Raw genomic sequence first — 54,417 nt, forward strand, 5'->3', positions numbered from 1 at the left:
ATAACTAGTAATAACTATAACAAAAATAATAAGAGATTATGATGATATAATCAAATGTTAAATAATTAATTATATCCAAATAATAATAATAAAAAAAAAAAAACAAAATGAACCTGGCTAAGACACACCCAACCAAGCAACTCTTGCCTGAACAAGTGCTCCTCCTAGATAGAGCTCGAGCTACCGCATGTATATGTTTTATTTAAAGATATATTAAAATATTTTTTTTTGTTTTTAATATTAAAATATCAAATAATTAAAAAAAAATAAAAATAATATCAATTTAATATTTTTTATATCAAAATTACTTTTATAACACACACACACACACACACACACACACACACACACACACACACACACACACACATATATATATATATATATATATATATATATATATATATATATATATATATCTCTCTCTCTCTCTCTCAAGACAATGACAAACAACTCCTAGTATGATTCTTACCGAGCATTGAACGCATGAATTTTTATCCTGCTATAAAGGAACTAATTAGACGACGTTAAAGGGTGATATTGTCTTTGGCTTTATTTAGCAGTACAATCCAATCATATATTTTAAAATTCTTAAGTATTTTTTAGCTTGATATTTTTGAATTATTTAAATGTAATGATATTAAAAATAAAAAATATTATTTTAATATATTTTCAAATAAAAAAACACTTTTAAAATAATTTATACGTTCTAAAACTCCCACTAAAATCTTCTTTATAATCTCTACAAACCACATACAGAGCTCAATGAATCTTCAATAAAAAAATTCCCAGTCACCTCATCTAAAATATAAAAGCTCGTGTGTCTCTAAGAATTTACAATCTCGTCACTTTCCATGTAAATCAAAAATAAAAAGCACGAACCCTCTTAGCATTTGAGCAATATTTCTTCCTTGTGAACAATGAACAGCAATTTTTTTTTTTTCAGTATGTAATTTTGGATGCTAGATGCTTAATCATGATGCTATCTGGGGATATTAAGTCATTAGATTTTGTGTATCTTTTTAAATGTAACCACCGGCCACTAATTAGAGACCACAAATTAGATGAGCATGAAGCAAATTAATCAATTAGAAACCTCTTTGTGATATAAGCTCCATTATTAGATTCCTGATCAAGATAATGATGTTTCTCCTTGTGCAAAACCATGAATTGGGTTTGGAGAATAATTTGGAGACCTAGCTGGGTGTTCAAACTTTTGACCCCCAAAGTGCTTCAAGCTAGGTAAAATGAGACAAATTTTAACTTTCTGCGGTTATAGTTAGCTCCTCATCAGTCCATATTTTAGTATTATACAACCACCAATAAATCCTATAAAAAATGAGTTGATAGGAATCCATATTTTACAGTACAAATCACGTTATATATATCCAGAGATCCAGAGACAGCCAATCCCAATTGAGGGTAGCTTAATTAACAACCTCCAATTGGACCCATCGGATCCCAATACACACCATGATACCAATAATGTGTCAAAACTTGAAAATAATATATAGAAATTACATTACACAAAGTCAAATTAATATGGAAGTTGTCCCTCTTATGTGGTCCTTTGTTTTTTTTTTTATTATTATTATTATGTTGGTGTTTGGAATAGTTTGTGTGTACCTTGACTAATCTCACGAGCCCTGAAGTTAATGACCATGTAAACCTCTAGTGACTTTAAAGTTTGTGACACTCGAACTAGTAACTTTTAAAATAGTAACCTTTAAAAAGCAAATTCAGAGTCTGATTAGTTACGTACACCTCAAAATTATATGGTCGTTTGTTTGCACTCACATGTTGTAATGTCAGCTTCACTCATGTTCTCTTAATATCACATGAAAGACAGCAAAGATGCTATGTGTAATACAAAATCTTGGTAAGATAACATACAGAACATAAGTTAAGACATTGCAATTCATTCATTAAACAAAGCAAGCTACTGGCCCCTTCATTCTTCGAGGTTATATTAACATATAATATAATAACTTTTGGTTTTTGGGACAATACTTGCCCTCACATGCATAACCAAGAAAGCAAAACTAAACAAATATAAATGAAGTACTTGATTTTATGAGAAAATGAACACAAATTCCAGGAGATGATGATCGTGCAAATTCAGCGAGAACGGCGACTGATTCGATCATATGATGTCCTGCTTGATCTTGGAAGATATACTATTGACTCAGAAACAGCACAAGTTTTTTTGCAAGAAGTGTAGAGATTTATAAAACCAAACCTGTCACTAGTGCGCCTTGATACCTTAGGACCACCCCAAAAGTTATTATTGGACAAGTCTTGCTCATCATCATCGTCATCCTTTGAGCATTGAACCAATGCAGCAAAAAATGGATCCCTTCGAAAACTATCATTGCTGTTTTTCTTTCGAATCCCAATCTCCCCGGAATTGAATCTTTTGGAGATTGATGTGGAAGCAGCAGGAGGAGGCAATGGGAGTTCCTTTAATGAAGAAGAGTCCTTTTTCTTGTAACTTTGTTTCTTAGGAATTCCGGGCAAATGTTCCCAAGAAAACGGAACACCGGAAAATCGAAGTGGGGTGGCCGTACTAAGGGGTGAATCATCAAGAATATACAAAGATGAGCACGATGAGAGTGATGATGAGGAGGAGGAGGAGGAGAAAGACGCGGTTCGGAGGGAAGAAGCAGTTTTGGTAGCCCGAAATGTGGTGTCCCATTCTTTGAGAACATTTGGGGCACGGTCGCTGAGAGTTGCTGAGGAAGCCATAACTTTAGAGAGAGAGAAAGAGAGAGAGAGAGAAGAGACGCACCTTTTGTTGTTAGACTCTTCAACTCTATTTTTTTTTCTTCTCTTGAACTACTCTGCTACATGCATTTTATAAATCCAAGTCTTGCAATTTGTTGTTTAATGCCACTATTTTTGGAACATAAATTTTTTGGAGAAAATATAATTGATAAACAAAAACGACCCGACGGCATTAATTGATGTCAAATAGTAGGGGAAAGAAAACGACAAGGTACAAAATGGAATCTAATGATTTGTATTTTTTAAAAAAATTATTTTTAATATTAACGTATTAAAATATTTAAAAATATCAAAAATATATTAATTTAAAATAAAAAATTTTAATTTTTTAAAAATACTTTTTAACTAAAATGCCAAACACTGATTAAATACGATGGTGATATCTCAATCACAATATCCAATGCAACTTCCATTCTTTCTCTTTTATTTATTTATTTATATAAGGGTTTTTTTTTTAAATCAAAGTAAAAAGTAATTTGTGTTCGGGTGATGTTTTATCCCTTGTGTTTAAGAGCTAATTTTATATTATGTTCCTATTATTTTTAAAATATTTTTTATTTTAAAATATATTAAAATAATATTTTTATTTTATTTTTTAAATTTTATTTTTAACATCAACATATCAAAACAATATAAAAATATAAAAAGAGTTTAAAATAAAATATAATTTTTTAAAAAATATTTATACACGCAAAAACAAATATCAAGACTTTGAGTATGTAATTAAAAATACATGCCTGCGTGCATGATGATCAAAGAAATAACTTCAAATTTATGAGCAAGTTAATGCAGATCACTAGTATCTGTACATTTACCTCAAATGCTGTTGTCATCACCCCCACGACACCAAATTATTCATAGAAATATTCCTTTAATCGGTAAATATTTATACTTCATAAAGTTATATCATTTATATATTTGTAATAATTATAATTATTTTTGGAAAAACAACAGGATTAAGGAATTCGATATAAATTAGGTAAATATATTGTAAGAAATGGAATAAAAACGTCGCCATTAACTTTCCCAATAATTAGATCACATCAGTTACCACAGCCACTCCTTTACAAGCCTCTCTTCTTCTTCTTTTTGATGAACCAACAAGGCCCTTAGGTTCCACATTTTGTCCACAGTAATGAGAATGGCGTGAAAGGCCCCCGTGATGGACGACGTTATATATCCAAGACTATTAATTAATAGATATTGTGGTCCAGAAAATACAGATATTGTAACTTAATTTTCTGTGTAATTATTTCTGTAAAAGAAGGTTCGTCGATTGAAAGTGATTATGAAGTCATAGAATAGAAGGCCATGTGATAGCAAAAGTGACACTGTTTTTTTGCATTGAGTAAGATATAAATCGGTTTAACCGGTCAGCTTCTAAGTTTGTTCTTTAAAGATCACCAGTTTAAGTTTTATAAACCTCAGAGCCAGTAAAGAGCTATATAATCGTTAACTTTAGAACCTGTGAAATTAGTTGAGATGCGCATAAACTGGTCCGAATACCCGTTATTTTTTTTAAAAAATCACACATTAAATCAAATATAATTTTAATAATGAATATCATGCATAAAAAGTTTTATGACAATTGATTTTTTCAAGGAAATGAAAAGTACATAAAATTAAAATGGCCATTGCATCGAAAACACATAATTAATTTAATTTCTCAATTCCTTAAAGAAAATTTATCTTGTTTCGCATAATATGTGTTTTCTATCTCTCATATCTTCGTCGAACCTTCTTCTTCTGGGCGAAACATCATGAGATTAACAATTATCAGAGTACTTAATTAGAATAATTAATGTGGTACATAATAAATTAAAGAAAAAGAATCCCATCGGTAGTGAATTAGAGTACTAGATCCTTGTTACAAGCAATGTCTATATCTTATTCAAACGACTACTGGCTCCAGATTTGTACAGAATGTAGTTGCTATCCATTAACATTATTTTGGATTCTGGAGGTTGCATATGTTGATTTTGGCTTGTAAATGTAGCACTAGCTGGAATGAAGACAACGAATAGGAAAGGGGTTGTGAAATTAAAGCATGAGCCAAGAGATTTATTTCGCCCTATTTTGTGGATACCACTCTTGGAATATATCAGCTTAGTTTCTTATAGGCTGTTTAAATGTTCGTCTAGGAGAGTGACATAATTAAGTTGGGTTGATTATAAAAAAAAAGCAAATCAAAGTTTCATTAATTGAATGAGATTTGGGATCGAATAATTAAAAGAATTTCCAAACAAACTAATCTCAAATATAGCTTACTCTAAAGCATTTTACTAAGCACGCCAATTCTCTATTCGCCTGGCTCAAACCCCTAACTTAAAAGTATTGTAACTTAGTATAGTAGGTGATTGGGTCAATATAAAATTAGGCTAACACTTGATAAGGAGAAGAAAGAAAAGAGAAAGAAAAAAAAAAGCCCCATCCAAGCCCAGAACCTTAGCCCAACTGGCCTTGAGGAGAAGTAAGTGAAGAAGATAAGGAGGAGAAAGAAGAAAAATAAAAGGGAAGAAATAAGGGCCCAACTAAGCCCAAATCCTCGGCCCAATTGGGCTTGAGGAAAGAAAGGAGAGAAAAGAAGAGAGAGATGAAAGAAGGCCAAACCAGGCCCACATACTCAACCTAACTAAGCTCGAGGGAAGAAAGGAAAGAAAAGGAGAGAAGGAGAAGAAAGAAGGCCAAACTTAGTTCGATGAAAGAAAGAAAATTAAATGAAATGAGTGAATGAGAGAAAAGAAAGAAGGATAAAGGATCCAACCATGCTGATAACCTCGACCCAACCAAGCCTAAAGTGAAGGAAATGAGAGAAGGAGGGCCCCAACAGAGCACTCACCATTGGCTCAATTGAGCCTAAGGGAAGAACAAAAGAAATGAGAGGAGCAAAGTAATGAAAAGAGAAAGGAAGAAGAAAGGGTCCAACCAGTCTCATACCTTCAGTCCAATTAAGCTTGAAAGGAAGAAAAAGGCGAGAATGAAAAGAAATAAGGGAAAGGGTAAATAAGCCCAATGAAGCCCAAATTCTAGGCCCAACCAGACTTGCTGAGAAAAAGAGAGAAGAAAGAAGGAAAAAAAAAGGAAGGAAGTGCCCAACCAGCTTTTAGCCTAACTAGAAAGGAGATTGGATCCAGTAGCTTTTGGCCTAAAGAAAAAGAAAAAATTGATCCATCCAAAACCAGAAAAAATTAACAAGATTATATTTGTTTTTGTGAAAGTCACGCCACAATTCTTTATTATAGGGTGATTGTGTTGTGATGCTTGATAAAGTAAACAACTTGATATGATTTCTCTCATGAGTGGGTATGCAAACCTACTCCTAGCGATAGGTTCGCAACCCTATTCTCTACTCCCATGATATGTTTACATTCTTATTCCTATGATAGGTTTTCAATCCAAGTCCCTATTCTCCAGTAGGTTTACAACCTTATACTCTAGTTATAGGCTTTGAAGGTGTATAAATATCAAGATGATCAGGTTTGAGGGACAACATTTTATCTTTAAACATCACATATAAACACTCTAATGTTATTTTTTCTCCTTTTATATTATTTTTCTCTCCATGTTTTTTTCTTAATTTAAAAATAAAAAATTCCTTTATTCTACGAGAAAATTTTCCTTAGATGAAAGTATGAATCAAGCCTTGAAAAAAATACAAACCCATAAAACCACTAAGAAAAGACCAAAACCAATATATTTCTCTTTATATCATAAGAAGGACTCTTTATTTTGATGAAGTGAAGATCAACTTAAAACAACCTATTGTGAAGACAATCAATTCTAAATGCATCTTATAGGAGGTTGAAACTTGTGATCTAGCAAATTTCTTTTTAGAAAAGTTATAACCTGATGAGTCGGTATTTTTTACTTAGTATTTTTTATGCTTTGTTAAAAAGCCTAAACCCTTAACAGGGTGATAACTTAAACAAGCGTGAGTCTAGCAAGTTACGAAACCCAATATACTTAGGTTCAACCACGTGTTAAACCCAAATAAACATTGGTGTGGCAAGATAATAAACCCAATATAATTAGATTTAACCACGTGCAGAACCTAGGTGAATATGGTTCTAACTAGTTGTTAGACCCAATATACTTGGGTTGGCCACGTGTGAAGCCCAAGTAAATGTAGGTCCAGCGAGTTGCCAAACACAATATATTTGAGTTTGGCCACATGCTAAGCCCAAATGAATGTGAGTTTGATGAGTTTCTAGACCCGATATACTAAGGTTCAGCCACGTGTTGGGCCTAAGTGAACGCGAGTTTGGCGAGTTTCTAGAACAAACATACTTATGGTCAGTCTTGGGTTTAGCTACATGCTGAGCTTAATTGAATACGGGTCTAGCAAGTTGTCAGATCCAACATACTTAGATTCAGCTACATGCTAAGCCTAAGTGAACGTGGATTTAGTGAGTTTCCTGACTTAATATACTTAGGTTCGATTATGTGTTGAACCCAAAAAAACATGGGTTAAGTGATCTGCGATACCTAACATACTTGGGCTCAACCATGTGTATTGAACTTAAGCAAATATGGGTCTAGCTACGCGTTAAACCTTTTTGGTCTAGAAGTCATTATAGGCACATATTGAGACCATAAGGCTTTGTTTATCCATTCTTAAAACTCTTAACATGAATTCTTCATATTAAGAATATTATTTCCCTACATTTATAGTTGTATAGAAGGTCTTCTAAGCAAATATGGGTTAACCCGCAAAACATGTGACTCGAGTTATAAGACCAGGATAACATCATACAAAGCAAATCCAAAATAAATCATGAAGCCTAATCTATAATCAACTTTATGCTGAAGAATAAAATTGAAATTTTTTTTAAAAAAAACTTGAGTTAACTGAGTTAGCCTATCAAATACTGAGTTAGCCCATCAAATCCACAGCCCGAGTCATGAGATCAAGATAACTTCATAGAAAGCAAACCAAAATAAATCATGAAGCGTAATTCTCAATTAACTCAATGTTAAAAGATGAAATTGAAAAACAAATATCAATTAAAAAAACTTAAGTTTATTGAGTTAACTAACAAAACTTCGTGATATGGGTTGTGAGACTGAACTAACCATATATAAAGAAAATCACAATAAATTATAAAACTTAATTTTCAATAAGCTAAATATTTAAAGTATAAAATTAGAGAAAAATAATATAGATAAAAAAAAACTAAAGAGAAAAAAAAAGACTATTAAAATTAATAGTTTTTTGTGAAATGGTGAACAATAAAATTACCATCACTTTTAGTTACTATAATAATGTCTCATACATATATAGTCACTCTGGATCAATATCTATCATTCGTATATATTTTTAGAAATTAAAAACAAGAGAGTTTTTTGGTTCTTTTTAAAAACCATTTTAGTCGATGATGTATAACATTTTGGAAATATGATCATTCTGTATTGATATCTAATTTTAGGAATTTAAAATGAGAGAGTTTTTCGTTTTTTCTCTCTCAGTATTTTAGTCTATGACGAATAACACTATTACAATATCTTGAGCTTATTTTATCTCATAATTCATTTATCAAAAGTGATAGTTGTACTGAGGGTTTAAGCATTAATAACTGATTGAGAGTGTAATTATGGTTGCTTTTTAAAATGTTTTTTACTTAGAAATGTATCAAAATGATTTTTTTTAAATTTTTTAAAAATTATTTTTAATATCAGCGCATCAAAATGATCTGAAAACAAAAAAAAATATTAATTTGAAGAAAAGAAAAAAAGAAAAAAATTAATTTTTTTCAAAAATACTTTTAAAACACAAAAACAAACATAGCATCAAGAATTAAATTAAATTTCAGTGTAGTATTATACTAACAGGCTCGGTATCATTTCCCAGTTTCCATTTTTCGTTGTTTATTTTGAAAGATATTTTTTTAAAAAAAAATTGTTCGTGTTTGGAGTCTTTATTAAAAAAAAAAACCAATTTAGGTTAAAAAATAATAATTCAGTGTAGTATTTTTAAACCAATATGTTATCAAAATTCAAGTTACAGTAGATAGAAGGGACACAAGAACAATACACGATTAGACATGTCATTTGACAATAAAATTTAGGTTCTCCTAACTATTTTCTTAACTATTCGTAGTTGGCTGAGATGGTGAAGAGCTGAGTCAAAAAATTCTATGTTCTCATTCTCACAGAAAAGGTTAAAAAAAAAAAAAGGGTTTAGGTTCTCTGTCCAAATGTTCTTCATAACTATTAGGTAAATTAAATAATTCATTACATTAATAATATATAACTATGGATACGTGAAAATGCATCTCCATCTAATAAAAAAAAAGGTTTTTGAGTTTTAGCCTAAATGAAAGGGTGACGTTGCGGTTTATATTAATATTTTTTTTTTAACATAATAAAAAAATCTAGATTGTGAAGAATTATTTAGTATTTTATTAAACTCGGTTTGGTAGATTAAACTTAAAATCTCTTGATCTGTTTTTTTATCTAGTCCGGGTTTAAAATTAAATCATGTGAAAGTTGTCTTAATATGACTTGGTCGACTTATCCAGTCCAAAAATAAACTAACCGACTAGTAAAAAAATATAGGGATGAAATTGAGAAAAAAATAATTAAATTGATGTAAAAAAACATTTCGACCCAACTCTTTTTATCTAACCCGAATTTAAAATTAAATTGTGTAAAAGTTGTTTTGACGTGACCAAGTCGATTTAACCTATCAAAAAACAACCTGACAGACTAGTAAAAAAATCTAAAAATAAAATTGAAAAATAATAATGAGATTGACAGAAAATACCTCCTAACATGAATTTTTACCTAGCCTGAATTTAGAATTAAATTGTATGGATTTTATCCGATATGCATCAGTCAAAAATCAACCTAGATAATTGTTAAAAAAACTCTAAGAAAGAAATTTAAAAAAAAAAAAGAAAAAGAAAAAAAAAAGAGAAGCGTTTTGCTCACAGGTGGGTTGCACCCCATTTCGTTTAGAACAGAAGAGTAGAATAACCACCTTGAACATAATCTTTCTCAAGATTTAAACCTTAATCATCAAGGACGAAATGAAGGGTTGCATCATGCATGTGGGAGCATGCCCCCTAAAATTTAAATTGGTTAATAAATTTTAATATTTATTTCATATTATTTTTAGCTTTTTTTTTTTCTATAAAATGGTCTCTTTTATATATATATAAAAAACTATATTTTATAAGTCCATCATATATATATATATTTGTGTGCGTGTTGTCTTATAATATGCTATTCAGACCTCCCAACAACTTCAAGTTCCAATCTTCATCCTTTCACTCATTAACTGTGAAGGTATTAGGGCAAATGTGTCTTTTCATTCTTTCTGTTTTAGTCCTTATACATTCAAATTTTCATAATTTTCCTGTTTCTTATCTATTATAAAAATTGTCGCTCTTAACAAATATTTTTAGCTTCTTCACTACCACCCAACACAAATAAACCCCGAGTGTTATTCTTTTTAGAGCAATATATATATATAAACAAATCATATAATAAAATTTTCATACAATCACAAGTGATAGCAACTCTTTTTTACTCTCTAACGACTATTTAATACTTATGAAATCTGTAATTCTCTATTATTACTTCACATATCACTAAAAAAAAGTTCTTTAAAAAAAACAAAAATTCAATCATAAAAGATCATAAAAATTCAATTTTAGGGCGTGGTTGCATATGTCAAAAACATATATTTCTGGTTTAAAGCAGGAAAAGTCATTGTCATAGAACCATCTTAACCGAATAGTTTAAGCTGTTAAGTGAGGTCTCAAGATATGATTTATATTATTCTCTAACACACCCCCTCAAGTAAAAATCCTTTGGGCTTAAAACTTGCACATGTCCACACCACATTGTGCTTTATTTTTATCAAATAAATAGGGATGGTGAGATTTGAACTTTGTGACCACTTAGTCATCAAAACTTTAATACCATGTCAAAGAACCATCTCAACTCAATAGCTTAAGCTGTTAAGTGAGGTCCCAAGATATAATTTATATTATTTTCTAACAGTCATTAACATTTTGTACAATAGGAATTGGTTGTTAACAACACCTGTTCAAACATTTATATCGAAAGATAAGTAAATATCAATCTTACATGTGTATGAGAATTTTAGTATCAAATGTATTACATTACATTATATATATTATCAAAACTTTTCAGCCTCTATGCGGCAGCCCAGCCCCCTGCTGGACCCAATCTTCCTTCTTTCTATCTATTTACATTTGTCTAGCAACTATGTGTTTCCTCTCACCTAGAAGTTTCCCCTCACTCTCATTTGTTACAAGACAAGCAGAACACACGGGTAAAAAGGATGCTAGCTTGGGTGTATACTATGTTGGTTTTGTGTATAACATGCAAGTTTTGTGCATAGCGCGAACACACACATACAAATTTATGTATTTCCTTTGTTGTTAAGATTAATAAAAGTTGAGATTGGTTCCTATAATAATTTGTGTGCTTGTATACGTTGCATCATTTCTACTTATGTGTTATGTTTGTCTCATAACATGGGAGATGTTAAGAATAAGAATCCTATTAGAAATAGATAACCTGTATACTTTAGGTTTCTTACTGTAAAACTGATTCTATAGGACGATAAACTGCAGGACAGTAATTGATTCATAATATATTGGAATGACTATAAGTGCTTTTGTATAAATATGTGATGTGATCAATAATACAATTCATTCCAGCAAATTCTATTCTCTCTTTTCAATTCACATGGTATCAGAGCAAAGGCTAAGATCTTAAATCCACAATCCTTAACATCTTTTCTTTCGCTCTTTCCTTTCCATTGTCTTCTATGGATTCTTCAAAAACAAATATCTCAAGTCTCTATTTCACTCATCATTCCGATCATCCAGGATTAATCCTGATTTCAAAACCATTAAATGGAGATAATTATTCTACTTGGAAAAGAGCCATGACTCTGGCCTTAAATTCCAAAAATAAATTAGGGTTTGTCAATGGCTCAATCAAAGCTCCCTCAGAAGAAATTAATCATGAAGAATATGCAGCATGGTCTCGGTGCAACGATATGGTTCATTCCTGGATTATCAACACTCTTAACCCAGAAATCTCAGACAGTGTCATCTACTACTCAACCGCTCATGAAGTATGGGAAGATCTTTATGAACGATTCTCTCAAAGCAATGCACCTCGCATCTTTGAAATTCAGCGAGACATTGCTTGCCTCCAGCAAGAACAACTCTCAGTCTCTACATATTACACAAAATTAAAAGGGTTGTGGGATGAACTATCTTCCTATAACGACACAATACGGGGAACACAGCAAGAACAACAAAAAATGATGCAATTTTTAATAGGATTGAATGATTTTTACAGTGCCATTCGCGCACAGATCTTGCTGATGAATCCCCTCCCTTCAATTCATCAAGCATACTCTTCAATCTCACAAGAAGAGAAATAACGTCTCCTAAGCTCAACGCTTACAGATGATTGTTCTGGTAGCAGCGCCGCCATGGCAATTCGACACAGCAATAGTAGAAAAACTGGCAATTTTAGTGCAGGAACAGGGAGACCTGAGCGATTTAACCACTCATATGGGTCACATGACTTCAGATCGCAGGAGAAATCACCAGAAAATACCAGCGAAGGACGACGATTTCAGCATGACAGACGACGCTCTGGCGGAGGCAGAGGACTCCCTTATTGTTCACATTATGGAGAAACGGGTCACTGAGTACAGATCTGCTATGAATTACACGGGTACCCATTGGGTCACCCAAAGACAAGGTATGGGTCAGGGTCAAAACATTTCAGCAACAAAAATCCCATAGCCAATCATATGTCCAAAGAAGCCTCTCCAGAAGATGGACAACCACTTAACGGGATTTCACAGGAACAATTAAAACAACTTCTATCACTTTTAGACAATAAAAGTAAAGGACCCAGCTCTCATGCAAATGTCGTGTCTAAACCAGGTTTGTCTGAAGTCACTTCCCGCAGTTGGATCATTGATAGCGGAACGACATATCACATTTCTTCTAAATTATTTTCTAACAAGCATAACAAATGCACATTGCCTCCAGTACTACTGCCTAGTGGAGAAAAGGCTAAAATTGTTGCAAAGGGCTTTTTACCTCTTAATTCTGTTTATTATCTGCACAATGTGTTATGTGTACCTACATTTAAAGTAAATTTGATATATGTCAGTCGTTTGACAAGAGACCTGAATTGCTCAATAATTTTCTTTCCTTAGTGGTGTCTTTTGCAGGATCTGGTTACAAGGAGGATGATTGGTTTGGGTAAACAACATAACAGACTTTACTATTTGGTGGCTCTGGCGACAAAGCAAAATATGACCAACCCTTCATCCACTATCACTCAACCAACCTGCCACTTTACCATCTCATCCACCGATCTCTGGCATAATCGCTTAGGCCATACATCACCTTCCCGGTTATGTTTTCTTGCCAAAAAATTTTAAAATTTTTCCATTCAGTCAAACATTATTTACTCTGTATGCCATTTGGCGAAACAAAGTCGTTTACCTTTCAATCCTAGTGTAATTTCTTCTACAAAACCTTTTGCAATGATTCATTGTGACATTTGGGGTCCTTATCGACACCCTTCTCTCTCTGGTGCTCATTACTTCCTCACTGTCGTTGATGATTTTACACGTTTCACATGGATTTTCTTAATGAAACATAAAAATAAGGCACAATCACTCCTAAAAATTTTCTTCAATTATGTTCTCATTCAATTTGAAGTTCACATTAAAATTCTTCAAAGTGATAATGGTGGAGAATTTCTGTCACTTTGCCCTTTCCTTCAAGAAAAAGGAGCTCTTTTCCAACATTCTTGTGTTTACACACCTCAACAAAATGGGGTTGTGGAACGCAAGCATCGTCATATCTTACAAGTAGCTCGCGCTTTAAGATTTCATGCTCAACTCCCACTCCAATTTTGGGGTGAATGTGCCCTTACTGCTGTCCACATCATCAATCGACTCCCTTCTCCTATCCTCTCTTTCAAAACTTTTTTTAAACTTCTCTATTCAAAACAACCTTTTTTTTCTCACCTCCGCGTCTTTGGATGTTTAGCTTATGCTACCAATGTCCACGCTCCTCATAAATTTGCTCCTCGTTTCATTCTTTCTGTTTTTATCAGTTACCCTATTGGTCAAAAAGCATATAAATTATTTGATTTATCCAACAAATTTTTTTTTACTAGCCGTGATGTGCGATTTTATGAAAATACTTTTCCATTTGCAAATACCAAACCCATCTTTTCTTCCCAAAATTACGATTCTGGTCCCATTCCATTAATTACCCCCGATCACAATCTTTCCATCGCCAAAACCATCATCACTGCCCACCCAAATTAACCCATCAGACACACAATCCCCCCACCCCCCCCACCACTCTCCGCACATATGGCCGCCGCCCAAAGCCCACCGATCCCACGATCAATCAATCACTCCCGATTGCTCACCCTAATCCACCATCCACTCCTCTATCACTAGACTCAGACATACCTGAACCACCAACACCTTTCACTGACACAAACACCACCATACCACCCACACCTACCCCGCCTCGTTGATCCACCCGTCATGCTGGCCCCCCAGCCAAACTCCGCGACTATGTCTGCTCCAATGTTTACACTACCCAATCATCCTCCTCACTACCCGGTCCCCCCAAAGGCACCCGCTATCCACTGGCATCATATGTTTCCTACCACAGATATCAACCTCTACATCGCTCCTTTATTGGTACAATCAGCCGTATCACAGAACCTCGTTCTTATTCAGAAGCTGCTGCCCATCCTGAATGGCAAGCAGTTATGCAGTCTGAATTACAGGCACTTCAGCATTATAACACCTGGTCCCTCACTTTATTACCAGCGGGCAAAACTTTGATTGGCTGCCGGTGGGTCTACAAGGTCAAACACCGGTCTGATGGCTCTGTGGAGAGATTAAAAGCCCGTTTGGTTGCCAAGGGTTTCACCCAACTTGAAGGAATTGATTATCAGGACACTTTCTCCCTGACTGCCAAGATTGTATCCGTTCGCTGCCTACTTGCTCTGGCTGCAGCTCGCGGATGGACACTTCATCAATTAGATGTCCATAACGCCTTCTTTCACGGTGATCTTTCAGAAGAGATTTATATGTCTCCGTCGCCGGGGCTTCTTCGACAAGGGGTGGAACAATTAGTGTGCCATCTCCATAAGTCCGTATACGGGCTGAAACAAGCATCACACCAATGGTTTGCAAAATTCTCTAAAGCCATCTGCTCTGCTGGATTCAAACAATCTCAGGCCGACCACTCTCTATTTACCAGGCAACGAGATAAGTCATTCACTGCCCTCTTAATATACGTTGATGACATTTTGATTACTGGAAATGATCCTATTAGTGTTGCTATGACTAAAAAATTCCTGCACGGTCATTTTCATCTTAAAGATCTTGGCCCCGTAAAATACTTCCTTGGTATAGAGTTTTCAGCCTCCAAAAATAGAATTTTCATTACTCAACGAAAGTATGCATTAGAAATTATTGAGGATGCAGGGTTATTAGGTGCAGCCCCTGCCGATACCCCCATGGAATGTGGTTTAAAATTGTCGGACAAGAGCGATTTGCTCAAAGACCTGGGTCGTTTTAGGAGACTGGTTGGTAGATTGATTTATTTGACTGTTTCAAGACTGGATATCACCTATGTTGTGCATGTTTTGAGTAGATATATGGAAGCAGCCCTTCGGGTTGTCCGATACCTGAAGGGGGCGCCTGGTCAAGGCCTGTTCTTTTCCTCGAACACTGATTTCAAACTGAGAGCTTATTTTGACTCAGATTGGGCAGGCTGCCCATTAACTAGGAGATCTATCACAGGGTACTGCGTGTTCCTTGGCCCTTCATTGATATCTTGGAGATCAAAACGACAGAAAACTGTTTCACTCTCCTCTGCAGAAGCAGAGTATCGTGCGATGACATGAGCATGTTGTGAATTGACATGGCTTCAATGCCTTTTGAGGGATTTAGGGCTTTTGCATCATGAACCTGCTTTATTATATTGTGATAATAAGGCTGCACTGCATATTGCAGCCAACCCAGTCTTTCATGAGCGCACTAGACATATCGAGATGGATTGCCACTATATTAGAGATAAGATCCAAGACGGTTCTGTAATAACAAGACATGTAAACTTTGAGCATTAATTGGCAGACATCTTTACCAAGCCCTTGGGAAAAGAAACTTTTGTTCCTATGGTCTACAAGTTGGGAGTGCAGGATATCCACTCTGCAACTTGAGGGGGAGTGTTAAGAATAAGAATCCTATTAGAAATAGATAACCTGTATACTTTAGGTTTCCTACTGTAAAACTGATTCTATAGGACGATAAATTGCAGGATAATAATTGATTCTTAATCTATTTGAATGACTATAAGTGCTTTTGTATAAATATGTGATGTGATCAATAATACAATTCATTCCAGCAAATTCTATTCTCTCTTTTCAATTCACATGAGAGTGTGGGGAAACTTCTAGGTGATGAGAAATACCTAGTTGCTAGGCAAACACGAGTGAATAGGAAGAAGAAAGGCTGAATCTAGTAGGGGTCTGAGTTGCCGTATAGGAGCTGAGAATTTTCAACGAGAAATTAACCCTATATATATATATATATTCATTGATATATTTTAGTTCTATTATTTTAGTGTAAAATTTTGATGTTATCTTTATACGAGCCACTCTTTGGATTTTTTAAGGTATTTTCTTAGAAATTTCATGAGCAAAAAATTCAAAGGATATGATAAGGAAAAAAGAAAATAAAAGAAAAGATGATAGAAAAAAATTCACAATGAGCTTTATTTTCTAGTTATTTAAAAGTTTAATAATGATATTGAAACTTTTAGTAATCCATAAGAGTAACATTAGAAATTGAAAATGATAAGAATAAAGGTAAAAGTTAATAAATCTATAAAGCTATATATAAATGAACTTAACCAAAAAAAAAAAAAAGAAGTTTTGACTATATACACACACACTGATAGAGATAGAGATACATTACATCATGTGTAAAGAAGGAACATCGATCAATATTCCAGAGATATTAATAATAATGAAGTTGACTTATTAATTGGTTGAATTAACTTCGATATATTTAAACAAGCATTGTTTTAAGATTTTTTTTAATTAAAATTTTATTTTTTAAAAAAATCAAATTTAAATTGAATTTTTATCATGTCAACTCTTATCTAATTTAATTTAAAAATTAATACAAGTATACTCTAAAAATGACACACACAACTATATATCTTAATGTTTTTACTTTTTAGTACACAAACAAGATATTTTTTTTTATGTAAATAGCAATAATTGCTTTTCCACCTCTCCGATCTCCACTCCCACGTCTCAAAGCTCTTTCTCTCTCTTTTAAGATTTATAATAATAATAATAATAATATTATTATTATTATTATTTTTATTAAACATAAAAGAGAATTAAAAAAAAATAGAGATGAGAATCTAAGAAAGAAAGGGGAGTCTGAAAGTGAACGGTGCTGGGTTGATCACTTTGGTTGGAACAACTTTTGAAGAGCTGTCACATGATCATCTAATTGCCACGTAGCCCATCTCCTGTAGGCGTTTCACTTTGACGTGGCAACCATTCGCCACCTTTTCTCCTAAATATATACCCCTCTCTGCGACGCCCTCATGGTCTCTCTCCATTCTTGATTTCATCATCCACTCGTTCACTCACTTCCCTGCACTCTCCTCTCTCTCTCTCTCTCTCTCTCTCTGAAACCAAAATATAAAAACAATACCCTCATTTCCCATCAATTCTCTCTCTTTGCCCCCCTCCTTTTTCCTCTCTTCTTTTATTTTTTCCTTTACCCTTTTCACTAAAGAGAAAAAGACCATGCCTATGTTTAGTACTGGTGTAGAAACTCCCAGTAGACACTCACCGGACGGCCCAGATCAATCCAAAGTTTGTCCTCCTCCTCCTCGAGATTCCTGTGACATCCCATCTCTATTGTTGTCGTCTTGTTATCCTATTACGCTCAAGGTACTGCGAAGGGTTCTAGCAGGGTTCCTTCTTCTTCTTCTTCTTCTTCTTCTTCTTTCGTTCTCGATCGACTCATTAATTTTGATGATAAGTTTGACCTTAACGCCGTTTTGTTTTTGTTTATTTCATGCAGTTTATGGATGTGGGGTATAGAGTGAAATTTGAGAACAAGAACAAAGGAAGTAATATCAAGAGGATTTTCGGCCATGGCCCCACAATTTCTGATCAATTTCAAGAACGTACAATCTTGAATGGGATCACTGGCATGGCATCCCCAGGAGAAATCCTGGCCATTCTTGGTCCATCAGGAAGTGGAAAATCAACGCTTCTTAATGCAATTGCCGGAAGAATCCAAGCAAACGGTTTCACAGGAACAGTGCTCACAAACAACAGAAAACCAGCGAAACAAATAATGAAAAGAATTGGTTTTGTAACTCAAGATGATATCCTCTATCCCCACCTTACAGTCCGTGAAACCCTAGTCTTTTGCTCTTTACTTCGCTTGCCAAAATCACTATCAAAGCAAGACAAAACTTTGGTAGCTGAGTCAGTTATATCCGAGTTGGGGTTAACAAAATGTGGGAATACAATAATTGGAAACAGTTTTATACGTGGGATTTCTGGTGGTGAAAGAAAGAGAGTGAGTATAGCACACGAGATGTTAATAAACCCTAGCTTGCTCATTCTTGACGAACCCACGTCAGGTTTGGACGCAACTGCGGCTTACAGGCTGCTTTTGACATTAGGGACACTTGCACAAAAGGGAAAGACTATTGTTACATCCATGCATCAACCTTCAAGTAGAGTTTACCAGATGTTTGACTCAGTTCTGGTGTTAAGTGAAGGAAGGTGTTTGTATTTCGGCAAGGGAAGTGAAGCAATGGCCTATTTCGAGTCGGTTGGATACTCGCCGTCTTTCCCCATGAATCCTGCTGATTTTCTCCTTGATCTCGCTAATGGTACGTATGCTTCAATCTTCTGTTTAATTTGCAATTTTGTTTATGCTATCTTATCTCTCTCTTTTCCCAGTCGCGGTTGTGCGCATGACCAGAATCCTTCGTATCTAGTTAACAACAATTGCACGTGTTTGTGCCATATTGAAAACCTTCTCTTGTGTAGCACTAGCTAGAAGATAGATCCTTGAAGCAATGTGCCCATGAGCATTAACTTGGTGGGGGTAGTTAAGGCTTAAGATGGTAGCAGAAGTAAGTTTTGGAAGACTAAAAAAGATGAGATAACTGTAGGACTTGATGAAGACGGCAAAACAGTCAGGTCATGAGGTGGTCCATTATATATGAAGGCAACATCATGTGGCATGTAGATGCACTACTTCTCCATACTTTTTTTTTTCTATGTCATCTGTATCGGTGATCAGAGCTAAGCTATAGTAGAGTTGTACACACAATCCCGGTCCCTTCTGGTATAACTCTAATTAAGTTCTGGGGCAGACCCACACTAGGTTATGGTGACCCACTGAACCTGCCATAACTATTTTCTGCCACACCACATTAGCTGTAGAGGCCGTGAGCGTGTGGATATCTTGTAGATTATGACTTGGCATTCATTTTTTAATCTTGATTTTGAGTTGGAGTTATTATATACGTCTTTACCAGCACCTTTCTAAAACCTAAGAAAAAAAACACCTGACAAAGTGATCAGCTAGCTAGCCAGCTGCCTTACCTAGTGGTGGTGGTTGGATGGTAGTGGTAGTGATGATCATAATGGTTTGATGAATCAATAATTATTCCAGTGTGATGCGTGTTTAGATTTTCGGGATCGTGATGGATGTAGGGATTGTTCTATAATAGTGGCGAACAATGTTTCTTCTGTTGCTCTCAACGTGTCCTCGTCTTCTTACCGATGGTCTCCTTTCCTTTCTTTATTTACCTCTTTTAGCCAACTCGATTTGACTTCTTATACTCTGTTTTATTATTGCTCCCTTCTTTTCTACCTTTCCGCCCTAATTCTTCCACGTGCGATCTGAAGCGCGTGTTATATACTCCACCATATCTCATCGAAAACAACGACTTGCCTCTTCATTTCGGAAAACATTAAACTATAGTTGCCAAACAATCTCTAAAATGAACAACTTGCCGTTCAAGGGTTGAGTTTCTCATGTTTGTGTGTTGGAAATAGAGGCTCCTTTCATAATTTTTGTTGAGAAGACAATGTTACTCGGAAACACTTTCCCAATGTGGGATCCGAGTAAAGGACAAAATAGGACCCAAAAGTACTACATATACATACCCCTAGCTAGAGGGAAGAAAATGGTATTAGAATGGACCCTGCTCTGCCATATATATCCTTAGCTATGGTTTTTGGCTAGCTATGTCTAGGTTTTATCCGAAGAATCACATCATTCGCTTTCGTTCGGAGTGGATGGAGTACCATACAACATTGAATTACATGATGAACAATTGAGTTGACCGACTTGTATAACTTTTCGAGGAGTGGTTCCTTACACTATTGCACAAGCCATCATGTAGAGAAATTGTCAATATTGAGTGCCGAGTGTCGTTACCGTCAAAGGGAATCGTCGTATATTTTTTGCCAAACTAGTATGTACGTATTAAGTTTCTTAATTGAAAAAGGAGCTAGACCCACGAAGTATTTTCATGTTAAGAGATGAATTAGGTTATGGAGTAATTAAGCTGATACTGTAGTATGCTATACTTTAATAAAGGAGGGAGCGTTGTGATTATCTCTGTGGAGCACACTCAAAGTTTGAAGGAAATTAATATATTCATTGTATGCCAATCTTTTTGTTTGGCACCACCACATTCGATCAAATTATATATAATATTTGAAAATCTAGGTTTGGAATGTACGTTTAAATATTATTGCTTCCATTATTTTGATGAGAATAGATGGGTGGGGGCAAGCCACTAAGACAAAAGTCCGCAAATAAATAATTGTAGTACAGGTTTACAGCCTAGGGTTAAGTGTACTTTTGACTTGTAGTTTTAATCCTCGGGTAATCTTGTTTAAGGCTAGGTTTATTACATTGAAAACGTTGGAGAGGTTTGTTTATTGTTTTTCTCTCTTTCTTTTTCTAAAGCTTTCTCTTTTATCTATTCTTGGACACTATGATGATAAGGTGGAGAAAATATTGGTGACGCCATTCATAGCGTGAGAAAGCATCTTTTAGTCTCAAGAGAACTTTGAAGGTGGCAAATGGCATCGTTGTCTCGTGATCATTGGTGTCTTTAGCCTTCTCTACTTACTAATCAATCTATATCCACCTAGCTAGTAGTGGATATGTAGGGAGAGGTTTAAAGATTTTGGCAACGTGGAAGTTTGGGCAAAAATATAGTTGGGGTCCAAGAGCCATTAACATGTGACGATATTATTTGATGTTTAAGTTATTGAAATGTTTTGGTCCATTGATTATGATAACTAGGTGGATTGGGGTCCTAGCTAATTCTGATGCTTTGTCTCCTAAATCCTGATCTTCCCTTCCATGCATTTTCCCTCTCCTTGGTAAAATCTGCTATTCACAGTATCAACATTTTAGGAGAATTTGCCGTCATATGTGACGAAAGATGTGTGATCTTATGGTGAGTGGTGACTATCTTGAAAAGATAGTGGCCACTGACCAACTTCTTGTGATCCTTGTTTAGCAGTGGTTGTAACAGTAGTGATTTTCCTATTCAGTTCCGTGCTATGTCAATGCCATCACTAGGATTCTTTCTTCTCTTCTGTCTTTTGGTCAAGTGTCAATATTTTAGTGGCAGATACCATGCGCTAGCTACGCATGATTGTTTTCCAAATTGACTCGAACATTTTGAAGATTGCACGGCCGGCCACACGGTACCACAGAAGTCTTTAAAATGTTTTCTTTCTCTCTTTTGCAAGCCTTTTCGCAACTCTTTAGCTTAGGATTTCTTGAAAGCGGGGGCACGTGTTGGGTTGTCTTGCATTTTCCTAGGGCATTCTCTCACAAAAGTTTCATAAAACAACTTTATCTGCTTTGATTGATGTTAAAATAATTGAAATCATACACTAATTGAATTCTATAGCAGCACAAACACTAGTGGACACCCACCGGCCCTACCACAAAGATTGGTCAGCTTTTGTTAGCTAAGCTGTGCTGCTCATTACTCGTTCTATAGTTTTGTGCATATAGTATGAATTTCAGCACTAAATTAATCACCATTATTTTTTAATCTCTAGTGCATTTCCTTTTTAGCTGTCTGTTCGTTTCGTTTTCATTCTTTATTTGGTAGATTTGGGTTCATATAAATGAGGTATATATAAGGTACATGTTACTGGTATCATTACTATGAATTTTGTTGGCTGCTGTAGCTTAGTGGTGCTGCCTGGTCATATCTTATAAGATATATTTTGTATGGTTGATCCTATGCTATCAGTAGGAATTTCCCTCCTCCCCTCTCACTTTCTGCTTCCAAGAAAAGCAACTCCACTCTATTAAGCATTTTCTTTGGATACTTATCCCTTAATTTTCAGTGCCATGTATCCCAATGATTCTGTGTCTTATTCTGAAATTCTATCTAAACTTGATAAAGCAATACCCTCTTTTAAAAAATCGGTGCGTCACTTGTTCCTATAATAGCTAGCATATTGGAGTTATATTCCAAAGTTCCCAGCCAAAAGAGACGAGGTAGTCTATTCAGGTTAAATTCCCATACATATAATTGTTTTGGTCCGTTGGCAAGCTGAAATGATCTCTGCATGTCCAAAGCAGCATACATTAAACTGCAACATTATATATCTAACTTTGAGCTCCAAGGAAAATACCCTGTTTTTTTTTTTTTATATATGAACAGGGCTACAGCTCTATAAATCTCAAAGTGGCTACCCTTGGAAAATCTCAAAATTCAGTTTTTAATCCAAGAAATCTCAATCTCTGTAAATCCCAGCTAGGAAGTTTGTATACATTTTTGTGGGAATTACTTATAAACAGATTTCAGCTTTGAGGTTCTGCGAGTGCGGTATTTCAGCATTGAGGTTCTGTAGTGGCCTCGTGATTGAATAGTGAATAGTATAATAATTGCAAAATTTTATGCTATGTATCTATGCATGGCTTGATTGTTACTAAAAATATTTTGAACAGTTGCTGGTTTAATGTCAGCTTGTTGGATATAATCTATACCTGAACAAATTTTAACCTCTTGATTAACTTGTGCAGGTGTGTGCCAACTTGATGGTGTAAGTGAATTAAGAGATCAGCCGAATGTAAAGCAATCTCTCATTGCATCTTATAACACTTTGTTAGCTCCGAAGGTGAAAGCTGCATGCATGGAGACTGGTAGTATTTCAGCAAAAGAGAACGGTTTCATTGGAAGCCATTCTTTCAAAGAACATAGAAGCAGCGACAGAATTAGCATTTCGTCTTGGTTCAACCAATTCAGCATTCTTCTTCAAAGAAGCCTCAAAGAACGAAAGCATGAGTCTTTCAACACTTTGAGAATCTCACAAGTAATCATGGCTGCAGTTTTAGCTGGTCTAATGTGGTGGCACTCGGATTTTCGAGATATTCAAGATCGTCTGGGTCTCCTCTTCTTCATGTCAATTTTTTGGGGGGTCTTCCCATCTTCTAACTCGGTGTTTGTTTTTCCTCAAGAAAGAGCAATCTTTGTGAAGGAAAGGGCCTCCGGTATGTACACTCTCTCTTCATATTTCATGTCTCGAATAGTCGGAGACTTGCCGATGGAGCTCATCCTCCCCACAATTTTTCTTTCTGTGACGTATTGGATGGCCGGATTGAAACCCGAACTGGGTGCTTTCCTTTTGACTCTGCTGGTTCTACTCGGCTACGTGCTCGTCTCTCAGGGCCTTGGCCTTGCTTTAGGTGCAGCAATAATGGATGCTAAACAAGCTTCAACTATAGTTACAATCACAATGCTAGCATTTGTGCTAACAGGAGGATTTTACGTGCATAAACTGCCACCATGCATGGCTTGGATCAAGTACATTTCTACAACATTCTACGTCTACAAGCTACTTATCAATGCTCAATATGGTGGAGGCAAGAATCTTTCATCTTTGCTGGGTTGCTCGCTACCTCATGGAAGTGATAGAGCAAGCTGTAAGTTCGTCGAACAAGATGTGGCAGGGCAAATTAGCCCAGCAATTAGTGTTAGTGCCCTGATATTCATGTTCGTGGGGTATAGGTTATTGGCTTACCTCGCATTAAGGCGTATAAAAGCTTAATAAGTTGTAGTTTTCTCAAAGGTTCTTCTTAATTACCTCAATGGCTCTAACTGTAATTCTCCCAAATATATATATCGATGATTTTGATTTCTTTTTGTTGTCTTCATGAATTATTATAACTACTCGAATCTTTCCCATTGAAGCAAGACTGAGGTTAGTTCTATCTCCATGCAATTTCATCAGTTTACTAAATGGTAAAAAGTGATTGCAAAATTAAAACCTTTCAATCAGATTAGGGTGAGATATAAACTAATAAACACTCTGAAAGAAATCAAATTAGCACACTAATCTCTTTTAATTAAGAATTAGAAAGAAATCAAAAAAATCAAGTTATTGCTAAGGTGATGAGCAGTGATGGATGGATAAGGATAACTAACACGTTGATAGTGTTTTCTTAATATCTTTTAATTTTAATTTATAAGGAAATGGTATATTTTAGCTGATTAGTTAAATTAAGTAATGAGCTCTTCTCGTCCATTAGGCAATGTATAATCGGAACCTTGTCGTCGTCTAAAATTGTAAAACAATAGACGACTTGACGTTTTTTTTTTTTTTTCCTTACAGGTGGAAGGGACTTGAGGAGGCGAAGGAAGGCTTGATTTGCCTTTTGAACAGCTGCTGTCCTAAGTACACTTTCCAGCGAGTTCTAGAAGAGAGAAGAAACGGAAACAACTAAAAATCATCATCAACCTGAAAACAAGACCACAGCAGCATTTTGATTCAGTTATTGAAGCAGAAGTGAGATAAATATTACAAAACCAATTTAATCGATGGAGATGGAGAAACAATCACCGTCACCGTCGCCGCCGTCTCTGCAATCAGAATCGAGCTCGTTAAGAGAACTACAACGCGTCGGTACACTGGAAATCGCTAGACCTAAACCACCTGTCGGTTTTCTCTGCGGTTCTATCCCTGTTCCTACTGACAAATCTTTCCACGCCTTCAATTCCGCTCTCGTTCCTTCTTCTCGCCAAACGTAATAATTCTTATTTCTCTCTATTTTGTTATGTATTATGTATATAAAATAAATAATTACTTATGATTTTTTTTTAAAAAAAAAAAGATGTAGTGTTAGTGCACCGAGGTACCGGATGTTGCCGACGGAGACTGATTTGAATACGCTCCCTGTGGTTTCTAACTTGCCGGAGAAAGTTCTTCCGATTAGTGCTGCTGTACAGTCTAAGTTCAAAGGAGGTAAACTTTTATTTATTGCGTTTTGTTATATTGATGATGGTGGAGACGTGTTTGTTTTTAATTTGTATACTGATTGAGTGTTTTCGACCTTGAGTTTCGACATTGATGAAATGAATGAATGGTGTGGCTTATGATTAAGGATTTTGTTGTTTCGAGAAAGATGCTAGAATTTGCATATGTTTGGTTAGAAAGACGAAAAAGAATATCTTTTACTGGTGATCTAACGAAGCTGTTATTGCGGGTGGCAATGTGATGATTGTGGTAAGTTTATGCGTTGAGTTGGTAGAAGAGTATGTTGGATTGTCATGTTTTAGGATCTTTGAGGCACTTCTTGTTCTGGTTGAGCACTTTTTTTTAGTGATTTTACTTGTCGAGGTTAAGAGGGCAATCGAAATTGTTATTTTCTAGTATGGATGTGTCTTTGAATAGTGCATGGTCAGTGCTGTAATCGGATGCTTTATGTTATGTTTTGAATATGAAGGATTAGCTAGCCATAAGTCCTAGGAATATAATGGAGTTTCTATTATTATCTTAGTTAGCAGGGTATGTCCTATAATAGGAAGTTTCAGTTATCCAATGTGGACTGAAATTTGCTATCTGCTTCAAACTTCCTTTAATGTGTTGAATTGTTTTAGGACTTTAATGAAAAATTTTAGTTATTTTATCTGATTCTTCGACTTTTTTCATGCTAAATAGAAGTGCAAGTATAGGTTTTCAATTATTTCCTCGTCTTATTTTAAGCTGTAACTTTTAAACTTATAAGTTTGGATTTTAAACTTGGCAGAATTTCCTTGGGATGCTGATGCCATCTCATCAAATCTTACAAGGAAATGTGAAGCCCTTGCTGTATCTGGTTTGGTGGAGTATGGAGATGAAATAGACGTGATTGCTTCAGCTGACATTCTTAAGCAGATCTTTAAAATACCATATTCCAAGGCTCGATTATCAATTGCAGTACGCCGTATTGGACAGACTCTTGTTCTCAACAAAGGGTTTGTATCTTTATATTCACAGTTTTTTTAATTTTCTTGCAAATATTTCAACATCTTGAATATTATGCAGACCCGATGCAGAAGAGGGAGAAAGGTTGGTCAGAAGACATAAAAATCAATCAAAAAAATGCACAGATCAATCTTTATTTTTGAATTTTGCTATGCACTCAGTTAGAATGGAGGCTTGTGATTGTCCGCCCACCCATCCTGCTTCATCAACGGGGCAATCAAATTCATCTGTTCTTCCAGGGGGAGATGCATCCCAGTTTGTGGGGCAGAGTGATGATGTCACTAGAAATGAAGGATTCAACCATTGCTCAGAATATCCACATGTTAAACAGGATAACTTTTTTTGGGAGAGTAAAAAAAATAAAAGAAATAAGGGCCATCATCCTGTAAAGAAGTCTTCGCACCTTGGTGAGAAGCCCAGAAGCTCAATGCAAGAAACTGAAAAGCATAAAAGAGTCAGTAATGATGGATTTCTAAGGGTTTTATTTTGGCAATTTCACAATTTCCGCATGCTTTTAGGAAGTGACTTGCTTCTGTTCAGTAATGAAAAATACGTTGCTGTCAGCTTGCATTTATGGGATGTAACTCGACAGGTAATGAAAAAAATAGTAACCCTGTCACTGTTTTATGATTTGCTGTCTACTAATTTTTTCTCTCCCTTTTTAACAGGTCACTCCGTTAACTTGGCTTGAAGCTTGGCTTGACAATGTCATGGCTAGTGTTCCTGAGCTGGCCATATGTTATCATCAAGATGGTGTTGTTCAGGGTTATGAGCTACTTAAAACAGATGATATATTTCTGTTAAAAGGCATCTCTGAAGATGGCACTCCTGCTTTCCATCCTCATGTCGTCCAACAAAATGGCCTTTCTGTTTTGAGGTTCCTTGAAGAAAACTGCAAGCAAGATCCTGGTGCTTACTGGGTACAAAAGTGATTTTAAAATACATTTTGACTTTATCTTTTTGAAGTTTTTTATATTTTAATTAAGACTTCCAGTTGATGCGGCCTTTTTAATCTGGATTGAAATCTTTACAGCTTTATAAAAGTGCTGGAGAAGACATGATTCAACTTTTTGATCTTTGTGTTATTCCCAAAACTCATTCCTCCAACGATTGTGATGATGGCACAAGCTCCCTGCCTTCTTTAATGCATAGAGGGAGAAGCGATTCCTTATTTTCTTTAGGAACTCTCCTTTATCGTATAGCTCACAGGCTTTCCCTTTCAATGGTATAAAATAACTAGAACTTTTGTACTGCTACAACACTTAAGAAACTACAACAAGCTGTTTCGGTGTTTCTAATCCCTAATTTTTCTCATGCAGGCTCCTAATAATAGGGCCAAGTGTGCCAGATTCTTCCAACAATGTTTGGAATTTCTAGATGATCCGGACCATCTGGTATTTTATGTTTTCTTGAATATTGAGTAACATTTAGTTTGAGGGTTGTGGTGCTTTTTCTTGTTGGTTTTTTTTTTTTTTAAAAAAAAAAAACTTATGATTGAGGACACGATGATTAAAACAATATGATATAAACAGGTAGTGCGCGCATCTGCTCATGAACAATTTGCAAGGCTCCTTTTGAATCATGATGAGGAGCTGGAATTGACGTTTGAATCACTCCCAGGAGAATGTGAAGTTACAGTTCCAGTTGACTCCTCAGACCCCTTGAGTAGATTCTCTGAATCAGTTGCTTATGAAAATGTCTCTTCAGTTGCAGAAGACAGATGGAGTGAGGAGGGAAAAGCTTTTCAGGAAGTAATATCAGAAGCCTCGGTAAAAATGACTTTGGAGTCAAATATTTCGACTCCAGGAAATTTGATAGCATTGGATGATACTGAATCAAAAGATTCAGGAGTTTTGCCTAGTTCCAGTAGTGACGAAATGGTTGCTGTGTGCAAAGTTTCCCCAACACCTCCCCATGCGGTGCAAACTGTGGCTGAGCCAGTCTCTTCTAAGTTAGCTGCAGTACATCATGTTTCTCAAGCTATCAAGTCGCTCAGATGGATGCACCAGCTGCAAAGTTCTGATTCAGAGTTGCTTGATGAAGGCAGTTATTTTGATGGGCCACCTTCCTCAATGAACTTTTCTGTTTGTGCATGTGGTGATGCTGATTGTATCGAAGTTTGCGACATCCGACAGTGGCTACCAACATCAAAAGTGGATGAAAAATTGTGGAAACTAGTTCTTCTTCTTGGAGAATCTTATTTGGCACTAGGACAAGCTTATAAGGAGGATAAACAGCTGCATCAAGCTTTGAAGGTAGTAGAATTAGCATGTGCTGTATACGGATCAATGCCACAGTTCTTGGAAGACAGTAGGTTTATTTCCTCAATGGTTACTTATTCATCCTCAATAAAATGCAATGATGGAGATGAGAAGATGATATCGTGTGTTAGCAACAGAAAAGAAGTGAAATCCAGCTCCAATGACAGGTTTCTTGCTTATGAGCAGTTTTCTTCTACGTACCTCTTTTGGGCCAAGGCATGGACACTGGTTGGTGATGTTTATGTTGAGTTCCATTTCATGAAGGGTAAAGTGCTCTCAAATCAATCAGAGACAAAATCTTCTGCTAGAGAGTTGAGAATATCAACAGAGGTCGTGAAAGAAGTCCAGAGGCTGAAGAAGAAGCTGGGGCAGCATAATCAGAACTGCAGTTCATGCTCCTTGGTGAATTGCAGCTGCCAGAGTGATAGGGCAAGTAGCGGTAGCAGTGCAAGCAGTAGCAGTGGAGATAAACACTCTGTAGCTTATGGTAGAAAGCACAGTAAAAGATCCCATGCTAAGGGTGCCACCTACTCACTCATGGGAGATTCTGATGATGGCCGGGCACATCACAAAGAGAAAAGTAGGAAGAATTCTGGAGAATATCCTCAGCTTGGCAGAGGTGATAATGATACTGCAATAGAAGCTTCTGGTATTGCAGTTGATAAGCATGAGATTAATTCCTTGGCAGATGCTAATTCTGATGTATTAGAGGGTGGTTTGGAAACACATGATGCAGGTTCCATTTTGCCTTCTCAAAGTGAAACTACTTCAAAAGAAAAACCTAAACCAATTAAAGGAGGGATATTTAAATATATTAGCAATCCTGCTGTCAGAGATGCAGAATTCAATCTTTCTGCTGCTTTAAGTTGTTACCAAGAAGCTAGAAAGGCATTGAGTGGACTTCCTACTGGCTCAGCAGAACTTCAATCTGTAATTAAAAAGATAGGGTGGGTTTGTAACGAAATGGGTCGGAATAGGCTAGAAGGAAAAGAGTTGAACAAAGCTGAACTTGCATTTGCAGATGCCATAGATGCGTTCAGAGAAGTTTCTGACCATGCCAACATCATATTAATTAATTGTAATTTGGGCCATGGTAGACGAGCATTGGCTGAAGAGATGGTGTCCAAGATGGAAAATCTCAAATCACATCCAATCTTCCAGAATGCATACAAGGAAGCTCTGCAAACTGCAAAACTAGAATACAGTGAATCCCTCAGATATTATGGGGCAGCAAGAGCAGAACTAAATGCTATTGTGGAAGAGGATGATTCGGTGCCAACTGTCTTGAGAAATGAAGTTCAGACTCAGTTTGCTCATACATATTTGAGGCTTGGCATGCTTTTGGCTAAAGAAGATGTTACCACAAGAGTTTATGAAAATGGAGCATTGGAAGATATGCCTGTTGTTACTATTAGTCCGAATGAAAAAAGAGACAGGAAAGAAGTGAGGAAGCATGAGATTTCAGCTAATGATGCCATTAGGGAGGCATTGACTGTGTATGAATCTCTGGGTCAATTACGGAAACAAGAAGCTGCATATGCGTACTCTCAACTTGCTAGCTACCAGAGGGATTGCTGTTTGAAATTCTTGAATTTGGATCTAAAGAATACCACTTTAAATAAAAATGGAAACAACAATCTTCAGCGGGTGAAGCAATATGCATGCCTGGCTGAGAGGAACTGGCAAAAAGCAATGGACTTCTACAGTCCTAAGACACATCCTGCCATGCATTTGACTATTCTTATTGAGAGATCAGCTCTTTCATTGAGCCTCTCGAGCACCTTACACTCAAATGTGGTACGTTCTTTGACCATTTTTTGCTATATGAGATCCTAATATTCCCATCCTTACTTTCTGACGTGATGCATCCGAGTCTGAATTTCTCAAGAAAGAGCAAATATTGTGTGGCCTTTTTTCTTTAGGATGACATAGGTTTGAGTTTTTAAAGAAGTTCCATTAACAGCTAATAGAGAAGACAGATTTCGGTGATAAAGAGGGATCTGTTGACATGGTGTAATCTAGTATTTATTGATCAAGTAGACTGAATGTTGGGATAGGAATATAGAGGTGGATAGGACAAAGATGATTGTCTCAGCAAAAAGATCAAAACGTTTCCTACTCACTATCTTACTGCTGTTTCTTTTTGGTCTCTCTTGCCCACCTGAGCCATGACTGGTTATCAGTTTTAATCTCAGCAACTTTTTTAAAGATGAAAGGTAGCTCATCTATACCAGTGCAATGGCAGACTTTTTGTGACTTTTATTCCTTTTTCCACTATCATTTTCATCAGAAGCCATGTATAGCCATCTTGTGATGAAGAGCATCGGTATGTAGTGGTAATTTAGGAACCATTTCATTGCCCTGCAACCATGTTGTTTGAGCCTTTCTCAGATCCTTTATTTTTATTTTTATTTTAATCTGTATGACTGCATTCTTATCACAGTTACTGGAGAGGCACTGATCAATTGCTTTTGTTCCAGATGCTAGAATCAGCTCTAGCTCGCATGCTTGAAGGACGTCACATATCAGATGCAATATCAGATTCTTTCGGGACTGATTATCCTGAGATAAATTCCAAATTCTGGGGTCAACTACAGATGCTCTTAAAGAAAATGCTGTCCTTGGCCCTCTCTGCAAATGCAAATAAGCCCGTCGCTTTTGCACAGCCAATTCCATCATCGAGCAAGTGCGGAGATGCTGGAAAACTCAGGGAGCTCTACAAAATGTCCTTGAAGTCTTCTAATTTAAGTCAATTACATGCTATGCACACCCTATGGACATCGTAGTTTGAAGCATCTGCATTCTAGTCTTAAATATTTGCTCCTCAAATTGCAAAGTGGCAGAGTGCCTGTATATAACAAGTTTCTGGCTGTGTGTTGTATAGTATCTTATACCTTAGCAGCCAATGAACACATTCAAGGATTTGAAATATAGTGTCTTCAATAGGATTCCAGAAGACCTGAATTGAAGAATTAGATATTGATAGGATTTCTTTTTCCCTTTGTTTTCTTAGTTTTCCTGCACCTAAACCTTATACTCTAAGACCCTAAACCCTAGACCTAGATATGTAGTAGTTGTTTAAGAATGTGCATAGAGAAAACTGGAGCCCTATTTAGACTAATGTGAATGTATGAACGTAAAGCAACATGTAATGTTTTTTTGTTTTTATCACTCAAGCCTGGGCCAACATTAGTTCCAATCGAAAAATAAAAAAGAAATTAAACTTTCAACCCCTTGAATGTTCAAATGCCATTTGCTGAACTCATTTTTTGCTAGTGACTATCTACACTCATCTATTGTCTTAAAAGTTTTCACATGTCTCCTCCCATCTCAGCACCTTTTTAATTAGGCTCAAGTTCTAACATCAAAGTTTTTCTTGCTTTCTACAGATCACATAAGAAAGTTTTTTTTGCATATATTTAGATGAATTCACATATTATTGCAAACATAGTCTTTTTCACAATGCTTACACGTAGCTCTAAGAGTTTCAGAATCACTTTCAAGTTTTTAAAGATGATCCGAAATTTGTGATTTTTTTCTATGTATCAGCTGCATTTCTTTTCTTAGATCCAGAGGATGGAGGTTTTCACCATCAGTATCAGTGGTAGGACTTGGAACTAGTAAAGGATCTACACTTGCTATAGCCATTGTAAGATCTTCATTGTTTGCTTGAACTGAGGTAATGATTGCTACATTCCAATCCTCATGGTTTTTCATCTGAAATTAATAACAACAACAGATCAACAATCATAATTGATAACTGATAATAGCAATATTAAAACCAACTGTGAATTTCATTTTCAAAATATTACAAAAATAATCATATTATCGTCTTGATCTTTTCTTTCAATTGAACGGTTCATGAGTTCAAGTAGTGTTGAGACTACCTATCGACTATCACGCTGAACTCGAAGGCTTCACAACTTTTCATCTATCGACTATCAAGTCCAGTGTTCATCTATCTGACAAATAATACGCAAGCATGCTCATGAATTAGGCACTCCATTTAATGAAAGTAACAGGATTTATTATCACAGTAGCAAGCATTTTGTACATTTTCTGCAGTTCGCACAGAATGTGACAATTGCCACTGTGTCTCAAAGTATTACATCTACAACAATGTCAGAGTCTTGTGGCTAGAAAGTCAATGGTGTTGGCATCTGTTTCTGTGGTTAAACCACAATGATAAATGAGATGCTACTGTAAAGCTTCAATTGGGTAACTTAAGAATAACATAATCCTCGCAACGCAGAAAAGGGCTAGCTTTCAGAATTTAGCTATTCCAATTTCTGCTGTTTCAAGTTCGTAGCTGCACAAACTATTGCCTTCATTTAGCATCTGAGGTTGCATTTTCAACCCCCAAAGCATCAGCCAAATTAAAGTTCAGGTTGCTTCTCATGGTTCTGGTCCTCCCAACTCCTCCATCACCCTTTCTCATCATTGCAGCAAACTCCCCATAATCTATCCTCCCATCCTGTAAAAAGTGACATATTAACAACATTGAGTTTAGGACTTGGAACTTAAAAGATATTATGCTTAGCAAAAGTAGTGCCCGTTATATTATTCAATATGAAACACAGAATAAAACTCATTCCATTTCAGGCAAATGGAAATGATCAAGACACCCTCATATCTTTTATATTTGTCTACATCAATATGGGCATTTGGCACCTACACCTTCAAAATAAACCAGGTTATGGCTAGCAAGAAGCAACAGATATAGGTCTGGATTCATCATCTCCTGGCATGAGGCTTCATCAGCAATAAACCAGTTGCAGCAAATAAGAATACCGTGATCCCAGTGCAGTGAAACAGACTGGAAAAACCAATACCAACCTTTGGAGAGAAAATGCAAGATTTTCCTACCACTTATCTAGATTTTGTTTTCCATTTATTATCTGTGCGTTCGTCTGGAAGATTCATCATGATCCAGAAAATCAATTTCCTCGCTAATTAATAACTGCTTAAATCTCATATGTGCAAACAAAGGGCTGCTTCGACCAAACTTCAAGCCCACAAGCAAAACCTTAATTACACTTTGTGGCTAAAATTACCATCATTATACTTTTATCTGAATGTAAGAGATCAGATATGTAAAATATTTTAAGCCATTATAAGGCCCATATGTGTTCATATGGAACTAATAAAGAAGAAGTTTTGGTGTGACAATAATGGCAATGATGATGAAGGTGATAAATACTAAGTACTAGGATTAAATAGGAAAGTGAGATTATTAGATGTGGACCAAATATAAACATACAGACTTACATTGTCTTGATCAATTTCTTTGATTGTCTCATCCAGATGTACATCACCAAGACCAAAATCTTTGCAGGCCTGTTGAAGTTCATCAATCGTGATGTAGCCGCTACCATCTTTGTCAAAATAGGAGAAAGCTGCGACCAAATTGTCCTCTCTCTCCATCTTATTTAAGTGCAAAGTAGCAGCAAGAAATTCACCATAGTCTATGGTTCCACTGTTGTCTATATCAGCCTGTAGAAGTTTTCGTGCATGGTTAGCAAAACATATCAGCAGTTATCCAGAAAATCTCGTTAGCAATATAAAAAAATCATGTTTAGACTGTCGGTCACAAAAGCAAAGAAATCATAAAAAGATTTTTTTTTTTTTCTTTATCCAGTTCCTTGTAGGTGTTTACCGCATCCATCAAATCCTTGATTTCAGTTTCTGTCATCTGAGAACCAACTCTCTTCAAACCGTGTTTAAGTTCTTCGAATGTTATTGTCCCACTATTGTCTGTGTCAATCATTTTAAACAACTCTTTCAAACCACCAATTTCTTCTTCAGAAAGCCTTTCTGCTATGACCTACAAAAAAAGAAATTCCCAGTACCAAGAATGAAAGCACCATTTATATAATTATCAGAAAATAGCTGTCTTATCGTAGAAAGCCAACAAAGAGAAATGGTTTTGACCACCAAGTTTCATAACAGCTTCTACAGAACACAACTAGAGATAAAAGAGAACAGTACTAGACCCAATATTTTATCATAGCATGCAGTTCCATTCTTAAGTCGAACAAAATGTCTAACTGGGTGAAAGTTCCCACTGTTGCATAGTTTCTTTGTGAACAAACATTCGTGTCCGTTAACAAAACAAGCTTTTGCCGCATATGATGATAATTTGCATATCTAAAGCTTTGCTCAGTGATAACACTATCAACATTGAAGGATATATTTTCTCTTTCCCGCTCCTTCCATTCCTTGCACATCACAGAAAGCTATTAATGGTTGAATTGTTCTAAGAATAGAAAGTATAAGTAGCATTGAGATAATCCCTTAAAGAGATTATAAATAATAAGCTTAAAAGAAATGGGCGTGGAGGACAATCGTTTCAGGATCCTAAGTTGTACTCCAAACCAATGCTGTTGAGTGCTGACAGAGATGCCCACTAGAGAGACCATCACTCAACTGCTTTAGCTGCCTTCCACTTAGTATGCTGAAACGATCAGGCTTCACCATTATTCAATATTAATGCAACCAAATCAAATGAGCATGTGTGTTTTTTAACATGCTATTCGCTTAAAGAATGCGATACTAAGAAAAAACCACATATGGTGCCTTAAGCTCTGTGCATCCAATCCTCCAAACGAAGGTGCCACACGGGAATGAAGACATTGGGGAACCAGATAAACAGTGCCTAGCATAATGAAAGTTCTGTCCTCAGTAATGCTTGCTTTATCTGTCAAGTTTCTCAAACAATGCACAGGATGCCTGAGATATCAATTGTCTATAGAAGATGCATTACATCACAACATCTTCTTTGGAAGATTTATCACATCACAACTCTATCAATGATTATAACTTTCTCCTGATCTCAGCATCTCAGTTGCTTATTATCTGGATATTACAAATTTTCATAATTTTGAAGTTTAAATAAAATTCTTCAACACTAGCAAGCCACTATACATAAAAATTCATTCAGTTTATCCTACTATTAAAACTTAATTTTAGTTGTTTGCCTCTTTTTCCCATGAATATTACTTAAAGAAGATGCTTTTCACTTTCTAAAAATTAACTGAATCATTAAGTTGATTATCAAATTCCTGTCATTAAATTTCCTATGCTTACAAAAGTCTATATGGAAAATGGTAACAGGAAATGCAAGGATAAGACATACACGCAAAGCCATCTTTTTAAGTTTATTCATCGCTGAGAAATGCTTCAGACGTGACAATACTGCAGAATCAAGAGGTTTGTCTGGAGCAACTCTGTCATCTACAATCCATGGGTTACCTGATAATACAAACAATCGCTTTTATGTCATGACCAAGATAAAAAAAAAAAACTTTAGCAAGGTTAGTAAATATCAGCATTCTTACTAGCTACATAAAGTCCAAAACTAATAATATCCCGATGCAAAAGAATGAAACCACTTACACAAGACTTCATGAGCAGTAATCCTTTGCTTCGGGTCCCTGTCAAGCATCTTTCTGATCAAATCTTTGGCACTTTCTGAGATATTTGGCCACGGATCAGATTCTAAATCTAGTTTTCCTTGTAAAATCTGTCTGAAGATTCCTGAATCGGTTTCTGCAAGTAGTAGGAAAAGTTAAATACACTTCGTTGCAAGACTAGAACTGCAGAGAATGAGAGAAAATACGAATTAGGATCGCTACCTGCCCAAAAAGGCGGAACCCCACTTAATAAGATGTAAAGGATAACACCCGCACTCCAGACATCTGCTTGAGGACCATAGTGCTTAAGCAAAACCTCTGGTGCAACATAATACGGACTCCCAACTACATCATAAAAATATTGTCCTGTAGGCAAAAGGAATAGGAGAGAAATTAGCAAACCATACATCTTTGATGAAGCACCATTCAGAAACCAAGGAAACATTTATGCATACACGTCATTCCTAGCAACTTAAGTTTTACCCAAAGAAGGTCATCAATGGTTAGAAAGAGCAGAGGAAAACAATGGGCAGAAATTTCTTTAAAATTTATAAATATTTATTCCAAGACAACAAAGAATGCAAGATTACCAATCACACACTAAGGTTCAAGATCAAAAGAAAAAAGAAAAAAGAAACCTCTCTATACAAGATAAGAGAGATCAAAACCACAATTTCTTCTTAAGAAACAACGCCACAAGAAGTAAAGAAAAAACAACCTGGCTTGTAAAAGACAGAAAGGCCAAAATCTGTAGTCTTGAGCTTGGCATCATCACCAGGTTTATCAAACAAGAAATTCTCAGGCTTAAGATCTCTATGCATAACCCCCAAACAATGACAATACTCAACCACCCCAATTATGTTTTTGGTCAATTTAGCAGCCTCTTTCTCGCTATAATGTCCCTTTGCCACGATCCTATCAAAAAGCTCACCACCTGCACATAACTCCATAACCAAATGTACAAACATGGAATCTTCATAAGTATCCTTTATTTGCACCACATTTGGTTGCCCTGATAAATGGTGCATGATCTGAATCTCTCTATAAACATCCTCATAGTCTTCTCTACATAAAAGTTTCCTCTTTGAAATTGATTTGCAGGCATAAAGAGCGCTGCTTGCTTTATGGGTACATAGATACGTGATTCCAAATTGACCTTGTCCTAGTTTCTTGCCAAACAAATAATGGTCTCTAAGTCTTGGGGTTTGATGTGGCAAAACTGAAGTTGCGGGCTTTCTTGTTGTTGGTCGTGCTCTTGATGCTGGTGGTGCTGCTGAAGATGGTCGTTGTTGTGGTGGTGGTGCTCTGCTGGTTTCTTCATTCATTTTTTAGGAAAAGTTTGAACCTTTTTTGGTTTTTTTTGGTTTCTCTCAATTCTTGAGGAAAGGAATGAAGGGAAGGGACTGGTTGTTTGTTTGAGTTCGATATTATGGGAGCTGAAGTGGCATTCCAATTCAGGATGATTTTTTTTTTATTGCAAGATTTTTGGGGCTCAATTTTATTGGTGGAGACAATTAAACAAATAGTTTTTGCTAACAGGTCATCATATCACCGTTCATGGAAAGTAGATTATGTAGGACCTTACTCTACAATTATTATTATTTTTCTTTAAGTTTTAATTAATTTTAACTTTTATTTATGTAGTTATTTATCAAGTTGAACTCGGGTAAAATTTAACAAAATAATTTTAGTTTTTTAAAAAAAATTGTCTACAATCAAGTTATTTTATTAAAAAATAAAACGTAATTGAGATTGATAAAATAAATTCACAATCCAAGCTTTAAATTAGGTTTGAATTCTTAAGACCCATTTGATAACTGCTTATTTATTATGGAGTTACAATGGTAAAACAAATGGGAAGCAAAATATTTTAATTTTAGTTCAATCAAAACATCTTGATAGAGAAAATTCATTAAGAAAAAGGATTTTTTTTTTTTAATTTATATCTCTTGGTTTGCTCATTTTCTTGCGAAAAATAGGAAAAGAAGGTTTGAAACAAGGTTTTTTTGTTTTTTATTAACGTGAATGTCCGAGTCAGCTTGTGCGCACCTCGACTAATCCCACGGGCTCTAAAATTAACGACCATGTAAACCTCTAGTAGCCATCATATTAGCAACTACGGGACTCGAACTTGAGACCATAAGAAAAACAAACTTTTTAGTCCCAAGTTATTACAACTGGGTCACCTCCTTAGATGGCTGAAACAAAGATATTCTTTTTTTTTTTAGTTTAACGTGGGTGTCCGGACCAGCTTACGCGCACCTCGACTAATCCCACGGGCCCTGAAGTTAACGACCATGTAAGCTTCCAGTGGTCATCATATGAGCAACCACAAGGCTCGAACCTGAGACCATAGAAGGAACAAACCTCTTGGTCCCAAACTTTTATCACTGGACCACCACCTGGATGGTTAAAACAAGGATATTCTTGATTTGTGGCGTTGAGTGAATATGATGGGTATATGCGATTTATTGATTACTTCTAGGATAAATTAACAGAAAAATAGTGGAGGGGAAATCATTTTTACCATCCTCACAAAGTATGCTGATTGGAATAACACCCTTTTTTTTCCTCTTCAAAGTGCTTTATTAATTTTTAACATTCATATGTAGAGATTTGCTTTGGCAGACATGAACTGGCGAAAGAAAGTAGAAACAAAGAGCTATGTCTCCCCAACTTCCTCTTGATGCTAAAATTAAGCGAATCTTAAACATAAGAATAAGTGAAAAAAGTCAGAAACTGAACTTCTGATGTACATCATATTCATAACATATTAAAGCAATGTAAAAAACTATACGAGATTTAGATCCAGAACTTTATTAATATGTCAAACGTTGCAGTACAAACACAGGACACGGGATAAACTTGTTCATACACGAAGGAAGAGTTGGGGAAGGCTTTAACAGCTATTTAATGCAGCCTCCCAATCCCAGGTCCTGTATGCAGCTGAAGTTTCTTGCTGGGGACAACCTGAAGAACACCTGGAAGTTCTGCAACGAAAAGCATATGATCATGAATATAAAGAAAGATTTGTCAAGTAAATTGTTAATGGCAGCAAAGGTCACTTGTGAATATATCAAATGCAAAATGCTACATAAAATTAAACATCGTAAAAACCATTCCACACACGCAATGGAACAGAGTTGTTTACATGCACTCAAACCACTACAATATATTTCGTTCAAGAAAGAAGATTCTCTCCATATGATGCCAACAATCATACACCCCATATCAGCTTCACATTTTACACATCCGTTCAGCAAGAGAGGAATCATTTGCATTTGAAATCAGTTGTGTGGTGAAAAAAATAATGAGACAATTAAACAGGCTTTACTTTACTTGATTTTACTCAAGTGTTTAGATTGAAAGTAAATGGTAAGAACACGAAAAGAACAAGCTTCCATGCATAATTCCAGCATATAGGGTATTATAACAGCTAATGGAAATCAGAATTCACGACATCCATAATCCATGAAGAAATTCTTGCAAAACTCTTATTTAAATGGCCTAAATAATAAACCTGGGAGCTTGAATATATAAAAAAAAAAATCAGGGAACCTTTACTATTATCAAAGAAAACCTCAAATTCACATTGTAAGATCAACAATCTCAGTTTTTTTTCACAAAAAAAGATCCCATTTAACTTATGAAATCATTTCAATAAAAAAAACTTAGACAAAGATGCATACTTGAGATTTGTTCAACTTGTTGTGGTGTCAGCTTGGCAGAGAATCCACTCGCTGCTGCCTTATAACTATAAAGCAAAGCCTCCTTTGCAGCATCCTCGCTATAGACACACACAGCAAAAAACCCCTTAAAATCCAAAGCATAAATAAATAAATATCTATACAGATCTGAATTACAACACCATACAGTACAGTACCTGCCAAGAACAGAGGCGAGGGTTCGGATATGGTAAGCCTCAGGCTCCTCGTCCTGAGGTCTCTCGGTATAGACAATCTGAACCGATGCTGTTGATGATGAATCAGCCGTTGAAGGAACAGACTCGGCCATTCTGATTACAAAGATCAAAGCCAACAACAAAATCAACGGTGATGATGATGAGAACGAGAAGGGAAATTTGGTTCTTCTGTGCATATTGGATTTTGAGCTCTGCTTCATCTTCTCTTATTTATAAACAGAACGAAAGTTATGGCTGAAATCTAAATAATTCAAAAGGATTACACTTCGCTTGATACTCAGCAACGGAGTTACCTTTGTAGTTTAATCTTCGGGATCCCCGCCGTGTGAGAGAGACAACCGTCGGCTTCTTACGCGTTACGTGGCTTTTGTTTTTTCTCTTTCAATTTGTTTCGTTTACAATTTTCGTTATATAACTTTTTTTTTCCTAAAAATTAATATTTTTTTTATATATTTTAAAAACATTGATTTCAAAAATAATTTTAAAAAAATAAAAAATATATTATTTTAAAATATTTCAATACAAAAAACACTTTAAAAAATAACCACAATCACACTCAATTAGATCCATAATTTTAGATTTACTTAATAAAAATGGATAAACATTATACTACTAAAAATAAAAATAGTTTATGTGCATCATTATATTAATTTAAGATTCGAAGAATAAAAATATTTTGGTTTAGAATATTAATCTCAGTGAAAGTAAAATACGATAATATTAAAAAAAATTAAAAATAAATTACAAGATATTAAAAAAAGTTAAAGAAGACAATGACATTATTTATAAAATTTGAATTTTTGTTGTTGTTATAAATTAATTTTTAGTTTTTTTGAATTATTTTAATATACTGATGTTAAAAAAAAATATTAAGTTTCATTTATATTTTTTTAAAATAAGTAACCAAAACATTTCTAAAAAAAATACTTTATTATTAAGTTTATATGAAACTTATAATTAGTTACATTTTAATTTTTGCGGGGCATACAAGAAATTTAAATCATGAGACATAATTAGCCTTTGTTTTCACGTCTAAAAATTCACAACCATTATTAATTACTTAATGTTTATATTGAAAAAAAAAATAACCTAAGGTTTGGTATCACGAATAATCAAATATGCTCTCTTATTTGCCATTAACGTTCAAAAATATAGCATACAATAATGTGAAATAAAAATAAAATAAATAATAAAACTAGATTTAGAATTTGTTGAGGAGTATGGTTGCAGTTGTTTTTTAAAGTGTTTTTCATGCTGAAATGAATTAAAATAATTTTTTTTAATTTTTTAAAAATTATTTTTAAAATCAACACATCAAAACGATCCAAAATATAAAAAATATTAATTTTTAACAAAAAAAAATAAATCCTTTTAAAAATTCGAGTTAATCTACATTTTCAAACACTTTCTTAATCTCTGCATTCATAAAAGCTTGTTTGAGATAATTTTTAACAAATTAAAAAATAAAAAAATATTTATAAGAGTAATTAAAAAAAGAGTTCTTAATATATACTTGCATTAATTCGAGGAAATTTACAAATTCACAAACTTAAAATAAAAGGAAAAAAGAAAAACTTTAAGAGTTTTCAAGGGTATATTAGTAATTGAATCGTAAACGGATAGGATAAGTCAGTCCATGAATGACCCAAGCTACCCAGCTTCAAAGCCAAAACTAGAGAATAGCACAAAAGGGGGAGAGCTTTTTTCTGCTCTCACTTCTCCAAAATGGCTGCTTCTTCTTCTACAGCACTAATGGCTCTCTGTTCTTCGTTAACCACTCAATGCAAAATCTCCAAAAGCCAAAACCCTCCTCTCTCCAAAACCCTTTGTCTCTCTAAACCCAATTTTGGGTCTTTCTCAAACACCACTAAGAAGCTCTCCTCTCCTCTTATTTTCTCTAAAAGACCTACATTTTTTGCCAGGCCCAAAGTCTCTGAATCTGAAGCTCCTGTTGTTGAAGCAGAGACTGAAGTACCTGTGTCAGAGGCTAACCCTGAGCCTGCTGCCACGCAGATTGTTGAGGTTGCTAAGGAAGAGCCAACTAAGCGTGAGGAGATTTTTGCTGTTGTTATGGTGAGTATTGAATGGGAGTTGAAATTCTTGTTTTGGCATTTTAAATTTTTGTTTTTGATTGATATTGATGTTTTTGGATTGATTTTGTGTGCCCAGATGGGTTTTTTGTTTTGTTTTTGTTTGTGTAATTTTATGGTTAGCTAGATGGTTTTCTGGTTTGAACTTATAATCTTGCTGCCATTTGTGCCTTAGAAGACTAACATTTTACTCATCAACGACTGATGTGTGTTTTTTATCCAACGATGAATGCAATGTTTTTGAGGTTTGCAAGAAGATTTATTGCTGTTCTATTATGGTTTCCCTGCTAGTCACCTTTTGCATAATTTGGCCAGCTTAATGATCCGGGGATAGGGTTTCAATTCTTTTTACAGGTAGGATCTCGCCAGTATATTGTTATACCAGGGCGATGGCTCTATGTTCAGAGGCTAAAAGGTGCAAATGTCAATGACAAGGTATAGTTTGCTATCATTTTCTTTGTAGATCTTAAGTAGTTAAAATGGTTTCCAAGTTTGTTGCAACCCCCACGTAGCTAGTATGTGTTGTTTGCTCATGTGGTAAGAATTGTTCTCATGTCTTATTAAACTTTGATTTGGGGTTGCCGAAGGAGATTTTTTTCTCTCTCTGATATGGTGAATGTGAAGCTCCAATCTCATAGTAGCATCTTCAAATGCACGCTTGATTTCTGATCAAACAAGATGAGAATACTGCTTACTGCCAGTGATTCTAATTACATGAAATTCTGTACATTTGCCAATATTTTATACAGTGATCATATTCTCTTACACAGAAATTTCTCCTCTTTTATGAGGCAATTTCAACAGTGCATTTGGATGAATTCCAAAAGCGTTCTTTCCAAATTTTTATCATTTTTTCGATAACACCACATGCTGTATTTCCTAGGATAACATTTTTTGGATCACTGCTGAACCAGATGTTGCAAAATTGCTTGAGTTACCTAGGACTTAGCCATGACTGGATTTCATGGATATCTGGTCATGCCAAGAACCAAAAGGCAATGCTTTTGATAAACCAAAGGCAATGTCTTTGGTAACCAAAGATACCGAAAAAAGAAATGTTTTTCATTAGAAAAAAAAAAAAAAAACCCTTCAGAGAAACCATCTGCTGGAAGGTCAGATCAATTAGCTGGTTCGCTTATGTTTCTAATCCTTCATGGGAAGGAAATGATATGCTTCCGTAAGATGCAAGATCTATTTATTACTACTACATCCTGAAGATTTGTCCGAGGAGAGGTCTAGATGGCTTTCAGAAAATCCTGAAGCCAGGTGCCCGTGTTGGAGGACTGTCCATAGTTCAACATGTTCTGTACATGCAGCATCCTAAAACTAAAACCATCACAACTAAATTATGTCCAATTCTTACTCAAGGACAGAACTTGGGAGATTTTCTTTAGTAAGTTGAATGTCACGTGGTTTTGCTTAACATGACCTCTGGTGTTTCATCCAGCTTTCATTAATATGTAATTTTTCTTCCTTTTAGAATCTTACTTCATCCTATTTCTTCTCTTGCTCCATAAAGAAGAAATCTTGGTGCTGCTCCTATTTCTTAGGATTTTCTTTGTTGTTAATAAAAAAAAAGTGATACTCAACCATGGAATCTATTCATCAATATGCAAGATTGCAACACTTTTGTGATGATAGAAAGGATCTAATTGATTATTCCCTTTTCCTATTAGAGAAACATTATGTAACTGGTTTTGGCTCTAGTTTCTTTCAAAGTTTGCATTTTGCATTGATTTAAAAGTTCAACCTTTGATTCTTCTGCAGATAGTTTTGAATAAGGTGTTACTTGTGGGAACAAGAACAAGTGCCTATATTGGAAAACCAGTGGTGACTAATGCTTCTGTTCATGCCGTAGTTGAAGAGCAGGTAGGTTTCATGACTCTGGTTTTATGTATCTTTTCTTTCAGGTGACCTTTACTTTCATTATTTTTTTCCTGTGCCTTTCTTTCGGTTCCCTAATTTTTCACTTGTATAACAATTGCAGGGATTAGATGCTAAAAAGATTGTCTTCAAATATAAGAGGAAGAAGAACTATAGGAGAAATATTGGTCATCGACAGGTATATCTAATATCTTCTCACTTCAAGCATACACATGCATAGTAACCACAAAAAAACATTTCTTATTGCTTCATTATTCTTATTCTCTATAAAAATAATGCATGAGACAATTTTATTTCATCTTTAATCTTTTATGTTCATATTTTATTTTATTTTTTGTATAAGAACGAGGAAATAAAATAATGCTCTTGGTCTTCCTTGGGTGGCAGTTGGGGTTTTGTGGTTTCAAATCTCAGTCATACCAATACATAAATAAAGTCCAGTTTCCAAAATTCCAGTTAAATTCGCCCAAGTTCATTAGCCAATAGAAAATTTGCCTTTTACCTCAAGTTTTCTCCTAGCTCTCCTTGTTAAAACTTTACTCTTTTGTTGTTCTTTTTTTTTATTATTGTTTTTAATTATCCGGTCCACTCAAATTAGACCATGGGTTACCACTAAATGAGATAGGGCCGCAATCATTTTCACTAACCTTGATAATTGAAATTTAAATGAAAGATGACTCCCTTTGTTCTTTTGTCTACTTTGATTGATAGAAATGACCTTCTACTGCCTGATATTTTTAAAAATGCTCTGACTCAATCATGCAGCCAAATACTCGGATAAGGATAACAGGCATCACTGGCTATCAAGACTTCCCAGTATCTACTCTTGATTCATAAGATTTCCCGCGGAGTTTTGGATGAATGCTTGAAGTTCAGCTCTTGATACTTTGTGAAGTTGCTCTTTTACTTTTGGTGTTGTTGTAATTCCCCTTAAAGGGCAATGATGTTGAATTATGAGAATCGATTTTGCATAAATGAATTATTTGCAGTATGCAAGAATGTAGTGTGGCATGCTTATACATCCGTGAGAGCACACTGGTGGATTGTCGATGATTTTCATGTGGTCTCATGGGTAAAGACTTTCGTGGTCTCCATGAATTATCCAAATCTTTGGATGGAACCCTATATCCCTTTCTTTTCTTTCTCATCTTGATATCTCTCCGCAGCTTGTTTCTTGATGATTCTTCATTTTTTTGGTATTTTCTCTGCAGTAGTGATGTGAAACTCCATTGTTATCATCTCGCCATATAATGACTAGCTTTGGCAAAATCGTGCCAGGTTGTCATAATATTCAATCTTTGTTCTTCAGCACACCACTCTGAATAAGGTGTCAATGGCAGGAACAACAACCAGTGCCTACATTACGTGGAGGTTTAACTCTTTAACTCTTGGTTTTTTTTTTTTTGGTTAATACAGTCTCCTCCACCCAATTTAAGCCACCATTCCAAAGTCAAGGGAAGAAATCCAAACCCTTTCATTTTGGTCTTTCCATTGCAACTGCTTTGGACTTCGTAAAAGTCCAGCTCCATGAATTTTTGTGCCTTGTGGCTGATCTCAAGTCTGCTTGCATTCGGCTGTCCCAGCTTAACATTACATGGGTTATCGCGAACCTTGATGATTAAGATTTAAATGAAGGAGCACTTACTATATTCTTGCGCCTGTTTTATTCACTATTATGAAACACAGACCTCCCTAGTGGGTTGACATGGAATCTAGCTGGGTCGGGAGTTGATCTGGTAGGATCCAGATAAAAATTCAGGTGAACTTATGACCTGATAAAAATGTTATTGTTTTGATTTTGTGTTGGATTGATGTTCGGGTTGAGTTTAATAATTCTATCTTGATTGATGGAAAGAACCTTCAACTGCCAAATATTTTTGAAAATGCTTCCGTGTTTCTTATCATCTTGTTCTCTCTGCAATTTTGTTCTTGTTCATTCATTCTTTCCTTAGTAATTCTCTCCGTAACGGTTGAAAGTGAAACCACGTTCTTATATCTTCGCCCATAATAACCCTCCACCTTTTTCAGATGTGTGCTAGATTGCTAATCAAATAAGATGAAACTACTGCTCAATGTCGGTGTGGTTAATTGAAATTGAGATCTTGTTCATTCTCCAATATATAGACAGCAAGAGCATTACCAAACATGGGGCGTTTTCCCATAATTTCCAGGTAGAAACGCTTTCAGAGACGCCTTCTGTTTGCTGGCCAAATCAATTGCCAGATTTTCTCAAGTTTTCAATACCTTACGAGGAACCGATACGCGTCTCTTAACATGACAAGGGTATTCATCGCATTTACATCCTGAGAATTACAAGGTGAGGTCTGGATTGCTTGTCTTGTCAGTTTTCAGAAATCTCATAGGCCAGGTGCCCAGGAACAAGGACTATACAGTCTTTCAACCTGTTCCTGAGTTGCTGCATCCCGAACGTAAATCTGACTTAATTATGTCCAGTTCTTGCAAAAGTTGTTGCATTCACAACATTTGCCATCCCACATTCCTTGAATGCAATTCATGGCTACTGCTCATGTTTTTGCTTTAGTCTTCTATTGATTAATGAAAAGGCAAAACCAGAAGGCCAAATGATCCTATTGGCAATACTTAGTATAGTTCTTAAATAAATGTATCAACAGCAATACAACCCAGCCTTTATCTTTCAAGATTCTTTCAAAGATTATAAGGGATTACAACACCTTCCTAGAGCATTGCTGGCTCCCAACTGTACAAATAATCCATATTGGGAGATCATTGAATTAACATTTCATGGGAAAATAAAAAATATATATTATAAGAGATCATGCATGAATTTTATACTTTATCGTCATCATAGGGGAGAATAATCAACCCATCTGTATCACAAGCGAAGCAGGTGTCATGTATTTTGTGGCAAAAAGAAGGATGCCACACTGCAGCATTTTCAGATCCTTTGAGCAAGCAGCAAGAGATCTCTCTTAAGCTGGCTTTGGCAGGGAGACTCGCCAATACAACCTTCACTCATATATTCGCTTTCTCTTTAGAAGGGTAGGGAATATGGAAATGGACCCAATAATGAAGAGCACAGACAAAGTTTTGTAATCGTATAGATCCTTTACTGACTTGAGATCCCCAAGAGCAAGGCCGGCCTGATGTTGGGAAAGAGACAGCAACACAATTAGCAAGATGATGCATAGAAATGTTGGAACATCAGTTATTCATTGCACACATCTCTCGGGCCTGGTAGCAATGTTCTTGATGACAATGCCGGTAAATATTGTTATTAGCAACTACAATTTATAGGACACTCCACTCAAAGTACTAAAGAAATTCACATTAATAAAAACACTACAGACAACTTTACTGGCACTACCAAGCCATTTCTAGTTCCAAACGTAGCAGATCTATCACAACTATCATGCACAAAATTGATACATTTACATCAAGCAACAAATCCAGGAAATTACTAATCTGTACATATCCAACACCTAACAAAGATGCACAAATAAGCTTCTATTGCCACCACCAGGCGATCATTATTTATCCAATCTGAACTAATACTGATGAACTAATGAAATGAACTACTAATGATATGCAGCAGAAGGTTCCTCGCGAACTACCATGTGGTACAATATATGATGAATATATGTGAGAGTTTTGATGATAATGTGATGATATGAAAACAAGCAACACAAATTTTTGAAAGGGAAAGCAATCACTATAGCAAGAACATGAATAAGTAACTTTAAAAAGAAAATCACAAAAGAAGCCAGGAACTAAGTAGAAAAACTCACCCTGACAGTGATATAGGAAGCAGGAATAAGACCCAATAAAGTAGCCAAAAAGAAAATATGAAAAGGTATGTCCACGATTGGAGATGCCAAATTGATAAAAAGATTGGGCAACGTTGGAGTTACTCTCAAGAAGAGCATGTAATTCAGTAGTTTATCCCTTCTCTTAGCAATCTGAATTCCAAAAAGATTCAAATTAGGGTGGTATTGCTGAAATATAGAGCAAATATATGAAAATTGTAGTAAAATTGTTAATTCCAAATAAATTAAAAGAATAGTACCTCTGCCTGAAAAAATCTCAACTTTTCAGGCCACAACCAATTAACTAGAGGCCTGCCAATCAACTTGGACAAGAAAAAGCAGGAAGACGCTCCAGCTGTGGCATTGAAAACAACTAAAAAAATCCCCCTAACAACGCCAAAAAGAGCTCCAGCTAGCAATGACATGAAAATTGTTCCAGGAATCATAAAAGTCTGCATGAAGATATAAGTAGAGCAGTAGCCCAGAATGAATTGTGCTGGATATTCATTTGCATATGTTGCGAGATTGTCTCTGAAGCAAAATAGAGCAATGTAGTTCAGCAAAAGTACGATACAGTTAGAACAAGAATATAAAGAAGGTAATAGACAAGAACAATTAGCCACTAAATAGTAAATTTTTTTTTAACACAACAACGTTTGTACTACTTTTGAGGCTCTGACTGCCAAGCATGCAGGGCAAACATTTAGAAGATCAAAACCAACACACAGAGATTGTACATTACTAATCTACGCAATTTATATAGACTAGTCAGGCTAAAATTGAGGATCTGATTCGCCTCTCCAAATCTGCGGCATTGTAAAAATAATCTATAAAAACTCTCCCACTTTACCTAATAACTTAATCTGCCATAAAATTATGGTCAACATCTTGAACAAAGAAATTAGTTCATTTCATTTCCATGACCTCAACCATAGTCTCAAATGAAAGGACTAACTTAAATCCCATTCCTGAATTTCACCACGAACAACATAAATCCTTTCACTTCTAAATTTTCCAACTACTAACAATTGCACATGAAAAGCAAATTAAATCTATCAATTCAACCTTCAAGATGAAAAATTTAACTCCAATGCAACATCTCCCTGCACTCAAAAACAACTTCCAGAATTAGAATTCAACAACCCCTGTATCCCAATCAATAAATTAACGAACAAAACCAAAGTATTTTCATTAGGAAAACTAGTTCCATCAATATTTAGCTGACTTTTTACCATAAAATCCTTATGATTCACAAAAAAAAAAAAAAAAAAACAACTGAGGAAAAAATCCCACATCTATCCATGCAATTTCAAACAATCAATTCACATATATAACCAAATAACCCTAAAAAACTAAAAAAATTAAAACCCATCCAAATTTGAGCAATAAAGAAAAGAACGAAGAAAATTGAAATTAAAAGAGAATAGAAAAGGAGGGCATACTTGAGCAAGCGAAGATCTGAAATAGTACGAGGCAACTTGAGCTTGCCGTATTCAGCAGCAGGCATTGTCAAGTAGATACAAAACAATCCCGTAGAAAAGACAAAAAAGACTCCGAGAGCAGCAGCTAATTCCCATCTTGTCAACGGAAATCTCTCAAATTTAGCTCTTTTAGCAGAGGGTGAATCGTCCTCTTTAGCTTTCTCTTCATCTCTCATCGTTAACACCCTCCCCCTCTCGTTTCCTGTCGCTGTTTCACCACCTACTATATTCCTTGTCGATGCCATAAATTCATATAAGAAAAATAAAAAAATTCTGGCTTTTTAGTGGAATGATTTTGGGGTTTAATAGCGAATCATTTTATTGTTTTGAATTGAACCCATTTTGATTTGGGGCAAATAAATAATGGGTTTTGAACAGAGATTTGATCTTGATGGTGAGCTTCTGAGTAATTTTGGATTTTAAATTCTGTTGTTTTTTTTTTCTTCCTTTTCAAAACAAAACCCTAGAGAGATAAACGGCAGGAACGGGCGAGACTAAAATTGAAACTGCAATGGCAATGTTTTTATTTTTCCTTTGGTGTGTGTTTTTGAAGAGAAGGAAAGAGACAGAAGGATTTTATTGGAAGGGAAGATAAATTTGATTTTTGAGTAATTTTCATGAGCAGTAGAGACTGGTATAAAACAAATTTGAATTTTTTAAAAAATTTTAAATTATATTTTTTATTTTTGTAAATGATGATTTTAAAAATAAAAAATTATTTTAATATATTTTTAAATAAAAATAATTTAATTTATTTTTATCTTTCAAAAAACGTCATTCAAAATTGTGATTAGTTGAATAATAAGGAATTGTTTTTAAATATAATAGTGATTATTTTTTAAAATATTTTTTATTTGAAAATATATTAAAATAAAAAAAATATTTTTAATATTAATATATAAAAATATCATAAAAAATATTAATTTTAAAGTAAAAAAATTAAAAACAGGCTAAAAGGTGAATGGTGTGGAGGTCAGTTTTTGGAATTACAAATCTTATGATATGTCACTTTCGCTGCTTTTTTTTTTTAATATAATTTAATGATTAGAAAATAGGGAATTGAAATGAAGTTGATTTCCAAAGATTTTTTTGTTAGGTAAGCTCTCTTTTCGCTACAAATAAATGGCGTCAGGAGAGTCTCTCTCCACAATGAATTAAATATTTGATATTATTATAATAATTATTTTTTAAAAAAAAATTTAATTTTTTTTATTTTTTAAAATTTATTTTTAATATTAACACATTAAAATAATCTAATAACATATAAAAAAATTAATTAAGATAATTAATTTTTTTATGTAAACATTTAAGACTTGAGTCACTAGTTAAATTAGTAATTTAAATAATATTATTAAAAAAAATACAGTAACAATTAATAAATATATAAAAAACAACAAAAAAAATTAAAGGAACCGGATCACATCTAACTTAAATTATGAAACAACTCAATTATAAAGGGAATAATTAAAAAAAAAAAAACCTTAGTTACACCAGATTAACTTCCAAACTTTGCAACCATAAATATATAATTGAGATAATCTCGTAGAAAAATTTGCAGGAAAAAAATTATATATAATAAATGTGGTTTATAATAATAACACTCCGTACCCTTGAAATTTACAATAAAACCAATGTAAAATGACAAAAAAGCCCTTGAATAAGAGTTTTGTTGGTTTTTTCTTTAAGGGCATTAAAGTAATTACACAATTCTAAAAATTAAAAATACAAAAATGTCTTTGAGGGCATTATATTATTTTATTCCGGGTTAAATTTAAATTGGTTTTTTTAGAAGAAGAGAGAGAAAAGAGGGAGTAAGGGAAAAACTCCTTTGCGTGCCGTCGGAGAACACATGTTTGATCACCACTGTAATGAGGGTAATAAGACGTATCGAACACCGCCCTAAAAGATGGCATTCGGTGTTGTATGGACAAAAAACCTAAAATGACCTTGCATCCATAGTAAAGAAAATTTATTTTTTTAGGGTCATTTGATAATTATATTATAGAAAAAAAAACATGGAATTACTAATTAACACACTTCTTCAATGTAACTAATAAATTCTATGAAAAAAACTCTTGTATCCCTAAACCCAAGCTTGCCCATTAAAAAGCAAAATAATAGTTTTACTATAAATTGCACCGTATAACACTAATTAGTTTTAGTTTTTCTTTTTAATAAAGTTTACACTTGTCACCCTGAGTTGGACCATTCAACTTTAATTTCTTAAGAAATTGTGTGTGTGTGTGTGTAGACTTTGGATATCTAAATATTGTCTATTAACTATTGAATGACAACTCAATTTTATATTAATAATTTTATTTTAGTAAAATTAAAATTTATCTTATAAAATTCAAATATAAAAATAATTAATTTAAATATAAATTATAAAACTTTATACATTATATTTATAGTTAAGTAATATATAATTAAATAATAAACATGAAAACTAAGCTAAACATCCAATTGATTATTATCACATAAAAGTGTTTCCCCCACCTCTCTTGAATTCTTGTTGTTTTTTTATTAACGTGGGTGTTCGGATCAGCTTGTGCGTATTTCGACTAATCTCACGGGCCCTAAAGTTAACGATCATGTAAGCCTCCAATGACCCAGAGATTTGTAGTGCTCGAACTAGTAATCTCAAAAAAATAAACTTATAACCTAATCAGTTGAGTTATGTCTCTTAAACTCTTTAATGTTGATGTTGTGGCCCAAATCAAATCTACATTGCATATATGGCAGTCTATGCTGATTTTTTTTATTTTTTTGAATTATGCTATTCAAGCAAGGAGAGTTTTATATAACTAGCAATTTTAAGTTCACTGCCATTCCATTTTATCGGAAAAGGAAGAGAGAAAAGGATTTTTTTAGGGATATTTAAGTAATTAACATACACAAAAAAATATAAAAAGCCCGAAAAGCCTTGAACCAAAGAGAACCTTTTTAAGGGTCATTTGGTAATTATATTGTAGAAAAAAACATGAAATTAGTAATTAACACACTTTTTTAATGTAACTACCAATAAACTCTATGAAAAAACTCTTGTATCCCTAAACCCAAGCTTGCCCATTAGAAAGCAAAATAATAGTTTTACTATAAATTACACCGTGTAACACTAATTAGTTTTAGTTTTTCTTTTTAATAAAGTTTACACTTGTCACCCTAAGTCGGACCAATCAACTTTAATTTCTTAAGAAATTATTTGTTGTACATAGGTTTCAAATTTCTCATATTCACGAATATGGGATATAGATATCACAAGATGCACCATCCCTTATGAGCTTTGTTGTCACAACAGCCAGCAGTAGTGTGTGTGTGTGTGTGTCTATATATATATATATATATATATATAGACTTTGGATATCTAAATATTGTCCATTAACTATTGAATGACAACTCAATTTTATATTAATAATTTCATTTTAGTAAAATTAAAATTTATCTTATAAAATTCAAATATAAAAATAATTAATTTAAATATAATTATAAAACTTTATACATTATATTTATAGTTAAGTAATATATAATTAAATAATAAACATGAAAACTAAGCTAAACATCCAATTGATTATTATCACATAAAAGTGTTCCCCACCTCTCTTGAACTTTTTTATTATTATTATTAATGTGGATGTCCGGGTCAGCTTATATGTATTTCAACTAATCTCACGGGCCCTAAAGTTAACAATTATGTAAGTCTCCAATGACCCCGAGATTTATGATACTCAAATCTCTAGAAAATAAACCTAGAATCTAACCAGTTTAACTATACCTCTTAAACTCTTTAATGTTGATGTTGTGATGTTGTGGCCCAAATCAAATCTACATTGCATATATATATATATAGCAGTCTATGCTGATTTTTTTTATTTTTTTGAATTATGCTATTCAAGCAAGGAGAGTTTTATATAACTAGCAATTTTAAGTTCACTGCCATTCCATTTTATCGGAAAAGGAAGAGAAAAAAGGATATAAAGAGAATGGAGAGAATATTTTGATGTATTGGCCTGATATTTCTTCCCATGGTCTAGGTTCATTTCATTCCAAATTTAAAAGGTTGAGTAGGCAGGCAGGCAGGCATCATCTTGTCGAATTCAGGCCCTCGATGATCAGGCATATTCCGCAATCATCTTTTGCAAGTACAGCTTCATTTTCCATAGGAGAAACCTTTTGAATCCTGTTTTGCTTTAGTCTTTGCATCACTCATCGACGCCCATGCTTGTATCACAATTCACAAGTCAACACACGAAAAGAAAGCATCATCATGGTAGTTTGCACTCTCTTCACGTTGGGCAAATGGACCTTTTCTATACTTTGTTTCATAGATGCCTAAATCAGGGGGACTCGGTCTAGCATAGGTTCTATTTTCCAGCCTCGTGTATTGATCAGCCTAGCAGTTCCAGTGAATTTGTGACCTTTTCGGGCTAGGCTCCAGACTTAGGTGCTTTCAAGTTGAAAAAACACATAACCCGATGTATTATATTAAACCTTCTAACACAAATAACAATTATTTTGATTGTTAGAATTGTTATTAATAAAAACTTTTCTTTTTATATTAAAATCTAATAATTCTTTCTCTTTTCTCCAACAGAAAAACCTAAAATATAATGAAAACAAATTTTAATATCCAAATGGGGTTTTTGAGAATTAAGGATCCGATAACCTATAATCTCAAAAAAATAAAAGACAAAAATAAACTTCCATAACAAACTTTAAATACACCCCCTATTCATAATGTTTTGTGAAAAAGTGAACAATAAACAAAAAAGTTGATTTCTTTTAGCATATTGCACTAGATAGATTGTTTGAGCTTTACTGTGGGTCGACCTAATTTTTTTGAAGTATAAAAAACGATGAGATAAGAGCTCCAAATCATAAAAAAAGAAAGGAAAAAAAATACCAACCGTCAATCCATAGGATTTCAAATGATGAAAGATAAAATCAAGAAAAAAATTAATGAACAAAAAAAAGTAAAACAAAATATCAACAAACCCGGGTGATGAAATTGAGAAAAACCAAGATTATGGATCCAATGATGAAATCTAAAACAAATTAAAATTTGATAAAGGTGCTAGGAATAAACATTTAAAACAAAAATATTAAGGGTCAAAACCTAAAATACCATCAAATATTAAAATAAAAGGCTAAATTAAAAATTCCTAAGTCCACAAATTCACAAAAGAATAAAAATAAATAAATATCAAATGAGTAAGGATCATATTAGAAAAAAAGAAGAATAATTGAAAAAAATCAAAATACATCATTTGATGCACAAAATGCTCGACCCGACAGGTTGACTCATGACCCAGTGGACTCGGGGGATAAGTCGGCCCGGGTCTCACAAGTAATTGAAACAAAGGATGAAAAACATTTGATGCTTATATTTAATTCAAAAGCAAAAATC

The 54,417-nt window shown here is 34.7% G+C and overlaps 8 protein-coding genes across 13 annotated transcripts; 4 read left to right on the forward strand and 4 right to left on the reverse strand.

Annotated features, from left to right (window-relative positions):
• Positions 1 to 1,899: 1,899 nt before the first annotated feature.
• On the reverse strand, positions 1,900 to 2,844 carry LOC7475799 (uncharacterized). The gene has a single exon (XM_002325951.4). The coding sequence runs from the start codon at positions 2,743 to 2,745 to the stop codon at positions 2,119 to 2,121; it is 627 nt and encodes a 208-aa protein (XP_002325987.3). The 5' UTR covers positions 2,746 to 2,844; the 3' UTR covers positions 1,900 to 2,118.
• Positions 2,845 to 11,694: 8,850 nt separating this feature from the next.
• On the forward strand, positions 11,695 to 12,214 carry LOC127904758 (uncharacterized). The gene has a single exon (XM_052449398.1). It carries the CDS (start codon positions 11,708 to 11,710, stop codon positions 12,212 to 12,214), a length of 507 nt encoding a protein of 168 aa, XP_052305358.1. The 5' UTR covers positions 11,695 to 11,707.
• Positions 12,215 to 17,453: 5,239 nt separating this feature from the next.
• On the forward strand, positions 17,454 to 24,073 carry LOC7467420 (ABC transporter G family member 25). Its single transcript, XM_002325516.4, has 3 exons — positions 17,454 to 17,808; positions 17,942 to 18,767; positions 22,958 to 24,073. The coding sequence occupies exons 1-3, from the start codon at positions 17,662 to 17,664 to the stop codon at positions 23,980 to 23,982; spliced, it is 1,998 nt and encodes a 665-aa protein (XP_002325552.3). The 5' UTR covers positions 17,454 to 17,661; the 3' UTR covers positions 23,983 to 24,073.
• Positions 24,074 to 24,469: 396 nt separating this feature from the next.
• Positions 24,470 to 31,610, forward strand: LOC7475801 (uncharacterized). 3 transcript variants are annotated; one of them, XM_024591303.2, is made up of 9 exons: positions 24,470 to 24,958; positions 25,046 to 25,176; positions 25,961 to 26,168; positions 26,239 to 26,770; positions 26,847 to 27,098; positions 27,212 to 27,403; positions 27,498 to 27,572; positions 27,711 to 30,236; positions 30,883 to 31,610. In XM_024591303.2, the coding sequence occupies exons 1-9, from the start codon at positions 24,753 to 24,755 to the stop codon at positions 30,898 to 30,900; spliced, it is 4,140 nt and encodes a 1,379-aa protein (XP_024447071.2). In that variant the 5' UTR covers positions 24,470 to 24,752; the 3' UTR covers positions 30,901 to 31,610. The 3 variants fall into 3 exon arrangements, with proteins under 3 accessions (XP_024447071.2, XP_024447070.2, XP_024447069.2); XM_024591302.2 differs by having other exon boundaries at positions 24,474 to 24,958; positions 25,052 to 25,176; positions 30,920 to 31,610; XM_024591301.2 differs by having other exon boundaries at positions 24,476 to 24,958; positions 30,920 to 31,610.
• Positions 31,611 to 32,444: 834 nt separating this feature from the next.
• Positions 32,445 to 37,176, reverse strand: LOC7475802 (calcium-dependent protein kinase 11). Its single transcript, XM_002325952.4, has 7 exons — positions 36,570 to 37,176; positions 36,074 to 36,217; positions 35,835 to 35,987; positions 35,575 to 35,690; positions 34,096 to 34,263; positions 33,708 to 33,932; positions 32,445 to 32,913 (listed from the first exon to the last, which is right to left on the reverse strand). Exons 1-7 carry the CDS (start codon positions 37,174 to 37,176, stop codon positions 32,767 to 32,769), a joined length of 1,560 nt encoding a protein of 519 aa, XP_002325988.2. The 3' UTR covers positions 32,445 to 32,766.
• A 1,476-nt stretch (positions 37,177 to 38,652) lies between these two features.
• Positions 38,653 to 40,187, reverse strand: LOC7467421 (subtilisin-like protease SBT3.6). Of its 4 annotated transcripts, none has more exons than XM_006371404.3 (4): positions 40,067 to 40,187; positions 39,735 to 39,866; positions 39,541 to 39,638; positions 38,653 to 38,841 (listed from the first exon to the last, which is right to left on the reverse strand). In XM_006371404.3, exons 2-4 carry the CDS (start codon positions 39,863 to 39,865, stop codon positions 38,762 to 38,764), a joined length of 309 nt encoding a protein of 102 aa, XP_006371466.1. In that variant the 5' UTR covers position 39,866; positions 40,067 to 40,187; the 3' UTR covers positions 38,653 to 38,761. The 4 variants fall into 4 exon arrangements, with proteins under 4 accessions (XP_006371466.1, XP_006371467.1, XP_002325989.1 ...); XM_006371405.3 differs by having other exon boundaries at positions 40,037 to 40,178; XM_002325953.4 differs by having other exon boundaries at positions 39,735 to 40,137.
• Positions 40,188 to 41,418: 1,231 nt separating this feature from the next.
• Positions 41,419 to 44,738, forward strand: LOC7467422 (50S ribosomal protein L21, chloroplastic). The gene is made up of 5 exons (XM_006371406.3): positions 41,419 to 41,846; positions 42,218 to 42,298; positions 43,631 to 43,732; positions 43,851 to 43,925; positions 44,513 to 44,738. The coding sequence occupies exons 1-5, from the start codon at positions 41,499 to 41,501 to the stop codon at positions 44,582 to 44,584; spliced, it is 678 nt and encodes a 225-aa protein (XP_006371468.1). The 5' UTR covers positions 41,419 to 41,498; the 3' UTR covers positions 44,585 to 44,738.
• Positions 44,739 to 46,336: 1,598 nt separating this feature from the next.
• Positions 46,337 to 49,610, reverse strand: LOC7475803 (uncharacterized membrane protein At4g09580). The gene is made up of 4 exons (XM_002325954.4): positions 48,975 to 49,610; positions 47,793 to 48,063; positions 47,515 to 47,685; positions 46,337 to 46,869 (listed from the first exon to the last, which is right to left on the reverse strand). Exons 1-4 carry the CDS (start codon positions 49,256 to 49,258, stop codon positions 46,738 to 46,740), a joined length of 858 nt encoding a protein of 285 aa, XP_002325990.2. The 5' UTR covers positions 49,259 to 49,610; the 3' UTR covers positions 46,337 to 46,737.
• Positions 49,611 to 54,417: the final 4,807 nt, after the last annotated feature.

The sequence above is a fragment of the Populus trichocarpa genome, chromosome 19 (genome assembly GCF_000002775.5).
Source record: "Populus trichocarpa isolate Nisqually-1 chromosome 19, P.trichocarpa_v4.1, whole genome shotgun sequence".
Classification (NCBI taxonomy): Eukaryota; Viridiplantae; Streptophyta; class Magnoliopsida; order Malpighiales; family Salicaceae; genus Populus; species Populus trichocarpa.

Bases quoted from the DNA above. Each gene is read 5' to 3' on its own strand.
- LOC7475799 (XM_002325951.4), bottom strand. From the start codon at position 2,745: ATGGCTTCCTCAGCAACTCTCAGCGACCGTGCCCCAAATGTTCTCAAA.
- LOC127904758 (XM_052449398.1), top strand. From the start codon at position 11,708: ATGACTCTGGCCTTAAATTCCAAAAATAAATTAGGGTTTGTCAATGGC.
- LOC7467420 (XM_002325516.4), top strand. From the start codon at position 17,662: ATGCCTATGTTTAGTACTGGTGTAGAAACTCCCAGTAGACACTCACCG. The intron at 17,809-17,941 runs GTACTGCGAAGG...TATTTCATGCAG, and splicing joins GTTATCCTATTACGCTCAAG to TTTATGGATGTGGGGTATAG. The intron at 18,768-22,957 runs GTACGTATGCTT...TAACTTGTGCAG, and splicing joins TCTCCTTGATCTCGCTAATG to GTGTGTGCCAACTTGATGGT.
- LOC7475801 (XM_024591301.2), top strand. From the start codon at position 24,753: ATGGAGATGGAGAAACAATCACCGTCACCGTCGCCGCCGTCTCTGCAA. The intron at 26,771-26,846 runs GTAATGAAAAAA...CCTTTTTAACAG, and splicing joins TATGGGATGTAACTCGACAG to GTCACTCCGTTAACTTGGCT. The intron at 27,573-27,710 runs GTATTTTATGTT...TGATATAAACAG, and splicing joins TAGATGATCCGGACCATCTG to GTAGTGCGCGCATCTGCTCA.
- LOC7475802 (XM_002325952.4), bottom strand. From the start codon at position 37,176: ATGAATGAAGAAACCAGCAGAGCACCACCACCACAACAACGACCATCT. The intron at 35,691-35,834 runs GTAAGTGGTTTC...TTGTATTATCAG, and splicing joins TACTGCTCATGAAGTCTTGT to GTAACCCATGGATTGTAGAT. The intron at 34,264-35,574 runs GTATGTCTTATC...CTTTTTTTGTAG, and splicing joins TTAAAAAGATGGCTTTGCGT to GTCATAGCAGAAAGGCTTTC.
- LOC7467421 (XM_002325953.4), bottom strand. From the start codon at position 39,973: ATGAAGCAGAGCTCAAAATCCAATATGCACAGAAGAACCAAATTTCCC. The intron at 39,639-39,734 runs GTACTGTACTGT...GTGTGTCTATAG, and splicing joins CTCGCCTCTGTTCTTGGCAG to CGAGGATGCTGCAAAGGAGG. The intron at 38,842-39,540 runs GTATGCATCTTT...TTTTCGTTGCAG, and splicing joins ACAAGTTGAACAAATCTCAA to AACTTCCAGGTGTTCTTCAG.
- LOC7467422 (XM_006371406.3), top strand. From the start codon at position 41,499: ATGGCTGCTTCTTCTTCTACAGCACTAATGGCTCTCTGTTCTTCGTTA. The intron at 41,847-42,217 runs GTGAGTATTGAA...TTCTTTTTACAG, and splicing joins AGATTTTTGCTGTTGTTATG to GTAGGATCTCGCCAGTATAT. The intron at 43,926-44,512 runs GTATATCTAATA...TCAATCATGCAG, and splicing joins GAAATATTGGTCATCGACAG to CCAAATACTCGGATAAGGAT.
- LOC7475803 (XM_002325954.4), bottom strand. From the start codon at position 49,258: ATGGCATCGACAAGGAATATAGTAGGTGGTGAAACAGCGACAGGAAAC. The intron at 48,064-48,974 runs GTATGCCCTCCT...ATTTTGCTTCAG, and splicing joins TCAGATCTTCGCTTGCTCAA to AGACAATCTCGCAACATATG. The intron at 46,870-47,514 runs GTGAGTTTTTCT...TCCCAACATCAG, and splicing joins CTTCCTATATCACTGTCAGG to GCCGGCCTTGCTCTTGGGGA.